Raw genomic sequence first — 54,506 nt, 5'->3', positions numbered from 1 at the left:
TACTGAGTGATGTATCTATACGATTAGCATTGGTAATTTTCTTGGGCATGATTCTCGTATGTACAAGTCTTGTTTTTGGAACTGTTTGTTGATTATACGAGATTAGGAATTTGTTTCAGTAAGAATTTGTTTTTGTTATACGAGATTAGGAATTTGTTTCCGTAATGTATGATTAGGAATCCGTTTCCAACATTGGTATCGGAGCTATGATTCTTTCCCAGTTTATGTGCAGGAGATAAAGGACTAAGGTTATGTCCTTAGATTAGTCATCGCTTATGGATATTTTCTTAATGTTGATGTTTATCATTCTTTAGGACCAGTTGATTTATCTTTTTCCATGTGAAACTAATACGGTGTTTCTGGAATATTTATTTTCCTTTTAAATAATCATTGGTTTTGTTCTTATATTAATATTGGGTTATGCATATTATATGCGAGTGGGAAGTTCTAGAAAGCTTTTTTTTTTTTTGTAAGCTTAAAAGAACTTAATAATTATATTAATGATAATATCAAATTAGGATCTTAGATGATGATTGGAAATACAGTGACCTTTCGAATCTAGAACATTATGCGAAATCATTCATTAATGTAATTGGTTTGCATAAAAGATGCATAAATGTTGGGCATTAATAATTCGTGCATATATGTCTGAAATGTTCAGTTATAATGGCTTCGGCATCTTAGAATATAGTGGCTGAGATGAACAAATGAGAGAAATTGAACGGCGACAATTATGAAATCTGGAATATGAGAATTCAGTATGTACTGAAAGAGAAAGAAGCATTCGAAGCTCTTAACCATGTTATGGAAGAACCTGCAGATAGAAATACTGCACAACACCGAAGGGATAAAGATGCATTTGTTGCATGGAAAAAGAAGAACTCTCTTGCTCGCATTACGTTGCTGAGTAGTATGGAAAATGATATCATACGGGGGTTTAGGCGTTTTGACAATGCCAAAGATATGTGGGCAATATTAGCAGTAAGATTCGGTCAAAATTCTATGACCAAACTGAGACAACTCACAATTAAGTTTGACTCATACAAGAAGCTTCATAGACAAACCATGAAATAACACTTGAGGCAAATATCAAACATGATTAATGAGCTGAAAGATGCTGGCCACATACTAACAGATAAGTAGCAAGTGCAAGCAGTGATTCGTTTCTTACCTCAAAGCTGGGAGCATATGAAGGTGCACCTAACCCACAATGAAAATATCAAGACCTTTGAGGATGCTATGCGCCATCTTGAGCTGGAAGAGGACTGTCTTCTGGCAGCTAAACCAGAAACAGACATCTATTTTGTTGGTTCGGGCTCACATGGGGCTTCGGGCTCCAAGCGCAAGCGTCTGGGTGGTTTCAATAAGTGGAAGGGCAAGGAAATGAATTCTTCAGGCAAGAAACCAAAACTCAACCAACACGAGAAAGGAAAGTGTCCTTTTAAGAAGAACATTTCAAAGGTGAAGTGTTTCAACTGTGGCAAGAAGGGTCACTTCGCTCACGACTGTGGCGAGCCAAAAGATTGAAATATGAGTTATGGACAGATTGAAAACCCAATTTAAGTTTTTTTAAATCTTGGGGTTGTGCTGTCTATATTCACGAGCCCTTTCACAAATATGGAAAACTGGGTCCAAGAGGTAAGAATAGTATTTTCATAAGATACTCAGAGTATTCAAAAAGATATGTGTTTATAGATGAGCAAGAAAGTGGAAGTGTAACTGAATTTGAATAACGAGATGTTACATTCTTAGAGAATAAATTTCCTAAAAAGGGTGAAATAGATGAGAACTACTCTCTATTTGAAACCTTAGATCACGAAATTGATGGATTTCGTCCAAGTGGGAGCAATGTGAGAAGTGGGGAATTAAATTCGAACCAATCTCAATGACAACCACTTGATGAGACGATACCGTCATTATCTGATCCAAGTGGGAGCGTAGTGGAGCATGATGTACCAAGAGTCAATCTCCTATACGGCGAACAAGTCACAAAGGCATTCCCCGTCGACGTTTTGACATTGAAAGGGAAGCTTTCATGGTCGCCTCACAAGAAAAGGATGAGCCAATGAATGCAAATGAGGCTCTCACATGCCCTGATAAGGATAATTGGATGCAAGCAATAGAAGAAGAAATGGAGTCAATGAGATCAAACTAAGTTTGGGAATTGGTTGATCTTCCAAGCGGGCATAAAGCCATTGGGAGCAAATGGGTTCTCAAAATAAAGCGTAAAGCTGATGGCTCGATTGAAAGATATAAAGCTCGCCTTATGGCAAAATGGTATAATCAACAGGAAGGAATTGATTATGAATAAACTTTTTCTCCTGTGGTATGATTTACCTCAATTCACCTTATTTTGGCAATAGTTGCAAGTGTGAATCTTGAATTACATCAAATGGATATAAAGACTACGTTTCTCATTGGAGAATTAGAAGAAGAAATCTATATGGAACAACAAGTTGATTTCATAAGAAAAGGCCAAGAATAAAAAAGTGTGTTGACTTTTAAGATCGATATATGGCCTTAAGCAATCTTCGAGACGATGGTATATACGCTTTCATAATACCATAATGGCATATGACTCGGTAATGATCGATGAAGATCATTGTGTATATATCAAAAGATCCAAAGATCAATTTGTGATCTTATCATTATATGTAGAGGATATACTAATTGCTAGGAGCAATATGGAGTTAGTCAATACAATTAAGAATTGATTATCGTTCAATTTTAAGATGAAAGATATGGGTGAAGCTACATATATCATTGGAGTTAAGATTTCAAGAGATCGTTCAAAGAAATCATTGTCTCTTTCGCAAGGGACGTATATAAGTAAAATTCTTGAACGATTTCGTATGCGAGACCGTAAACCCATAGATACTTCTATTGCAAAAGGTGAAGGATTGAGCCATAGACTGTGCCCCAAGACTCCACAAGAATAGGAACAAATGAAGCGTGTTCCTTATGCAAATGCTGTTGGAAGCCTAATGTATGCTATGATGTGTACGAGACCTGACATATGTTTTGCAGTTGGAATGGTAAGTAGATATCAATCCAATCTAGGTCAAGCAAATTGGACAGCCGTCAAAATAATTTTGAGGTATCTGAAGGGTACTGCTAATTATTCGTTGAGTTATCAAGGAAGAGATCTGTACCTTGAAGGCTATACTGATGCTGACTGGGGAGGAGATTTAGACGAAAGGAAGTCTACTTCAGGATTTGTGTTCTTACTGAATAATGACGTCATATCTTAGAGCAGTAAGAAACAAACACATATAGCCTTATCCACAATGGAAGCCGAATTTGTGGCACTATCAGCAGCTGCACAAGAAGGTGTTTGGCTTAAGAGATTTTTGGATCACTTAGGTGTTGCTGAGAAGACTGCAAAATCATTGTTGGTTAATTGTGATAGCCAAGCAGCGATAGCTTATACCAAAGATCCGAAATTTCATTGCACATAGATACCGAATATAATTTTGTCAAGGATATGATTGTACAAAGAGATGTGAACGTTCAGTACATACCTACGCAAAGAATGATAGCAGATCCTATGATAAAGCCAATCCCTAGAGATGTTTTCATTGGCCATGTAAAATTTTTGAGACTGCGTAGAGGTTGATGTACTAGACATTTGTATTTCCCTAGAAGTTCACATTCAATAATATTTATTATCACTATTAATGCCTATGAGTTTATTTGACATTTATGCTATTAATGCTTAGTGCATTATATTAAGAAAGTATGTTGGACAGATGAGAGATTAGCCCACTCACATGGGTAATCGCCTCTATTTACTGTGTGATACATAGAGATGAGATAATTTTAACCTTATTATCTAGGTGTTAATTGAGAGCTCAAGGTTAAAATATAAAAATCGCCTTAACAAAGTGTTAAGATGAGGTTATAATATATATTATGTCTAAAAGTAAGATAACTCATATATTTTACTTTACCTGTCTTTGATGCCAGATGTAAGTTCTGATGGATTCTTTAAAAAGAGTAGATTTGTGAACTCAAGTTAGATATTGGGAATGTCTGAATAATCATCTGTATGGTATTAAGTGTAAAGATATACACTCCATGGGAAAGGAGAAAATATTGTAATATGTAATTCATATCACGTATGCATATCGACCAATAAGAGATAGCAAAAACTCTTTTGGCCGCGTGAGACTCTTGAGGACAAGTGTTCCTCAACAATGTGCCCTTATGACTCCTACTAGGGGTGAGCATGATCCGGGTGGGCGGTTCCCACCCCGGAACCGTGGACCGCCTACTAAGGACTGGCTGCAAAAAATTGGAATCAAGAACCGACCGTCGATTCCATGGACCCACCCAAGAATCGGACCGCCAGTCCGGTTCGATTCCCAGGTGGGTCCATGGAACCAGTCCCACTAAGTTTTCCTGGACAAATCAAAAAATGGACTTGTCTAATTCTTGCCCGTTGGTGGGTTGTGTTCACCACATGATACTTGGTCTTACCTTAATGCACATGTGTGATGTATCTTCAGTACACACAAAACACTCCTACTTTGGCATTTGATTTTACTAGTCTGATGCAGAAGTCATGCACTTCCATCTAAAATGATTTGATGCAGAACTGCCCTCTACAGCTTTCCAAACTTCTACACAACCTGCTCAAGCCTCAAGAGTCAAGAAGCTCTCATTTAAGCTAACAAATTAAATGAGCCTAAAACCCTCAAAAACAATGACAACAAGATTTGCCACAAAGTTCAATTACACATCACAACAAGATTCGTCACAAAATTCACAACTTCACAAGGTTCACATCAAATACATCCGTAGCCTATATTATATATCACATGTGGGAGTTTACCACAAGTTCACAATAGTCGGTAAGCAAACAAAACAACAACTCTCCTATTCTCAGGAATATATTATCTTTAACTTCAAGTTCTAACATCCTGAAAACAAAACAACAATAAGTATAAATGAAACGAGTCTAAAATAACAGTGTTTAATATTTACAGACACTTTTATTGAAGAACATGAACTTACACAAGAATAATAGCAGCAAACAACTTCTCAAGCTTTGAGTGCTCTAAAACTCCAAGTTCCAACCTCCTGAAAACAGAACAACAATAAGTATAGATGAAGATGATCATACAACATTAGTTATAAATTAGAACTAGAAATTGAAATCAAACAATTATTGAAAAATCTCACCACATATATTCCTTTCACTTCCACTTGTAAACTCTATATACCGTTAATCTCCACGTTAACATGATCCATATCTAACAAAAAGAAGATATTAAATAAAGCATTCACTCATTAGATATACGAAATAATTATAAGATGAAAAGATATGGCCTTACCCAACTCAAACTTTTCCGCATTCTCGATGCACTCTTTAACATTAATCGGCTCGATAACTACTCTCAACCAATCTTGAGTGCAAATCAAAACTTCCACGACTCTAGGAGTCAAAAAACTTCGAAAGTCATCAAGCACACGACCAAATGTACAGAAGGTAGACTCTGAAGCAACGGTAGTTACAGGAATAGACAAAATATCTCGAGCTATCAAAGATAGGATTTTAAACTTTTGGCCGGCCATGCTCCACCGCATCAAAATGTCAAGATCGAGAGCCTCTTCAAGTTCAGCTTTAAGATACCGATCGAGTTCAAATAAGTTGCCTTCGGACTTCTTTTTCTCCTCGTTAAGAAAGGCTTCATACAAAGGCTCTTGCACGTAGAAATCTAAACCGCAATCTTCCCTTTCATTTCCCTCTTCGCAATAAGGATCGCAACTACTACCAGTACTAGTAGAACTCAAAAGTTCACCACCCAAATTCTTGTCACAAGAACCAAGAGAAGATTTCTCATAAAATTTAAACAAACGTTCTAGAGTGAACTTCACCTTATTAAACATCTCATCAACTATTGCACTATCATCATAAATAAGTCTACAACAATACCTCACATAATTCATTTTTTTTCTAGGATCCAATTCTACCGCAATCAACACCATCATATTCACTTTCTCAAAACTCCCATAGTATTTGTTAAACTTATCTTTCATTTTTGCACCCATAACTCTCACCCTAGGATCGAAAGCCTTTGCCACTTCTTTCAGATAATTGAACAAAGAAGCTATTCCCTCAAAATAATCATTTGAAGTGATATACAAAGTCCCAAACATCTTGTTGGTGGCATCATAAACTTCTTCAAAAATTTGCAAAGAATAATGGCATTTCCCCAATCAACACTATTTGGAGTATTGGAGCTAAGCTCAGTTGAGAAAGAAAGATCTTCTTTATCCATCCTTTCAAAAGCTTTTCTTAGCTTTATGGTGGTGTCTAACATTAGATAAGTGGAGTTTCACCTAGTAGAGACATCAAGACAAACTGAACCCTTATAAGTGATCCTTGTTTTCTCAATGCAATCTTGAAATGTTTTAGCTCTCATGGGAGAACTTCTCACATACCTAACCACGTTACAAATACGTGCAATAGAATCGCGTACCTCAGCTAAGCCATCCCTCACAATCAACCTTAATATATGAGCCGTGCACCTCATTTGTAAAACTTCACCATTTAAGATCAATAGCTTATCTCTTGCAAACTTTTCTTTCAAATAACCAATGGCAACATCATTCGAACTAGCATTATCCACAGTGATTGTTGACACTTTTTTCTCTATTCCCCACTCGTAGATGCATTTCTCAACCATTTTCCCAATATCCCTACCCTTGTGACTAGGCATCACCGCAAAATTAATGATTTTTTTGTTCAATTTCCAGTTTTCATCAATAAAATATGCGGTGAGACATAAATAGTTCAAATTCTAAAGGGAACTCCATGTATCAGTCGTGAGTGCAATTCTAGAATTAAGCTTACAAAAGGAAGCCTTCAAACTTTTTTTTTCACAAAAATACAACTTCATACAATCTCTAGCCACCGTAAATCGCGACACATGCTTGAAGAGAGGCTGTAATTGATTGGTATAATCACGAAATCCAACACGCTCAATCATCGAAAATAGTTGTTCATCAATTATAATCATTCGAGCAAGCATTTGCCTACATTTCTCCCAATCAAACTTCCATGTCGTTAAAACACTAGCAATTCCAGTACTAGTATTTCCCATTGTCATTTAATTCCCATCTACTCTATGTGATGCAAACAATTTTTGCTTTTAATCTATATTGCGAGGATACTTAGGGCACTTTCTCAAATGCTTCAACATATTTGAAGTGCCATTATCAACATGGTACAAATACCTGGTCCAACAATAATTGCAAAACATTTCAAGTTTCCCGTTCGAATCAGTTTTGCCTTTACGAAAATGAAGCCAAGCAACTGATTTTCGCTTACTAGGCCGAGGACAAAAACCGGATACCTTATCTGTATTGGATGCCTCTTCAAAGTCATCTTCCCTTCCTCCATGTTCTAGTGATTCTTATTCCATTATTGGTGTTATCGCATCATAGGATTTCTCTACTTCCATTGACATGTTAATAGATCACCTGCTCAAATCAAGCAACATGTCATCAACGGATAAAAGTTAAGGTCATCCAAGATTCAAAACTAAAGCAAATTGACTTTGTGTACATGCTATATCGAAAAGTAGGGGCTTCAACCCATGCAGATTGTTAAGTAGAGGTTTCAACCCATGTATCTCAAACATTGTTACAACTTACTTCATAAATCACGGGACTTTTTTCTATTTCAGGTGTGAGATTGTTCTGTTTGATTTCATTTTTTGAGTTTTGGGCTACTCTTAAGGACTAATGATTGAGAAAGCAAAGTACTCAAATATCATACAAAAACAGAGGAATAAAAGGTTGAACTTTGCCCGGATAAAAAGGGAAAATATAAGTTGACTTCGGTTGGCAAAAAAAGAAGAATAGTATCAACAAAATTCAGGCCAAACTTTAGATATTAGACAAAAGGCTTTAAGAGTTTTCAACACTCCAAATAGACCAAACCAATCACATATGAAAAAATTTTGTGGACCAACATCGGATCAACAGAACAAAAAGAAAAGAACATAACTTTCCATACAATTCCTAAACTATGATCGGTTTTATTAACCACATCATCCATAAATCAAGTGGGTACCCATCAAGTATTGGGAAAAATGACCAAGGTATCCCAACTACACAAGAGCTGAACCAACCTCAGACATGAGATAACAAAGTGACCCTGTGTATTCAAATTAGCATTGCGATTCTCAAAAGAAAAGCAAAAAATTTGATCCTGCGGTTCGACCGATCACGATTCACAGAGCCATTCTCCAACTAAACTAAGCCCTCTAATCAAAACTTTTCTCTAAACCGACCAAACAATCAAACAACATAGAGGTTAAGGATTTAGGGTTTTTACTTTTTCTAGAGTTTTTGAGCTGGATTGACCAAACAAACAAACCTACAGCTTACAGATTTAGGGATTTAGTGAGTAGATTAAAGATTAGGGATTTGAACTTACTTGACGGCAAACGAGAGCGAGGGCCAGAGGTGTGGCCGTCGGGAGTTGATAGTTGAGGCCGGAGAGACGGAGACGAGGCTGGAGAGACGGAGACGGAGTTGAGGCCGTGCATGAGTCGAGGCCGGAGAGTTGGAGAGAAGAGTGAGCATGAGGTTCTCACTTCTTAGCTTAGCGTGAGACTTGAGTCGTTGAGCGTCCAGAGATGAGAGAGCATAGAGTCATGTAAGTTTAGGGATTTAGTTTTTCTTTTTTTTTTTGGTCAGATTTTTTTAAATAAAAAATTAAAAAATAAAATATATTATTATTATATTACCGGTCCGGGTGGGCGGGTGGGCAGTTCCACACCGGGAACCACCGGTTCCGGTCCGATCCAGACGGGTCCCGATTCTTTTGCACACCCCTAACTCCTATCACTTTCTAAAAATTTTTGTTCAGTGTTTGCTATCTTAGTGTGTCATCAATGATCATGAATGATACGGTAGAAAAGCAAATTGAATGGAGATTGAGAGATTTAAGGGAAGAGGAAGATCAATTTGCTATTGATGTCCCATTGTATTTTTTCATTCACCGGTCGACCAATTATGATCATTTATGTTTAATCATAATTGTGAATACAATATAAGTGCAATATACTTAAAGAGATCAAGAGAAACATAAATGTGATTGATTGATTGATCTGGGGTATTGCATACTACATCTACTCTAACCAATAATGTCCAATATGAGCTGCTATATATTCCTAACAAGTGTATGGCAATGAGCTCTCGTTGTATGCTAGTTGCACAGATTATTTGCTGATATGAATTTTGTAGAGAAAATAGAGACAAACTTAGCCCATCGTGGACGAGTGGGAGATGATAGATATTGAGTTTTGTGGGTGGGCCGCCCATGTTGGGCTAACCCAGCCCATGACCTATCATGTGGGCCCATCTCAAGTAATTGCTCAGCCAATTAACTACGGGTCATGTAACTGCTCTTAACGGTTTTAATAAGGGAATAAAAGCGGTTTTAACGAGGAAATAATATGTGATGAGATATAAAGAGCGGGAAATCAATAGAGAAAAATGCCAATTATAGAAAGGAAAAAGACGTTATGAGTTTCTGTGAGAATACGGTGTTTTTGCTCTCTGTTCTTCATCCCGACGAGCCATCCGAGGAATTCTCAAGTCTGCATTGAAGGCATATAATCCGTGGAAACAAGGTACGTTCTATTGAGTGATGTACCTATACGATTAGCGTTAGTAATTTTCTTGGGCATGATTCTCGTTTGTTCAAGTCTCTTTTTGGAACTGTTTCTTGATTATACGAGATTAGTAAGAATTTGTTTCTGTTATACGAGATTAGGAATTTGTTTCCATAATGTGTGATTAGGAATCCGTTTCCAACAGCTGCTACCCTATAATCCAGAGCAGCTTGATGAATCTGTTCTGTGGACAGAGAGCAAGGACCAAGGCAATGGTTATAGAACCATAAGGATGGTTAACAACGTCCGCCTTAACCTGGACGCTTTTCATGGTGACAAGAAATCCGGAGGCATCCATGATGACGCAACCATTGTGCTCTGGCAGTGAAACAAAGGAGATAATTAAAGATGGAAGATCACCCCGTGTTGTAAGTTTCTTAGACGCAGAGGAGAGGAATAACCTTCTTGCGACTTGCCGCTTGTTTCTTCGTCTTTCATTTCCGAACTATTTTGTGCTCTAATCTATTTCAGCATCTTACAGAATCGTGTCCCATTTTTGTAAACCCGTAAACCCTTTGATTGTTGATTCAGAATAGGCAAAAGTACACTATAAATGCCATAACTTGTGTACGGCGATCACTTTGGTGCCATAACTTTTTTTCGGATCACTTTGGTGCTAACTTTTTTGAAAAACGATCATTTTAGTGCCAATGCTGACGTGGCTCGCCGGAAATCCGATGTGGCGCTGACACGGCTCGCCGGAGAGGTCCAATCAACATTAAAAATCAAAAACGACGCCGTTTAGCCCGCTGACGTGTACTTTTTAAAAAAAATTATATTATATTTTAAAAAAAAGGCCGCGGCAGCGCGAGGAGCCCTCGCCTATCGCCGCCAACCCACCACCGCCGGAAGGGCCGACCCGCGATGGTGGTGGGCGCAGGGTCGGCGAGGTCGCCGGCCACAGTCGGGCTCGGCCACCCTCGCCGAGCCCGGCAGGGCCGGATCCGGCGAGGTCCGGCCTCGCCCAGCGAGCGAGGCGACCTCGCCTCGCCGCGACCGACGACGGCGCGAGGTCGGCCTCACCCAGCAAAGGCGAGGCGAGACCTCGCCGTCGCCCAGCGACGCGAAGTCTCGCCTCGCTGAAAGGCGCGAGCCGGACTCCCCGTCGCACGGGTCGCGACGGCGAGGTCTCGCCGCGGATCCAGCCCTCGGGCGAGGCAAGGGTCGCCGTGCCTGGCGGGGCCGGCGACCTCGCCGACCATGCGTCCACCACCGCCGCCCTTCCCGCGGTGGTGGGTTGGCGCGAGAGGCGAGGGCTCCCTCGCGCCGCCGCAACCTTTTTTTTTTTTAATTATTATTATTTTTCTAAAAATTTAAAAATTCGAAAAAAGCCACATAATTTTCACGTGTACAAGTCAAACCATTTTTTTTTAATATAAATGACAGTCGCTTTTTGGCGGAATTTTGGCCGGAGTCACTAAAGCGATCTATTTTCCTCCGACTTGGCACCAAAGTGATCCGAAAAAAGTTATGGCACCAAAATGATCGCCGCACAGTTATGGCACTTATAGTGTACTTTTGCCATTCGGAATACATGGGGGGCAGCGTTCCTGAATTTGGAGGTTGCTTCTTATTTGCAGGATATGCGATTTGATTTATTGTTATGCTTCCATGTGAGTTCGTGTTGTGATCTCGAATGTTGCTTGTATCTCCATGTTGGATTAAGACTCGCTATTGTGTATTACTTTGACTTCGGATGTTATAGTGTTATCGTTCGGCGTGTTATTACACCGCAGACTATATATATATGCCTTGCAAAATTGGTAATCCTCCGCATTAAGCTGTTTTAGATGTTGCTTGCGAAGATAGATGTACTGTGTAATGTGTGTCTTCCAAGAGTGCGAGAGGAGCATCTTCTTCGCAGTTAGCATTTGCTCAAGGTCTCTTAGAGCCTCAAAGGGAGCCTCAAAGGCTTTGGCAAAGTGTTGCCAAACGCACCCGGAATGCCTCCGGCATGAATGACTTTATTTTGGACTTTCATTCTATTCATCTTGTAATGGAACGAAAGCCCCTATGTATTTAATTGAAAACTTAATTTCTCTTGTGATCGTCAAATTTAAATACTTTTTTTCCTGGTCGCTCATGGTTATTTTGTGGAATTGTCCATTATGAAAAATAGTTTTGTGAAAGAATTCCTTAAAAAAAATTGTAATGATATACAATACCTTTGCGATATTTGGTTATCACAAATGCAATTTTGTGCAAATAGATTTTATATGATGTGTGAAAGACAATTGAAAATACGATTGAATCACATTCCTAAAAGGAAGGAATTTATACCTTTCGAAGAGTATGGTAACTTTCCGACAAAAAAAAAAGAATATGGTAATTTTTCGCATTAGTAACAGGTGAATTCGACGACCATTTGACCGTGGGATACCTAATAAGCTAAAATAATCCATCTCTCTCCATTGCACCTCCTTCGATTGCTACAGCACTACCGGCCCTACCGATTATTATTGTCGTTGAACCTCTCTATCTAAGGTCGACTTGTGGTCGCCATGGCTTGGACCAAATCAGGCCATGAACAACAAACGCACCGGCAACTCTGCCGCTAGCGAGACGGCGAGGGGCAACTCCCGTGAAGCACAGAAACCATTTCTTTTTACTTTATGCCATTCCACACCAGCAGTCACTTGTCAACTTTTTACCAGTTGCGAGAAAAAACACCCACCACATCATATCATAATATGGTAGCAAAACACCGAATATTTTCTCCGTAGAATGTAGAACAGAGCCTCGGGTTTTCTACTACTTAATTTGTGATTCCTTTATGCATGTTTGATCGATCTGATAAAAAGTAGGTGGAGGTTTGATAGTGAAGTTCGGGCACTATTGTCTTTGTCTTGACTGTTTTCTCCTCTTATAAACCGTCCCTCCACAAAATATAGAGGAGAGAGAGAGAGCAGGCGTTATTTCTTATCTGTCGGAAAGAGACATAGAAGTTGTCGAGTGAATTCCACAAAGCACACATTAGGCAAATCATCATCATGGTCTTTGAACTTGCCTACCTCGGTTTTAACTGTCCTGGTAAAAACCTGTCTTTGCTCATTGTTCACTCATACCTCCCCAAGTTGCATGAGAAACCAGATAAACCAATCTGAGTCTCTTTTGTATCCAAGGGAAATTGACAGAGAGCACGTGGACCATCAACCGTCAAAGGATCGCTCACACAAGTCGAAATGGGGTTGGAGACCTTGGGCGCCTTACACTTACGCGTTGACTATAAGGAACGCATGTTTCATTTATGAATTGAAAGATTATTGCTTTTAACAATGTCTTCTCGGAGGTAGAGAAAAGATTGAGTTGTCATCTTGTTGACTCCAGACCCAAACACAGTGCCTAAAAGAAAAGAAATTAATGGACCAAATCAGGCCATGACAATTAGATCCGTCAAACGGATAGGTCGAGTCGGGATTGATCTGACATAAATCGATCCATTTAACCCGTTTTGACTTATTTATTTGCAATGCAAATCTAATAATTTATTTTAAGCAATTTTTCTCCTTAAATTGTTGCCTCTGAATAATGGTGGCTCCATGGACTGACTCATTGTGTTAGTGAGGGAGTGGTCGGGTTATGAACAAGGGCGTGGTGAAGGTGGTGGTGAAAGTTCAGCCCGGGCCATCCATAAATCATGAAGTGGGTTTAGGATTTGGTTTTGGGACAGTATAAATTTATTGTTAACCTCGCAAGCAATCTCGGTTGAGGAAAACAAACCAATATATAAAAAGAAGAGTTCTATTTAAGCAAATCAATATTCAGCCTTTGGAGTGCAAGCAAATCAAAATTACTAGCATTAAACCCCAATCTCATGCTTTAAGCTTAAAGTATCTACATTCTATTAGTTATAAACCGTAACATTGTCCAATCTCAATTCCAGGAGAAATACACTGTTCAAGCATTTCATCAACCAAGTAGCAGGCAACTGTTCCTAAACTTCTCTTCCCCCATACCTTTCATTTCTATACGGTTTGAAAGTTTCTTTATCGAAGAAAATCAAAGTCACATGAACAAAACATACCGTTGCCCGAGACCAAGAAACATACAATGCAATCGCTAAGCAATAGAAATACTACCAATAAGAACTTGCGATCCTAATAACTTGTACGACGTAAGGGTAACAACTGGTACCGAACATCCAAACTAATCCGAAATTGCATCTCCCACTTAGTTTACGCACATCGACCCACTAATTACTCTTTGATTTAGAGTTCGTTGCTCTGTGGAAGAGGGGGCAAAAGAGGACGGAGATGGAGAATGACAGCTACGGCCGTAGGGAGAGGCGGCAATGGCGGTCAGCGTCTGCGGTTGTGGCTTGAGGGGAAGGCGGCTGCGGCAGGAGAAGGGACTATTTGAGATGAGTTGAGTCTGAATAAATTGTAAAACCATTTTAACTTCTGTACTTTTGTTAACTTTGTCATTCTAAATCCGTTTATAACCCATTTACTAAATATAACTGACCTATATAACCACTGCACCTAATTTATAACATATTTTAATAGGTCTAATGACAATACACTTGATCCATTAATTCATAAGACCCGATCTTTGGAATGCTTGACAAGCTTATCGATTGTGAATGTCATAACAATAAAGTTGACCCGCAAAACCCATCGATGGAATGCCTAACGAGCTCTTTGCAAAGTTTAAGTGAAGTACATGACGTTTGGTGACTACTAATTAACTCGAAGCATGAAGAAGTTGAAGACCGAGTCGAGGAGGATTCATCGATTGGGAAATAATTGTAGCTAAGGAAGTGCGGTTACAAATCATCCCTCGAGTACCGTGCAAATCAAGACAATTAAATATTTTTACAGAGGGTTATTAGAACGAGAAACGATTTGACCCATTTAAAAATATATGAAAGATTAAGAAAGATAAGAATTCGCAAGCAATCAAGACCTATCAGAAATCACAAGTGCATCAGATTTTTTACTCTAAAAACATGAAGGTACGGATTATCTTTGATCTTTGATTAGATTTTGCCTTAATCCGAATTATCTTTGATCTTTTTTTTTTGTCCTGATATCTTTGATCATAAAAGCTTTCCATTTGCATTTCCTAAGCTTTTTACTTTCTCTACACACTCCAGTTTTCTTCATTAGCCGTTTATGTCCAGCTTTAGTTATCGAGCAAGCAATGCTTCCAATAATGCAAGCCTTTTGGTCTAATAAAATATCACGCAATTTCCTACTTGTTTCCAATCTATCGTTCACGCACTGTTTCGTAATTTGAGGTCCAGTTACTTTTCATTTGAAGTCGAATTTAACAATTTAATCAGCGATGGATCATTCTGGATTGAACTTTAACCGCTAATTTGTTTTTTGGTCGAAAACTTTGATCGTTAATTGAATCCATTGAATTTCCGGCGACCATAACCTTACAAAAGCCCATAGAACACCTCCCTTATTATATATGCCCATTGAATTTGCCATGACAACTGTGTGGAAGAAAGATGAGAGGGTGCATCATACGTGCTTGGTCCATCACTATGTCCAAATATCAATATTTTATGTGGTGTTTGGCTCCACAACTTGGACGGCTCAGAGCATATTCCCATCGCCCTCCATTTTTTACACTTAGGAGCGAGAATGTAGAGATATAAGTAGGGTTGATATAATCTTTTTCCCATTGCCCTGGTTATCACCCCTGTCCCAAGAGGCCCGGATTGGGGGAGGTGGCTAATTAGGGTTTTGATTATGATCTTTTGTCGGTAAGAAAATCAATTGTTAAAGCATCCTTACCAAAAAAAAAATCAATTGTTAAAGCATCTATGAAGACAAAGGAGAAGTTTTACGAGGATTAGTTAGATGATGATGTGATTGTGAAAAGGAGCACCATCTGATTTGTATGATAAAATATGAAGTTGGAAGAAAGGAGGAGGATGCATTCATGTGTATTATGCAGAAGACCATATGTTTCAGTAAACACAAAACATTCTATTGTCCTAATGAAGGAGCACACCTGATTGATTTTGTCCTAGACATTGGTTTGTATCTTCGAAATGACCCGGAACGCACATCTAATAGCTACTTGCATTATGTTAAGATGAGAATACTATTGCTTCTGTATTATCTTTTTGATGCGTGCGTACTTTTGTATATACATATAAAGAGAAACTACATTTCATACATGATAATTTCTCATGGAGAGAGGGGTTCTTATTCAATTGTGGAATTTCAATACATGTATAATTTCTCTGTGTTTGAGGATAGGATAAGGTGGATATAAATATAGATCAAAAAATTGATACTGGATTCTAATATCGATTTTTTCGTAAAACCCTACGCTCCACTTGCCGTCATCTTCATCCCCACACCTTGTGCGCTTTCACCAAAAAAATTTCTCGGCTTTTTTTCCTTCACCGACTCCTCCGAACCCGTGAATAGCAAAATATATATATATATATATATATATATATATATATATATATATTATCCTCAATCCTTGAGAGTATAATTAGGAGACGCCGACGGTCGTAACATATTAAGACATGCAAAGACAAGCAAATTCAAAGTATCACAAGTGTTACACGGAGAAATAAAAAGCTTAATTCAAGAATATTTTCTAAAGCATTTGCTAAATAACCATATTAAAAATGCATCGTTTTTATACACTAAAATAATTATGTCTTTCGCGATATGTATAATTAACTGCGTTAAATTATAAGCGATGCTTACATGGAATATGCTTAACGAGTAGCTCAACCGCGTGTTGACTATTGTGCAATACCAAAAGCTCGAATGCTAAGTTCCGCTCATCAAATCAAAATCAGCTTCTCGGTAGAGAAATGTTTATTCAAATCTAATTCGATGGATCGAGTAAATTACAACCGTTGATCACCTGAGATTCACACGAGGGCGATTAATTCATATGAATTATTTTTTTATCGGAGATTAATTCATATGATATGAAGGGAGAAATTCCTCCTCGGAAAGTGCTTCAAAATTTTGTAGCTTTTGCAAATCCCCAAAAAAGTTAAAAACAAGAAAAAGAATCTGCACAAAGCAAGGGCATCTTCTCACACGCTCGGATGGTCAGGCCTCAGACGATCAACTGCTGTTCAGACATCAGAAGCTCTCCGCTTTGAGCGACCGTTCGAGAGAGATCGGAGGGATCGACGCCGACCCCGACGGAAATGGAGTTCCCATTCGGTCACCACGCCCACGGGCACCACCGGAGAGACGACGACGACGACGACGACTCATCAAGAAACCGGCCCTACCCGCCACCCGGATCCTTCCTCCCACCCGACGTCTACGACCAGCCTCCCCCTCCGCGCCCGCCCTTCTACGGCGGCGGCGGCGACGACTTCGCCCCGCCCCCGCACCGGCCGTCCGGCGTGTACCACACCTCGCACTCGGCTCCCCCGCCTGCTTACCCTCCGCGTCGGGACGATTTCGCCTCCGGCTACTCCTCCCCCTACCCTCCGCCGCCTGAGAAATTTTCTCAGGGACCGACCGACTACCCGCCGGCGGCGACCGTCGAGCACGTGGGTCACGATTTCGATGAGCCGAGCGAGACCCACCATTCTTATCACCCCCATCTGCCTTCTTTCCTCCATCATCACACCCAGCACCAGTCTGACTATGATCCCGCTGCTGTTGCTTCCGGTGGTGGAGCTCTTGGCTCTTATTTCGCCAACAAGCGCACTTACAAAGTTTATTGCAAGGCCGAGCCCAATTATTCTCTGACCATTAGGGACTCAAAAGTCATTCTTGCACCCTCCGACTCCGGCGATCCTTATCAAGTATGTTGTTTTGCTTTGCTTTCGCCTGTCACCCCCGATTCTTGATCTTTGGTTCGGTTGGATGTTTTCAAGTTGATGGCTTTTTTATGGGGTTTGGTTTGATCTGCCTCATTTGAGCGTTGCGTGAGTGATGGTTTTTTATTCGTTAATTCTTTTAATGATGTGAAGTGGCTTGTATGATTTGATTTGTTCAGAAATGGTACAAGGATGAGAAGTTCAGCACCAGAGTTAAGGATGAAGAGGGGTTTCCCTGCTTTTCTCTGGTCAACAAGGCCACTGGTGAGGCCATCAAGCACTCTGCTGGAGCCTCTCACCCGGTAACTTTGTATCTCTGGATATTCAATCTGAAACCTCTGCAATTATAGGATATCTGTTTGAGCTGCAATTAGGATAGGAAAAATGATCTATTTGCATAATCTGGCTGTAGAGTAGGTAAAAAGGCTTGTGAGACTAGTCGTAAGCCAAATGTCACTTGTGTGCGAGCTATATTTTGGTGACCATGATACTTTAGCTAATAAGAACGTGGTCAATCTCATCGGTCAACAGAGCTCTCATGTTTGTTCTCCTTGTGCGAGCAAAAGAAGATTGCGGTCTTCCAATTATTATCGGCTCCGCTAGCCAGGAGTCATTTGCTTTAGCTGCTGTGTAACTTCTGAATTATCATTTTTCTGAACTTGTCTAGATTCTGTGAGTAACTTTGCGAACAGAATAGTTTTTGAATGACATAGAAACTGAGGTTAGTCTCAAAATGGCTCACTGTAAGCTATGTCTGAACAGTTGTTTGTCTTCCGTTCGATTGTTGTCACCACGATCCTCTGCTTTGGTTTCAGTTTTGGTAGCTAATAGTTAGACTGGTCGTGGTTCCAAAAGAATTCTTCTTGTGGCGTAAGTCCGTTTTTTCTTCTGGCTACCATTTTAGTACCTTTTTTACTGCCTAATCATTGTCTTGTGCTTTTGCCTTTTACGAGTGCTAACTTGGACACTACTGAAAAGGTTGACCACAGTCTAACAGTTGTGTCTTTCAGCTTTTGTAAAAAAGCTTGTTTGCACTGAGCCTTCACTTTCATTGCCTCAACTTGAGCTTCATCTCGACATGTGTATTTTTGAGCCAATTGGTGGGTTTGGTTCAACTATTAGAGATTCCCATGATTTGTTCATAATGCATGCTTGCTCACCAGAAAACGGACAAAGAGTTGATATATATTTTGCACTAGGATATAGCACCTTGTAGTCATTCATTAGCGAGGGGTAGACCCACTTTGAAGTCCGAGGAACAGCTTAATTTAAGCCTTAGCTCTCTGAAATATTGTTGTTTTCAGAGCTGCAGATATTTGTCAGATCTAAGATTTGCACTTTTCGTAATCTTCAGGTACAGCTGGTACCCTATAATCCAGAGCAGCTTGATGCATCTGTTCTGTGGACAGAGAGCAAGGACCTCGGCAATGCTTACAGAACCGTAAGGATGGTTAACAACGTTCGCCTTAATCTGGATGCTTTTCATGGTGACAAGCAATCCGGAGGTGTCCGTGATGGCACAACTATTGTGCTCTGGCAGTGGAACCACGGAGATAATCAGCGATGGAAGATCACCCCATATTGTAAGTTTCTTAGACGCAGAGGAGAGGAATAACCTTCTTTCGACTGCCACTTGTTTCGTCTTTCACTTCTGAACTATTTTGTGCTCTAATCTATTTCAGCGCCTTACAGAATCGTGGCCATTTTTCTAAACCAATATATCGTTTAATGGTTGATGCAGGATACATGGGGGCAGGGTTCCTGAATTTGGAGGTTGTCTTATTTGCAGGATATGCGGTTTGGTGGATTCTTATGCTTCCATGTGAGTTTGTGTTGTGATCTCGAATATTGCTTGTATCTCCATGCGTGATTAAGACTCGACTACTATCGTGTGTTACTTTTACTTTGGATGTTATGGTGTTATCGTTCTGTGTGTTATCACACCGCGGACTATATATATGCTGGTAGATTGGTAAATCCTCTGCATTGAGCTGTTACAGCTCGCAAAGATAGATATACTATGTCATGTATGTCATACGAGTGCGAGAAGAGCATGTTCTCATATTTCCATGCGCCGCTACACCACAAAGCGGCAAGCTGAAGCGACAAATATGACAGGAGCAGCAGTTAATTTTACAGCTGCTATCCTTCTTGTCTTAAATCAATCATGTCAAGCATTTTTCTCAGCTGACTCGATCATCTCGCGTGTTTACATACCTGATCGCCCACGACAGTTTTGAGTTCCTCTGGACTCGATTTCGTTTCGGAAGTGGGTCTAGATCAGTTAAAGATTAGCCCTTTCGAGCATTGATTCTGGGAGCTGGACATCAGGGGTTCCATGTCTCCCGGAGCTTCCGTCTCTGGCAGATTATGTTACTTCACTTCTCGTTCCCCAGTAGTTCCGAGGACAGGCTTGTCGGCCATAATTAGAGGCTGCGTGTCCGTTAGGTGAGTTAGGAAGTACATAGCTCCTGTTGCTAAGGCAGAGGGAGGCTTTCCTTCGACGTCTCTGTGCAAGTCCGAGGTCAAGGCCCTAAGAGAAATTTCTGGGTCCTAATCCTAAACCAAAGACAGAGCACGAGATAAGTACACAGCCTCTCTCTCTCTCTCTCCTCCTCTCTTACGATCACTTGACACATCTTGATGTATTTTCAGTATAAATCAAAGTCGAAGTTACGTTTTCAATGACAAGAAATGATAGGAACTATTACTCGAATTTCGAATGAAATTATGCTTGAACTCATCCGGCACTAGGGCACGTCAGACCCTATGAAATTAGGCTTGTCATGACATGTTCTTGTCGACATTCCTAAATAAGACGCGAGCGCTGGTCGTGGCCTCACCTCTGCCTCCGATTCTCGAATGGTTCTTAATTATCAAGTAAATGTTTTGTTTCGTATAATTTATATACTTCACATTTCAATTATAAAAATTTGCCTCACCCTCTCCATCAATTGCAAAATACTCGATCTACCACGAGTGGAGGTTCAGTTCCATCGAACTATGGCTGCGTTTGATCAGCTTTCCCAAGAGCTTTGGACTTCCAAAGTCCCTCGTAAAAAATTTAGAGCATTTGGTGAATGTTTTTTTGGGCCACTTTGGGGATATGCCAGTATCGGCAAAGCTGAAAGCCTAAGATAGGTGGAGGACCTACGGTGGGCTATTAGCATTTTCAGAAGGCAAGTTTTAGGCTTAATGAATTTTTTTCCTTCTAAAATTACTCTCTCCGAAATTTCATTTTCTAGTCTCGCCTTCATAAAATCGTATCAGAATCCCCAAATTGGAAACCCTAGAATTTCCCACTCGTGGTTACCGACGTGAGGACTTGCACGACGCCGGCATACCTCGACAAGTAGTCGTAGCCGTAGTGTTGCACAGTGGCCGATCGTCGTCGTAGGAGCCAAGGAGCGACACCCAGAAGCAGCACCACGGCTTATCGAAGGCGGCGTCCGCGACTTTGTTGCTTGGGTCCTGGTCCCGCCGAGGGGAGACCTTGAGGGAGAAGTTGCAACCGCGGCAACACTTGGCGGCCACCGGTCGTTGGAGGGCCTAGGAACGGCATTTAAAAGTAGCACCTAGCACCGCCCTGGGCGACGGTGGTGTCCACGGCTTCGTCACTGGGGTCAGAGTCCCACCGAAGATTTGTAGAGAAATGGTTTGGGGCTTTCGAATTGAGGATTTGCAAAGAAATGGTGGACGGGAGAGAGATGCTGCAAAACGTAGCCCTCTCTTCAACAAAAGAGACGATGAGCAGTGCCCTTTGTTTGACTATTCTTTTTATTAAAATTTCAAATTACTTTGCAAAAAACTACACCAACACTCACTAACCAAATACAATTTTCTTTGAGCGAAATACATTTGAGCCAAAGATTTCCCCAAAACTCAACCAAATACAATTTATGATAGTTCGCCTCTGAGTATCATATCAGTTGGATTTTTTGTAAAGTAATATTTATGTCTAATGTTGGGAGACCATGCCCTGATTGACATACCGATCCCAAGAGCATCTCAAACAATACTCAGATTCCTTTCTTCTTTCCATCTCTCCGTGTTCAGCGCCGAGATTCCCACGACACTGTGGTTGATTCTCGAGCGCAATCATTGTCACTATTGTATCACTAACTTAACATGCAAAAACACAGTTCATGCGCTGACATGAACAGATTCGCACTCTTCTCAGGGCTCAAAAAACGATGCTGCTGCTATTGTGCTGCTATTCATCAGAGCCTCAAACACCAGCGATGCAAAGGCTTGCTCTAGACTCGTAAGAGGGCCAATTAGCATTCAGGATTCAATGCTGGACTCGAGTTGAAAATTGCATGGCCACTTTGACAAATGTTTGTTTCTGCATGTGCAACAATTAATGCCGTTCGTCCCGGCTTTAAGCAATCTCACTGTACTCCACAGGAGCTGCAATATATCCTGCTCTGAATATCAACTCTACAAGCTAGCAAATTTTTTTCTCTTTCTTTGGGAATACAATTCATGGTTATCTTCAATTTTACGAAGATGAATTATATAAACAATGGTGCTGCAAACTGGCATTACTGATAGTAGCATGTTCTTCTAGATGCTCTTTGGGCATGAATCTAGCTAGCCAGTTTCAATTGTCTGTATAGGGTTTTATTTATAATTTTCATGCGTTCTCAAAAACAGCCTCAAGAATCAAATTTTGCTTTGTAATGTGAAACATGATAACCAAGAACAGGAGTAAAACAAAATTTTCACTCCGCTTCTCGAATGTTAGCTTTTTAGAGACTTATGCCACCCTGTTTACGCCCTTTGAACTCTAGTTAGTGGGTATTTCATATGCATAGTATTGACGCGATTCCTCGAAAGTGGGAACCGCATCATCGGCACGCGTCCAGAACTCCATACTAGGGTCCCTAATTCACTCGTTCACTTGAGATCCAAATTACGCCAGAAGATGTTGATTACACCAAGGACCGTAAACCTTGTTTCCATCTCTCCTGCTCTAATCCGATTAACCAAGAACTACTTGATGTATGCATATGATGTCCACAAAGTTACCAAATAAGAAAAAGAAAAGTTAGATGTGAAGAAGGGGGAACAGTTAGATCTAGAATTGGCTTCGGTCGTGGAGGTGGTGAAAAGTGAACTAGCCAGCATCATAACCACTTGATAACACCTTTATCTTAGGACATGATTCCACTAATTAATCTGGTTTTTATCTTGTCTTTAGTGAAACATGCCATTCGCACTCTCACTTTGTCAACATGCATGGGAAAAGGGTTGTGGCCTTTAAGTACGCGCACGTCTTTAACATTATAGATGAGGTCCATTTCCACTTTGTCAGTCCGTTAGTTGGTATCAGTTAGGGCAGTTAGGGGTGGCACAGAAGGAGAGGAAGGTTAGAATGAGAAAAATAAGGAAAAAAGAGCCCCCCTCGAGGACTCTAACGTTTTACCAAATCGAAAGCGAAAAGTCAAGGGTGTTGACATTTTAATGCGAACCAACTTCTAGATTAGTGGCTTTTGAATGGAGATTATAGAGGGGGCAAAGGGCCGAAAAAAAAAAAAAGGTTATCTTTTGGAGAGGTGACAAGTGATCACTTGCATGAGAGGCTACTTGGTCCAAATTTAATCTTATCCTACGTGTCTCGATAGCGGCCAACTGTCTCGTCCCTTGAAACGGTCGTTAAAAGCCGAGCGCCTCAATATAATTTTCTTCCATTCACAAAAGGGTCTTGTTAACCGAGTGTCCATAGGACAATTTCTAAGCATACTTAATGAAGAAACATTAGATTTTCAGAGCACTAATCGTGCATATTACAAGAGCGATTGGTGTATTTGAAATTGTAACGCTGTCTTACTTAGCTGTTCATCGAGCATTCTCTTGGCGCACCCTCTAATCAAAATCCTGTAAGAGGGCTACATTAAATTAAAGCACCTGCACCCACTTGAACCCTAAGTCAACACTTTACTATATGATTAAGGTGATTAAGGTTTAAGATTCCCATTTGATTAAATTTACTTAAAAAGGAAATGCAAGATTGCCAAATGATAGTGATGCTCCAACTTGCATAGTATATAGCGTGGCTTTAGAGAGGGTCATGTGTATGACTCGAGAGGGATGGCCAATGACGTCATTATCTGCCCATCCAACGGTTTTGATGGTTAGAGTGATGCCGTCGTGGGCATCATATGGTTGGAATGACTTTATTTTGGACTTTTATTTTATTCATTTTGTTTTACTTAATCGAACAAAAGATCCTATTATTTAGTGGAAAAACTAATTTCTCTCATTATCTTCTAATTTAAATAAGTCTCGGTCGCTCACGGTGATTTTGTGGAATTGTCGAGATGAGTGTTACTTAGACAACTTATGAACAATAGTTTTGTGAAAGAAATCTTGGAAAGAAAATTGTACTGATATAAAATACCTTTGCGGATATCTGGTTATCACAATTGCAGTTTCGTGCAAATGGACTTCGTTTGAAAGACAATTGAAAATAGATCGAATCACAATCCTAAAAGTAATTTATACCTTTTGAAGAGTATGGTAATTTTTCGCATTACTATTAGGTGAATTGGGGAGATAGAGAGAGAGAGAGATGGTTTGGAGACTGGGGATGTGTCCGGTGTCATTGCAGGCGGCGACAGAGACAACTGCCAAGCATAAATCTTGTACACGATCGCATGATGGAACAAGATAGAGTTCCGCAACATCGAGTATACAGAGAAAAGAAGAGAGGGACGAAAAGGGGGCGGCGAGACTGCTATTGAATTTGCTTTCACCTTTTCGTGTCGCGTGTATTCCATATGTTAAGTTCATACGTGTATCGCATTTAAGCATGAAACCAACTCACTAAAATCAACCGGAGGAAGTTTTATCTAATCAAGAAACAATGAAAACATGAATATCCCCCCCCTTCCCTTCCCTTTTCTTTTCTTGTTATGAGTTTTGTGCATCTTAGGATAATATTTGGGCGTGATTATGCATAAAAAAGAATGGAGTAATTATTAATGAAGTAGGTGACAAAGCGATACATATTGTGTCTTCAACGATATGGATAGGTAATTTATAATAAGACAAAAACGCGTTCAAACAAAAGCTGACATAAGGTATGGTATAAGATTTCTATCTCTCGCTCTCGATAGATCACAACCGCGATCTCATATGCTTATGAAATTGATAATTTAAAATCAATCGAGGCATCATCCACGGGGGAGGAGGAAACCCGGGTCGACAACCGAGCATCCCACTTGACAGAAAACAAGAGAACCAGAGGGGGGCGGCGGGGGCAGCGATCTGGTGCATCCGGGCGCACGTGGTCCCGGCTTCCGGACCGCCAGATGGGGAGATCGACGCGTTGGGGGGGGGGGGGGGGGGGCGCGTGCGTCATCGATCGTCACCGCCTTTCCGAGGTGGGGCCCCCCCACCTCCCCCGCGGGGGGCGAGGGAAGGACGGTGGCGGTGGCGGTGGCGGCGGGAGGCGCGCCTCGCTGCTTCGCTTCGCAGTGTCGTTTCGGACGAAAGTCGAGATTGGGGACAACGCTTTCTCGGGCGGTGGGGCCCCCACGCGGTTTCTTTTGTGTGGTAATGATTCCCCCTCCACCGCACACGTGTCGTCCAATAATTTATTTTTAAAATTATTCTCGCAAGCGCTCGATAAATTCCCATCCCCCCCGGCCCCCGCGGGATTCCGTCCGTATCCTCCGGCGCCGTCCCTACTCCAACCATTATTAATTTCTTCCTCTTCTCCACAAAAAAGAAAAAAAGAGAAAAAAAAACATCTGATTTTCTCGACTTAACCAAGTAGGCAAAATCGAGATTTTAGAAAAGGATTAGTCAGTACCGCTAAAAAATCCCAAGTCGGTGTACTCTCACGACGGATCTACCGTCCGTTAGCTCCGGCGCAAGCATCCCTTGTTAAATATCTGGAGTGGAAGCACCCGTGGCGATCGGCGCGTGAGGTGGATCCGACTCAGAAATCCAACATAAACGGGTCCCACGAGCGAGGCCTTCTTTGGGAAGCCGGACCCCAAGAAAACGAACTGGGATCGAGAAAGTTGCCGAAGCCTGCCAATTTCATCCCGGGAGCTCCCTCGAGTGTTTGGAAATCTGCTAAAATTCTCAAAATTTGCCTCAACGTTGCCAATCGATTTTTCACGAGTGAAGTCCTCTAAGATGTTTCTGTGAGTCACGCAAAAGTAATATGGGAGAACTGCGACACGAACATATTGATATGAAAAATTATTTTTTTTTCGCGATGGGAACATTAGTTTATGGTGAATTTGACACGGGTTTCAAATTATTATTTTTTTTTTGGTGCCAATCATGTTCACAATTAACAGGAAGAAGGAAAAAAAATTTAAAAAAAGGGGGGAGAGAGGGTTTTTAATGAGGGTGGGGTGAGGTGGACCTTAATAATGAAAGGCGGAGCCAAGATCGGAGCAAAATCCCACGAGACGAGGCACGGATTGAGTAACATCCAGCTCGGACATCATCGCCATCGCCAACACGTGGATCGGATTCGGATTGGGCCCCACCCAACAATTATCTACGCGCATTAAACTGATTAATCTCCTCACCTGTCCACTACATCAACGGATGGGACTTTTCCACCAAAAAAAAAAAAACAAAATAATAATTGCTAATTATTGGTTTCGAGAAGATCGGAGTCATATTATTATCATCATTAGAATACAAGATTAACATTAATTGTATATTAGCATTATTCATAACATAAGCTGCGGCCGGCTTCGTGGCCACGCCGCTGGTAAGGGTGCGCATGGAATGCATTCCGGAATAAAAATTCTATTCCGGAATGCAAACAGAATGACGTTTGTTAAAAAATTTCCGGAATGCATTCTGGAGCGATTTTTGCATTCTGGAATAAAAATGCGTTTGTTAAAAATACTTGATTCCAGAATGCATTCTTGATTCCAGAATGAGTTTTTAGCAACAAAAAGAGAAGCTACTTTTTGTAGCTTCTTGATTCCGGAATGCATTCTCCCTATTTTCTCACAAATTTTTTTTTCAGAAAATGCATAAAAATTGAAAAATTCTAGAAAAATTCATAAAAATTTCCAGAAAATAAAAAAAAAGTCAGATTTCGGGAAAATATGAAATTTGGTGAATTTTTTTTATAAAAAATTAAAAAAAATTAAAAATTTCAAAACTTCACAGAATAGCTTAAAAAACATGTGGCCACCCACTTTGAGTGAAATTTAAATTTTTTGAGGTGCCCAAAAAAAATCAAAAATTTCAAAACTTCACAAAATGGCTTAAAATACCTGTGGCCACCTACTTTGAGTGAAATTTAAATTTTTTGAGGTGCCCAAAAAAGAGAAAAATAATAAAAAAAATTTCAAAACTTCACAAAACGGCTTAAAATACTTGTGGCCACCCACTTTGAATGAAATTTAAATTTTTTGAGATGCCCAAAAAAAATAAAAAATTTCAAAACTTCACAGAATAGCTTAGAATACTTGTAGCCACCTACTTTGAGTAAAATTTAAATTTTTTGAGGTGCCCAAAAAAATTAAAAAAATTCACAAAATGGCTTAGAATACTTGTGGCCACCCACTTTGAGTAAAATTTAAATTTTTTTAGGTGCCCAAAAAAAAGTAAAAAAATAAAAAATTCACAAAATGACTTAGAATACTTGTGGCCACCACTTTGAGTGAAATTTAAATATTTTTAGGTGCCCAAAAAAATTAAAAATTCAAAAAATTCAAAACTTTACGAATGGCTTATAATACCTGTGGCCACCCACTTTGAGTAAAATTTAAATTTTTTGAGATGCAAAAAAAATCAACAAATCAAAACAGATTTCTAAAATAAAACATTACCCTAAGTTTCTCCATTGTTGGTGTCGGAATGTTTTATTTTTCGCCTTTTTTATTTTTATTTTTTATTTTTGTCTTTGGATATAAATTGTTTTATTTATTTATTTATTTATTTATTCCTAGGACCGTGTCAGCTTCTCCGCGTATGTTTTGTGTCGGGGCACTAATCAGCATGTGCAGCTCGCTAGGCCACCATCGGATTGGCATTTTCTCTTCTTCTTTTTTCTTCTTCTTCTTCTTCTTCTTCTTGTGTTTTTTTCTTTTTTTGGCACGAGCTAATTAGCATATTGGAAATTGGGAGAAGGGCGATTTACATGCTCTCTATACGCAATTAATAGCAGATACTTACATAGCGTTTGGTATTACTGACCCAATGGGCGGTTCAAAGTAAATGTAGAGATTAGGAATTCTTGTCCGGCCCCGTCCATGACCGGAAATGTCGGAACCTCTTTCGAAGAAAGATCCGGCCAAGGCAGGCTCGGGTTCAAGAAAGATGTGATTTCTCCGGCTGTCCGAATTTCAATTGCAATCTTGTTTTCTCGGTAAATAGAAAGGTGTTTCCCATAATAAGGGCATGCTTTTCTAGAAAGAATGATATGGCTATCTTTCAAAGTCAAGATACGCGTACTTTTGTCTACCCTTATGATGTTTATATTGAATCGATCCGCTAATCCGCCAATTAAACTCTATTGATGTGTGGATCTAAATGATTCAATTGGATAAATTATATTTCAGGTTTGGCCTCTCGAAGGCAGCATCTATTGAAATTTATGCGGTGACATTTACTACGAGATAGGCAAAAATTCCCGGGTGAAGGACATAACCACTAGGACAAACACTTTGACCCATTTCAAGCAATCTCCGAAGTGTATGATTAAAAAAGGAAAAAAAAAAAACACCTGCTAAAATGAAGTTTTGCCCGTCTGAATTCATCACCAAAGTAGCTTTTATCACATTGGTGAACCCCAGCAGCCCATTCATCTATTGATTGCATATGTCTCATGTGTACACTTATATCTATCGACACGACAAAGCAAAACTCGAATGCCAATTTTCGATCGCGGGTTCTTACCAAATGCTTTCAAGGAAGTCTATGCGGTACATTCCGAATGACGGACAAGATCATAGCCTAAAAGGCATAATAAGTACGCCCCGTTCATTCTCGATCTGAATTAATTCTTCCTTGTCACGCAATAACTCATATATTAAAAACCCAAAATCCGTCCTTCTTTTTCCTTTATTTTTTCCCCCCGCATGATAATATGTGCGTCAAGTTTGAGAGATAGAGGGAGAACAAGGCACCACTCCACATATATTCTATTCTAACTTCTAAGTATGGTCGATCGGCCTATAGTTTAATGCATGACTTAGCTTAGCAATATTGTATAGTTAGCGCGGGTGCGGAAAACCCTAAAAACCAGAATGATCCTTTCGGAGAAGGCAAACCGCGAAGGATCGAATGAGATCGTTTCGGCGTTCCGCAAAAGAAGCTGATTTTTTATTCGGTTTGCAATCGCTTCGTATTAAAGGGAGATGAACGGAAAGTGGTCAAGACATCACACGGCCTAATATGGTCCTTTTCTGCGCGTTTGTTATTTTGATGAAGTCAATATTCCCAACTTGAACAAAAAATATTTAAAAAAAAAATAAAAACTTTTACCATATTTGGCAAATTAGGCAATATGAGGGCAATCTCCCTAACACCTTCCAAGTAGGCTCTTCCCAAGATGCTCTGGATCTTTCATGCCCTCCTTTTCCTTTTTTCTTTTTCATTGGAGCACGCTAAAGATCTTCAGAATAAATTGACCTTGTCACGTCTCGCCGATTCATCCTTTTAAACGACAATGGAAGACCCGATTTGCACGATCGGTTTATCTGGGTGTCAAGCTACGTGCTCGGAGACGGGACTTGCTCAAATTTGGGGTGGCTCGGTGCGCTGTGGCTTGACGGATTCACGGACGCTAATCAATCTCCCGAGTTTCATCGTCGTCCTCGATGAGGATCAAATTATTTGTACATGAATTGAACCGGCAGGTCCCCAAGATTTTTGCGAGTCGAGGGTACGAATGGTGGCACCATTGTAGAATACAAGAAACTTTTGTTAATTTATTACTCAAGCTAAGTCAAACAAAACGGCAATATGGAAAAAGGGAAAAAAGAAAAAAAGAGCAGGAATAGGAAATGGGGAAAAAGTAATAACCCATGGTAATACTATAAACCCGTTTTAGGAGGACAAAAGTTAGGCATGTTGAACATAATATGCGTTATTATATTATTGTAAGTGAGGTTTAAAATAGGATTTTTCAGTTGCTTGGTCAATTAAATTAAAAAAAATTGAGATTGATTAACGATTTTTCCATGTGGGTGTTGGGATAGATTTGTTGGATTTGGAGAGGATAATTAAGGCAAAAAAAAAACCGATTTTTTTATTAAATTTTTTTTTTCCAACTGTGCTGTTAATGTGAAGGGACACAGGAACATGGGTCCGCCCCAGCGTGTTTAGAGACAAGTGGGCAAATAGGAGAAGAAGAAAACTTTAATTCGCCATTAATTTCGTTTATCTTATTCACGTTGGTTTTCAACAAAAGGACAGATTGCAATTAAATATGCAAGAACAAAAGAAATAATAAAATAATAATAAAAAAAAAAGCCAATGAACTGTTCAACGATCGAGAGGGAGGATTCTTCAGCAAGTGCCTTACCCTCTACGGATCTTGTGGACTCGTGTGAGCTGTGGAAGACGACGACGAAGAAGAAGAAGAAGAAGAGAAGGTGAGGGCGAAGGTGAAGGTGGTGATCTCTATTTAAGCCCTTCTCTTTCTCACCTTTTCCTCCTTTCTAAAACAACTTCTCCTCTCCAAAATCCTTCTCTCCAGTCTTTCTGATCAGCAGTGGTTTTTCATTCGTATCAGCTTCTTTCTTTCTTTTTGCTTCGAACGTTGGTGGCCATGGAAGAAGAAGGGATGGTGGTGAACCAAGCGAGAGAGCATCAGGAGCTGATAGATTTGCCCCCGGGCTTCAGGTTCCACCCCACGGACGAGGAGATCATATCTCACTACCTCACTCCCAAGGTCCTGAACAGCTCCTTCTCCGCCAGTGCAATCTCAGAAGTAGATCTCAACAAGTGCGAGCCTTGGGACATGCCAAGTTAGTAAATAGACCCTTCACTGATCCTCTTTCGACAAGCCTTTTTTCGTTTTTCAGTCTGGAGAACCTTTTGATTTCTCTATATTCATTCCGGGTTTTGGTTTTTTTATTTTCCTTTCCTTTGCCTTTAATTTTCAGAGAAAGCCAAGATGGGTGAAAAAGAGTGGTACTTCTTTTGCCAGAAAGATAGAAAGTACCCGACAGGGACTAGGACCAATAGAGCCACGGAGTCTGGGTATTGGAAGGCCACAGGCAAAGATAAGGAGATTTACAAAGGAAGAGGCAGGCTTGTGGGGATGAAGAAGACCCTTGTTTTCTACAGGGGTCGAGCTCCCAAGGGAGAGAAGACCAACTGGGTCATGCATGAGTACAGGTTGGAGGGAAAATTGGCTTACTACAATCTCTCCAGGGCCGCCAAGGTACAAGTTACATGTACATATGCATGATCGCTATATATACTTTCTCTACCGTTCTATACCTTTCTTATGATTCTTTTTTTTTTTCATGAAAAGGGAAAGATAAGAAGGAATTTCATTTTGATGTGGCTTTTGAGATTGAATCCTCCTGCTTTTTCCTTATCCAGTTTTATTATAATTTCCCCCTTTTGTTCATGTGGGTTGCTTTTGCTTTGGTTGTGAGGATATCTTGGCAAAAAAGCTGAAGGGCTTTTTGTGATGATGTTCATATGATTGCAGGATGAATGGGTGGTGAGTAGGGTTTTCCACAAGAGCACAGGCATCAAGAAAGCTCCATCTCCAGGCCTGCTCACAAGAATCAATTCTTATGTTGATGACTTGTTGGATATGTCTTCGCCCCCGCCGCCACTCATGGAGCCTTCTTCGAGCAGACCGAGCTCTAGCTTCACCGACGGGGAAAATGAACTGAAGGGCGTGATAAATTCGGTCCCAAGAGTGCCGGATGGGAACACCGGTTACTTTTATTTTCCAGCAAATTCGACCGAAGACCAGCACCAAGTACTACTGCAGCAACAACAAGATCATATGAGTTGCTATAATATGATGAACCCAAGTATCGATGCAAGTCACTGCCCTCCACAATTGTCAAGTTATCCTCCTCTCTTTCCCTCTCATTGGTCTACGAATCCTGATGAGTACTTGCTCCAAGGAAGAAGCGACATGATATCAAGCTTTGGCGGTGCGGGTCTTAGCCGTGGGAGTGCCAATCATGCTCTTCTAAGAGCAATAAGGGCAAATTTGGAGACATCGAACCTTCAGCATAACAAGCAGTGCAAAGTGGAGCAGTTTTCATCTAATCATTCTATGGTTAGTCTATCTCAGGACACCGGGCTCAGCACGGATGTTAACAATGAGATATCATCTGTAGCCATCTCCAAGCGAGAGGTGGGAAGCGGCGATACATTTGAAGACCTCGAGGGTTTATCATCAGTAGGCCCAATTCAAGATTTTGATTTTTGGGACTTCTGATCAAGATGGCGAAACATAGACAGCATCATATAGAGATGATTAATTTAGAACTATGATCCACTAGGTATTATTTAGTTTTTCAGGTTCATGGATCCTTATATTCCTGTACATAAAATATTCCCAATGTCCAACACCTTTTAGATTCTTCTTTTATTGATGGATCAGAGGGAACGTGTTACGTGATTACAATCTTATGGACCTTTTATGTAAATTATTATTTCCCTTATTGTGATTTTGCAGCTCTATATTAGTGCATTCGTTCTGCTTTCTTTTGCTCTCTCTCTCTCTCTCTCTTTCCTCCTACATTCTGTTAATGAATCCTACGCGTGTTATTCTACGGAGCATTAGCTGGCTGGTTTTACCATGAAATTACAGACGAGGGATACTTTGGTCAAAGTGTGCAAACTTTGGGGTCAAGTTCAACGTAGAAAGTTTACAAACTATTAAGTTGAAAAGGTCCTTCTAACCGGGGAAAAAGGAAGATAAAGCCTGATAAAGTCATCAGAATTTAAGAAGAGGATGGGGTGATCTTTTCAGCTGAGAGCACTGTGATGGCATATCAATCCAGGTCCACTGAATGTGAAATGTAGATTGAGGGACAAGCCTGGGGGATCAGCAAATGGGAGTTAAAAGCTTCATTAACACAGCTGAAGGAGGGAATCTCCTCAAGTTCATCACACCCATCTTCTGATCGATCTAATTCATGTGTGCACAGCTTAATAACCCATTTAATTAAAAGAGAATTGAATTCGGAAGGGAATGACATCATGTGCAAGTCCTTAATGCTTGGACAGGTGGATAATACACTTCAATCAGCAACCTTCTCTGTAGAGAAAGAGATTTCCAAAAGAGAAGAAAAAAAGGAAAAGAAAAGGTCCTGGATCACATGAATCATTCCCAGGATTCTAGCAGCAGATGCCTCTCTCTCTCTCTCTCTCTCTCTCTCTCTCTCTCTCTCTCTCTCTCTCTCTCTCTCATCGATCTAACTAAACGTTTTTAATCGAGACATCAAGTAACAAAAGAACAAGTGTTTCCTTCCCTTTTTCTTTTCATCAAAAAAGAATGAATTGAAAAGACGACGAAAAAGGGTATGTTCTATGGATAACATGGGAAGGTCTCAGCTACAAGCTTGCTCTCTTTCTGTGGTCTTTTCCCTCCTTCCATTCCTCTCTCTCTCTCTCTCTCTCTCTGAGATGAATCAATAATTGACAGTATTCTTCCTTTTTTGTTTTTTATCCTGAAATGTTATACGTTTGTCCGTAGTCTGGTTCCTGCACGAAAATCATCTGCAAACGTAGAAAGGGGTGGGCCACGAACGCAAGTTCAATCCATGGAGTAAACCACTTCTTAATTTGCCTGATATTAATTTCAACAAGAACAAAAGCAATAACAGCAACAAGATGAACCCTTCTGGGAGAGAGAGAAAGAGAGAGCTTCCGTTCTGGCCCATCAATGTGTCATTTTACTTTCTATGCAAGGCAAAGGAGGAAGAGTTGGTTTGAGACTTGCGGGGGAATTAACCGCGCATTTCAGGCCGTTCACTCGTTTTCATTCCCTTTTTGGACATGGAACCTAGAATTGTCGCGCTAAAGCATTCTTGGTCCGAAGCAAATGAAGAGGAAGCAAACAAAAACAAGAACAGCGTACGCAACACGACCGTAAAGAGGCTGATGATTACTAAAGCCATCTTCTCGTCTCTCTCTCTTCTCTCCGCCCCCTATCTTCCTTGTGCATTACAGAAAAAGGCCTGATTTGCTGCATGAAAAAATGGAGGGCGCCACCAACCGGTCACGAGGCCAGACCACACACTCTCCCTGCGCTTCAAAATTACTACATCTCTCTCTCTCTCTCTCTCTCTCTCTCTCTCTCTCTCTCTCTTACCTCATTTGCTTGTCATCTCTCGGCTCATTTTTTATTAGGAAGCATTTGTGCCAATCTTTCATTTGGGTTTCGATTTCCGAAATTTAATTTATCGAAAATCAATATAATCCCTGATTAAGTTATCTGACAAGTATTTTGAAAGCACTCGCTGATGAAAACTCTGTTTAGTACGCATGTCGCCTGCATACAAAAGGCATAACTTGTCTTCATCACTCACACGGATAGATCGCTCAAAATTAGAGTTTTTATCCATCACTTTGCAGATACTAAGAAAATTAAATGCCACAAGCACATGCAAGGGATAATGTGCTTGCTATCTTTTCTTTGTTAAAGTACAATACGAATGGATTTATTATATGCCAGCAGAAGCTTAACTAACATTCATTGTAATTACAGAAAAAACCAAATGGGCAAGGAGAAAAACATATAATTTATATACTAATTGGCCCCATAATTGGAAGGAGCAGATTGCAATTTCAACCTTGTTTTTATACGCAAATCATTGAATATCAGACTATCTTACTGCGCGGGGATGCTGAACAGTTTCTTTCTTGTCCTTTGAATCCATTCAGATCATGCTTTAATCTTTGGTTGATGACTCCACTAACGCGCCTAAATCAATCATCGTTGACTTCGTTTTTCTATGACTTCCGAAAGTAAACGTACCTTCTTAATTTAAACGTTCTCTTAATTAAGCATGATTAACAAAGAGAAAGCTTCAGATCTTGACACTGTCTCATGCATCGCAAGAAAAAGATCCGTACCTTCTTAATTTAAACGTTTCTTTTTTGGGTTTGGTAATTTTATTTTATTAAATTCTTGAGGGTACTTGTAAACAAGAATCATTTCATAAATATAAGGAGAAATTCACGCCCGAGAGAGGTAAAGACAAATCGAGATGGTTCGATAGATCATTCATTGAGCTTCATTTCATGCCTTTTATATTCTTGTGTAGCAATCAAAAAAATTGTTTGAAAAATCCCTGATAGCAGCTACAATAGTTCTTTACATGAAAAAGAAATTAGAAACCCTCCTAATCACGTCCTTTCATCCGTACTCTAAATCTCCATCGAAACATCAGTGAAAACGAATTTTCGTGCATATAATATAGGGAAATGGTGACCCAAGAGAGAGAAATTATTTATCTATGTATGTATATATATACACATATATGTGTGTGTGTATGTAAGTTTCGTCAATTTCTTCGTCTTTGGACGTACGTGGATGATGCCGATCCGTCGTGGAATCAACTGATATATTGCCAGTCTAGCAAGGGTCTTGCACAGTGAATTGTGGAGGAAATTTCACGCCCGTTTGTTTTTGTAGTGATATTCTTGACTTTTCCTTTTTGTTCGAATAACCTAATCTTGTTTTAGTTTTTTGGTCCGTCATTTCATTCGAAAGAGAACGCGTAAAACGAAGGGCTAAGTGTCTTCTTGTTCATGGAACCGGTGAAAAGCATCGAATCATCAACTTCCGGAATGGTTCTCGTTCTAGACTCCAGTGCCAACATTTTCCCACGAATGCACAAGTAAAGTCTAGGTATTCGCATGGACATGGCATGTAAATGTCTCCTTGTCGTTGCGAAAACTAGAAGGTATCGGGTCTTCTAGCAAAGACCCGTATCATAAATCACTCGTCAATACTCCCGTGCCAATGAATGTCACGAGTAATGTCGATGTGAGAAGGGCGACACGTGAAATTTGAGGAGCAATGAGGAACTTTATGATGTCCTGGATATGTGCCGTGTGTGTGTTTGTTGGTGTTGATAAGTATGTCCAGCGTAAGTCACACGCTAGTATCGCTCCGCAAAATGTTGGAACAAGTCTTGCCTCCTGCTTTCGGTCATCGTGTTAATCTCGATTTTGCTTTTGTTGCCGACACTGATATCAAGAATCACCTCATAATATGTGATGGGCTACAGTTTTTGAATTCGAGATCTAACGCCGTTCGAGACAAAACGTACCAATTGTCCTATTGATTGAAGACACACGATACTCGACTCGCATCGTTCAATCTTCGATCAATTTATTTTTATATTTTCTTACCATATGAGAGCAATGCCGACATTAAGTTTGTCGGTATGAATCGGTCGGTACACGTATCACGTTTAAAGAACAATATCTACTAGGTTAATCACATATGAAAAGAAGAAGAATGAGAATCCATGAATCTAGAACGCCTGACGAGGGTGTGTCGAGCGATGGGAAATTTCAAGGAAATTTCTCCAAGGAAAGCACCAAATCCACTAGCATCGTCAATTCCCCGTCCAAGATATATCATATTTGTCACAGCTTGAACAACAATCTAAAACGACATAAACGCCATTGATGTGGATGTGTTTAGGTTTTTACATTTCTGTCGAGAAGCCTTTTAGGTTCGAGAGACTTCTCTGGCGTGTGTACGTGTAGTTGAAATTTCATTGGTTTTGAAATCATGTGTATCCATGCATGCACATTAGGCAAAATAAGATGCTCAATCCCTTTTTGGGTCATTTCAAATATCGAATTCATAGTTACGTTACGGGGAAGGTGCGCGTCTGTTGGACTTTGGTGATTTTCCCAATACAAAGACTCTTTATGCTTAAACAGTGGGCACTGCACTGAAAATCAAAACATTTCCTTATTAGGTATACTTAACGAGTGCTTTGATGGAATTCGGTACCTAAACCCTTATAGTAATGTAAGAGAGAGTACATACCGATGCGACATTAAACTATGTGAGTATGCACCTAGGGCGAGATTAATTATCTTACTTAAAATAATCGGCCACTTTCGTTCATTAAATGACTCGATGAGATTTCTTGGAATACCTTAGCAAATCAAACTTTCAAAGTCTCCTCTAGAAAAAGCTATAAGAGAAATGTTCCTCTATTAGGTCTATGTTACCTAACTTAATTAATTCAGGATTGGATTTTGTATATCGACGGAAAATTATCTAAATGATAACGGAGTTATGTCGTTTCTATGAGCAGTTCATTTAATTGCGATCGCTAAAGTCGAGGAGAATTGGCGAAATTTCGTTTCATCTGCAGAATTAATTCTTCATTGTTCGGTTTCTAGAAATGGAAATAAACAAAGACTACTTTTTCTGTAGAGGGAAGGTGTCAATTCATACTTCTTGGAGAAGTAGCAAAAACAATCTGTTTCTTCAAGACAAATTGAAAAATTAAAAAATCGGATAAATGCCGGTAAGCGAGTCGATTGAGACTTGGTACCGCAAAGTGATAAATTCATCGGACAAAAGTCGATATGTCGCACAAATTTAGGTTGGCGAATTCTAAAAGCTTTAGTAAATATGAGGGGTTGCTTATAACCGCGGCAAATAAAAGTTGACAACTCAATAGAAAAAGCTAGCACGCTGAAAAAAAAATTAAATGTTCATAAGTAAACAAGATCAAAGTTGCTAACTAAATGTTAGTAGGTAATTACATTTGAAAAAAGCTAGTAAGCCACTCTACTTTAGGTTTGTAATTTGATATAAGAATTGGTGAGTTTGGAACCATGGTAAGTCATACTAACAAGAATTAGTAAGAACGAAATTGGGTGCAAAACTACCAAAATAGTGGTAAATCTGAAAAAATACTCCCATCATGTCATTAGGTACACATTCTTACTGAACCGTAGTATTACCCTTTCTTCTAAAATGCACGCATCTCATAATCGTGTTCAGAATATATGCTATTAAGGGCGAATTTTCTTTATAATCCTACTTCTAAACGCGATAACAACTTCCATTGCGGTCAGCTCCGGTCATCTTGACTTTTCTAATCAGCATAGTCATCTTGATAATTACATTTACCTTCAGTTTAGAAAGCTGGGATTATTATTATTATTATGTTAAGGTCTTAGTTTGGGTGGTGAACAGCTCAGTCACACATGAGGCCATGGTGACAGAGATGTGCAGAGGCGAGGGTCTAACACGTCCTACAACGTGGCTGGAATCGACGAGGCAGTTATATCCTCCGCGGGATTCATGACGCAGCGTTTGACTTTAACCATGTCGCTCGGATTAGGGTTGCGGGGTCATTCCCCATCTCTGTCTGATTGTCTTGCCACATCTGGTTGGATTGACCCGTGTGTAAAACAGAAAAAAAGAAGTGGAATGCGATGACAGTTTCGGGTTGCAGCTCGGAAAGTTCCTAGAGAGTTTGTCTTCCCCCCTGCTGATCCATTAAAAAACGCGCATGCAGTGCAATCTGAGTCAAGATCGAAACTTCGTGTGAAAGAACCCCAGAAAGCAACGAGAGAGAGAGAGAGAGAGAGACAGACAGACAGAACGAGGCTACGTACATTCATATCATGAACTAGACCAAGGACCCATTGAAGAAAAGCATTCCCTGAAACTAATGTGATGGTTTCAACCAAGAAAAGGAGTTTGCTGTCAATGCCGTCGATGGGTGTTCGTCACTCAAGTGACGGATCATGCGCACAGCAATGCGTGTTCTCTGAAATTTTGAACAGCTTCGTGTGGAAATACACGAGAAGTATTATCGTTCAGGGAGTTTCCAAAGCAGGTCGCGATCAGGAAACTTGTTCCAAAGGAGTGTTATCAAATTTCCAATGCCGACATCGTTGGCCGAACGAAGTTTTCCGAACAACATTGTTGCACCCATCAAAATCACCGACAGCTGTCGAGATGACCGCCGCCACAAATGCTGGCGTCGCTCCACCCAATCCCCATCCTTTACTCTTCGCTGCTCTCTCTTCTTTCTCTCTCTCTCTCTCTCTCTCTCTCAACTTGATTCGTCAGCCGTGGCCAGAAGATGAAAGAAGGGAAAAAAGAAGAAAAGGGAAAAATTGAACAATAGGAGAACACGTCTAAGTCATCAAATAGTTAATACACTATTATGTTCTTCTCTGAAAAGGGAAATCTCAGGATGTAAATTTATCCGCCAATTTAGTGTATCGAAATCCTAATGCACCCTATAGCTAATTCGCACTTCCGATTGTAACAAAATCGGGGATAATTGTTCAAAAAGTTTTAATACGACGGGCAATTCATTCTTAAACCTTTCAATTATGTCAATTTAGTTATAAATCTTTTGACGATTTATCAATTTAGTTCTTCCGATCAATTTTGGCAGGAAATCACTGATATGGACAACTATTGGCTGCCAACCACCCTACATATGGCCGGCACCAATGTGGATAATTTTTCCGTTTTTTAAAACTTTTTCTTTTTTTGTTCTTTCTTTCCGTTTTCATTTTTCTATTTTTTTTTTGCCTGTAGCCGGTGACTGGTCACAAGTGAGAGCGTTGCAACCCTCCCGGACCACATGCGAGGGTCACCCTCGCCGAATCTAGTGAGGGTGCGACCTTCACGTCCTCTAGTGAGAGTGACCCATGCCTGTGACCTTCCGTTAGGCATGGCCAAATACCGGCCACAAGCGAAAGGAAAAGAAAATAAAAATAAAATGGAAAAATTCAGAATTTTTTAAAAAAAAATACAAAAATTATGTGCACCAACGTCAGGCACGCCACGTAGGTCAATCAACGTCCACGTCAACGATTTTTGACCAAAATGGGCCGGAAGGACTATATTGGCAAATCATCAAAATGTTCAGGATTAAATTGATATAATTGAAAGGTCTAAAACTAAATTGGCGAATTGTCAAGAAATTTATGATTAAATTGGTACAATTTTAAAAAATTGGCACAATTGGAAAGTTTAAAACTGAATTGGTCACCATACAATAGGTTTATGACTTTTTGGACAATTTTCCCAGTAAAATCATGATAAATCATAATGCTAAGTAATCATTAGTGTTTGGTTAAATGTACCACCAAGGATCAGCTACTTAGCATTATGGTTTATCATAATGCCTACGAGGGCTTCCGCGGCCCCACGTGGGGGGCTCCACGAATGCATTCATTAATTTTACATGCCGGTGCCCTTACGCCTGACACCCCCAGTTCTCCATGTATCTTTGTCTTCACTAGGGAGAGGAAATACTCTCTAGAAGATTGACATCCCGTAATCCCGAGATCCAGACAAGGATCGAGATGGAGGCTTTTAAGGACCTACTCAGGCCCATCGAACTTATATTTTTTGCTATCATATTTAGTGAAGATAATATAGGACCATAAGCTGATAAGGAAAAATGTAGAGATTTCATTAAGTGATGTCATAGTCGGAAATTCATACTATCAAACCTCCCAAATACTATAGTTGATAGCTCCCTAGTTTATGACTGAACTTCCACGGAAGCAATATCGAGAATGGATCTTATAGGTACAATATGGAGATTATACGTGTACATTGATAGTCCTATAACTCTCGAGGCTTGATTGAAAGTCCATGTCTAGTGTACACGTCAAGATTAATAACGTGGGCAGGAGTTCCAGGAAGTCACTCAATATCGTCCTGGCAAATTATGGTCCATATATCCCAAAAAACATCAGAACTTGTTCTGGCTCTTCCTTGTCACTTCTCTTTGCAATTTGTTTTGGTCTTGGAAGCAAATAATAAAGAAATAGCAAAAAGGAACGCGGGTCGACATGTCGTCACTCGGTGGGGCGATAGGGCTAGCGGCATTGATAGGGGAAGTTTAAAGGAAAACCCTGTGCATTCGCGATGTTTATGGTACGAAGGTTGCACTTTAACATAAGGTAGCGAGATTAGGCGTTACGACATTAAGTATCGAAGCAGTGTCTAGGAACATTAGGAAGAAGAATTATAAGTACAGAATTCAAATAAATGGGACACATGTCCAATCGCTCAATTTCTTTCTCTAAATTGACTGACGATCTCGTGTGTCATGTTAATCGTGCTCAACACCAAATATTCTAAATTAAGAGAGGGGGCGCTGTGGATGGAATTGCGATTTTTGAATCCTTTTTGGGGGTGACTTTGCTAATAAGTTAAAATCTTCCGTTAAGACGCCTTGAATTTTATTGGGCAACGAGAGAACGTGTGCGGCCAGCTCAATTGAAGAAGATTGCGACGTTGGAGAAAGCAACGATTTTGGGGTTAATTTGTAAAAAATTTCTTTCTTTGGGGGGGTGGGCGCAAAGAAGAAGTGGAAGTCGTCAAGTGTCGACATACGATGAGCAAAGAGTTCAAAGAAGTTTGGTTGGCCAATCGTTGTTTTTGCCCGAAAGGGATCGATGGCCTAATCGTTAAGTGGCTTTCCACTTATGCAACCTCACCATTTTGTTTTGCCTCGACGTGTACCGGGAGCTCCAATTGATTGGCGATGTGATTAGGGAAATTTGGTAATGATTTCGTCAAGAAGTGCCCGAGACGTTTGTTAAGTATAGCACTAATTTTCGGAACGTTAATTGCACGTATCACGAGCACAGTCGGTACATTGCAAATTACTAGACTCTTCTATCGAGTTATTTAAGAGGTGTTCCGAGAAGGGCATTTCGCTAGAATGCATTTATTAAGTCCGCTATTCCCTGCGTGCATATGTTCGGAAAAAAATTTCTTGTTAGAGTTATGGGGCGAAACCTGATCTAATCCGATTTAATTTTCTTGTTATCGGTGTTACAAGATGATCATCCGGTGCTCCACGTGAACCAAGAGGGAGCATTCCGCATAAATTTTTACTCTAGACACGATGATGTGTTCCTTTTTGAAAAATGGGAGATGCCGTGTAAGTAAAAATTCATATTCCGTCTTTTTAGTTGATTTGCTTGTTTCTTTACAAGTAAAAGGGTAAAGAGGGATGATCAGCGCTAGGAATCCCTTACAGACATTATCGTGAGGGTCTCACACCCGCTGCAAAATATTTAAATTAAGTCATAACTACTCCGCACTACCCATGAATTGAATTATTGAGGTCGGTGAGCCCATCTCCGTAGCCCCAGCTAGATGCTAGCAATCGGGAAATCTTTTCACACGAAATATACATCGGCTAGGCTACGCAGCGAGGCCCGTTTAAAAGGTTCACAGACGATATGAACCGAACTCGTCCCCTCGTAGAAGACAAGTGACTGTTCATCACCATGGCTTACCTTGGAGAGGTCCATTCGATTTCACAAAAGAACACAAGGGGACGTGGAGTGTTGAACTAATGGACCAATTGATGGAATCCAATTCCATCAACCCAGAAACGTAGCCTCAAAACCATTGGGCTACAAGCTAAGCCCAAACATTAGCAATGGGCTTACGAAATCCAGAGTCCCTTTCAACAATTAGCTGAGATTGATCTCCCCCCCCTGTTTCTCACAGATTTCTCGAGTAAAGCTTGTGTCCAACGGGATTTGCCAACAAAATTTCTCATTCATGAACAGTGGTGTGTTTTTTAGGCCATCAAATAACTTTACAATCCTTGCTTTTTCATCTCTTCCGAGTATTATTCCTGATCGTTGATCTGGCGGGCCATTAGCCCCTTGCGCCACAACAGCTCGAAAGCACTTTCAGGCAAATCTAGACGACGGCATGTAGTCATAAGGCCCGGCCTGGCATGGCTCGAGTCAAGCCTGCCCAGTCCGCATAATTTTGATATATTTTCTATGGATGGGCGAGTCTAAGCAACATTTTAGGCTCAATCCACGGATTCAGGTAGGTTTGTCCGTCGACAACCTCTATTATCTATGAATTCAAATTAAAAGGTGAAACTCTTTTCGGAGTGTGCAAAGAAAGCAAAACGCTCGCAAAATCAAGTCCTCTAGGTAACGACTTACATGATCACAAAAAAGCTCAATGGTTTCGATAGTTAACGCCTAATCGAGGATGATCGATGGCAAATTGATATATCAAATATTACTTCATATCGAAAGCAGATGAATCCTAGATGTCTCGAAATCTCGAGAATTCTTGAAAAATAAAAGTCGAGTCGTCGTATACGATGAACAAAAAGCAAAATCAACATAGAAAGTAAGTAATCACTCAATGGAAACTGTTGTTACTTGATGGAGAGATAATAAGTGTTAAAAAAAAAAAAGAGGAAAACTCGAACTACAAATCATAACCTTTATTGATTTGCATTTCTCTCAATTCTCTTTCCCTCTCTTTTCGCCTCCGGCCCACCACCGCGGCCTCGCCGGTCGGTTGCCGTCCACCGCCACGGTCTCGCGTCTCGCCATCTCGTCGCCGTGCACCGCCCCAACTTCGCGCTCGAGGTAGCGCTGCTCCCGTTTTCGCCTCGATTTCGTTTGTGGGTTTGCCTCCTTTGATTTCGCCGTGCGGCTCCTGTTCTGGTTCTTGGGTCTCGGTCACCGAGACTGTTCGTTCTTGTTTGCGCAAATTTGCTTCCTCATGGCCCTGATTCTCTGTTGATTGCTGTTGTGTTGTCTGGATTTTTTTTTTTTGGGTTTTGTTTGGTGGCCGGTGGGAGCTTTCAGCTTCCCTTTTGTGCTTGCCTTGAAAGTGTAGGGAATGGTATGACGATCACCGGTCCCAGGACCAGGTGGGCCGGTCCGGTTCCGGGTTCTAGGGTGGGAACCAACCCACCCCGGAACCAATCACCCCTATAATAATGATGTTGTGATCTCAGAGTAGCGATGATCAGGTTCTGTATGGTTGTAGAAGTTCCTGCTGGGCATCTATCCACTCTGTGTCGTCTTTGCATCAGTAATGTTGCTTCATAAAATCAACGTTGTAGCTTTAGGCTCTGTAAATGTGCTGGTCCATGAACTTATGGGGAGTTGCCTGCCTGGTGTTTGATTAAAGTGCTTAGAAGGAACTAGTCAATGAAGTTCCGTCCCATCAGTGAGTTAACCTGGCAGTTGCACTGATATCTTGAAATATCTACTATGCAGCCATTAACTAAAATATGTCTATGGTCAACTAATTGGTGGTCTTGGCCCTCGGGGATAATCCACTTGATGTCCATTTGACGCATTCGATATGGTTAATGGTTTACCCCACTTACCGAGAATAGGTTCAGGTTTGGCCTCAAAAGTGTGTTTCTGTTTATAGGAAAAATTAGCAGGTAGTCCCCTTGTCAGGTGTTCGGATCAAAAAGTCCATTGTTAGGATACGATAACCACGCTTCTTACGCATTTTTCTCAAGAGACTTCTGCAAATTCCATGGGCATTAGTTATGTTTTGGATTGGCACACTTATGTTCGAAATACATTTCACCGACCAGTTTTGATAGTGTGCTGTTGGCATTCTATGTGGCATCTTATGAAATGTTCAAAAAGTACCTCATTATAGAATATAGGCAAAAATTTAGCTTTTTTTTTTTTTTTTTGGTCAGAAGGCAAAAATTTAGCTTATGTAGCTGCAAAAGTGATTCTAGCTAGTTAATGCTCAGAAAATGGAACGGTCTTTATCATCATCTGATTACAATGATTTGACAATTGCCTCACGCGGCTACAATAAGTTAGTTTTCTACTACTTCTTATACCAGGGAAGCAAAATATGGATGGCATTCCTTCTTCTCAAGCATGCTTCAATGTTTTTTCTTATCCCCATGGTCTTCAACATGGGCAAGGATTGCTATCAAATTCATCGATAGCAGACTCACCTGTTACGCTTATGATTCGTCACCTTCCCGAAGCCATTCCCCAAGAGACGCTCTCTAGACTTCTCTCACATTACGGTGCTTCAACTGTTCGTGCCTGCACTTCAGAGAGGTAACTGCTCACAATCTCTCGATGTTAAGAGTAGCCTAGCTCAGTTGGGTAAGGAATTAAGTGTGCATGCCTGATATCAGGGGTTCGATCCCTGTGGTGCCGGCTCTCCAGATTACATTTATAGCTAAAGACTGGTCAAAGATTCAGTCAAACCGCTGACTGTTTCATCGGGTTTACTGGTTGAACTGAGTCAACGTCTGGCTTGACTGATTCTTGACCACTCCAATTCTTAAGTAAAAACAGGACCGGCGGTCCAGGTCTAAAGTAGTCAAAAGTAGTTTCATTAGTGCTTCCGGGTTGTTATAGTCCATCGGCAACACTAAAGTTTGTTCTTTTTTTTTTGACCAGATTGAAGAATTGTGCATTTGTGGATTTCAAAAGTGAAGCACTTGCTTATCAAGCACAGTGCCAGTTGAATGGGTAATTACATTTTCTTCCATGTTCTGGTAACAGAACATATGGCCTGTCATAGCAGTTTGTATTGACTGTTGAAATGGATGTATTGCTTTTCATTGGCTAGGCTAAGGTTTCTTGGTAGAGTTTTGAAAGTGGAAAGAGCCAGTAATGAAACCAAGGATAACAAGATTCAAGGTAAAGGCGCTTCATCTGCAAATGATATAACTGCACCTTCCACTGTGACAAAGGAGGCTGGACTGCCTGGGGATCGTAATGAAAATCCAACTTATGGTTTTGCTACTGCTAATGAGCCCATTGCTCCAAAACTTGGTGTAGACTATCCCTTCCCTCCTCATCTTGAGTAAGTTTCATCTAGTCTTTTCAGAGCCGCTTAGACTTTACTTAAGCTCTTTTTTAAGTGTGAGAGCATATATTGTAGACTGATTAAAAATATGTCCCTCAACTGATGGTAGTTTGCACATGACATAATGAGGAGATACCAATACTAAAATGCTGAGAGAACCCATAACTAAAAGATTCAACATATTTGACCTATTGCAACGATATAATCTCTTAATCATTTTGGGATATTGGATAGAATTTGTAAATTGTAGTCTCTCATTTTTAGGATAAATTATCACGGATATTTACGATCATGGCCCGTAACCATATTAAGGAAGAAAAGGCACGAAGTTTGGTGTTAATGAAAAGACTTCAGGTTTCAGGGATAAAATGTACTTTGCGTCTCATCTAACCAAAGACACGAAGTTTGTAGCACCTACAAAAGAATCACCGTTGGTGGGTCTTTGATAAGCTGTAGTTCCATGTTTTATTTTCCCCCTTCTCTCTCAAATAAGTGAATGTGTTACATAACATATTAGGTTCTGTCACATATTCATTGATGGAGGATGATAAACGGAAAGACCTGATCCAGCTTTTTGTTTGTTTAGTGTCCTTTTTGTTTCTGTTGCTGTGTGGACATCATATATCCTTTGGATACGTGGTTTTTGTCAATAATCTGCAACCTTTAGGTCAAATTGGATGCACCCTTCCTATGATATGATTATGATCTCTTTATTTTGTCTTCATAGACGAAATGTTCACCATCTGTGGTCAGTGTGATAACATTCGATGAGTTGGACCGTCTTTTCATATACTTAGGAACTCTTGGCTTTCTGTGTTGAGTTCTAGAAGTCATTTGTGTAGTGATTATTATTTTTTCTTTGACACAGTTTTGCCATATCTGTCAGTTGATTGGATTTAGGTGGTTTATCCAATAACTTGCTTCTGTTACAGGTATGCCTACCCCCCACCTGATGGAAATATCCTCACCAATATTGTGAATGCTCTTATTGCCGTTCCTCGATTTTATACTCAGGTGGGTGTTGTGTATCTTTACAGATATATGACAACAATGTGTGCATGGGAGACGTTGAATAACTTTTTGCAATTTATTTTTAGGTGTTGCACTTGATGAACAAAATGAACATTCCAGCGCCATTTCGTATGGCATTACCCACGCCACCCCTACCACCATCAGCAGCTGTACCACCTCCACCTCCTCCCCCTCCTATAACTGCAAAGCCCTTGGTGGCAGACCTATCCAGTGAAGAGTCCGAGTTTGAGTCTTCAGAAGAGGTAATATCTTTCTTCCAAATAGTTTAATTCCTTTGAGACACATCAAGCTATTTGTATCTGTACTTGTGTAACTGATTAGTAACCCAGCAGAATATTTAAGGCACTAAGTTTAGTTGTGGAATAAATTTGTAGCTTTCTGGTGCCAATGTGTGATGTTGTGTTCCTTTTCAATCTGTATCATTACATGCTTTTGAAAAGAGAGACATTTTTTTCTAGTTTTCAGTTTCAAACAATGAGGAACGTATCTCTGTTTTTTAGGAGGTTGATGACAAAGCCCATTCTCTTGGATCTTCAAGAGTTAAATCTGGTAAAAAGCGTGCCAGAAAAGAAGCTATTGTAGGTCCTGCAATAGACAAAGATGTGGCTCATGAGTCTGTGGGTGTGAAACCTGCCACCTTGGTCCCAAAAGAAATCCCAATGATTAAGAAGAAGAACCCTGTTTTGCAGGTAGTATTCAGAAGCAATAATTACCAGTTGAGCTTTGTTTTGGCCTGTTTCTAAGCTTTTCATTTTGAATCATCTTAGATAAAAATTACTCCAAAACCAAAAGTTTCAGCGGTTGATGAGCACAAAGATGACAGCACAGCAAATGACATAGAAGAGCCAGATCAAGAGAAATTGGAGAAGAAACAATTTGCAACTCAAGAAGAACTGGAGAGGGGAAGGTTGCCTCCTGAAGAAATACTATCTCTTCCAATGTTCAAGGTATAGTGCATGCTAAATTGCAAGCTTATAGGTCAATTGATTCTCTGAGATGAACAGATGACAATTCGCTATGTCACGCTCAATTAAAAATTATGATTACTGGCCACTGTTTGTCGATTTGGACTTTTTATTACCATCAAGCATAAAAAGTGAAGTTCTCTTCTCTAATGTTGCAGACCTATGCTCCTGGAAATCCTGCACCGGTCTTGTACATAAAGAATTTGGCCAAAGATGTTATTGTGGATGACTTTTACTTTGTATTTGGTAAGTATTTTGAGGATGGATGCTCTCAACAATTTTGTTTTGGTCAGGATTGATTGGTGAGAAGGGAAATTTTTAAAATATTCTTTGAAGTATTTTGTTGCTTCATATCATATGAGAGGAGTAGAAGATCAAGTCCTAAATTGTGGATTTCGAAGTCAGTTACTCTTTATTCTTGGAGGAGCCTGTGTTACTCATAAGTGAATGGTTTTGTGAAAAATTTCTGGTTCTTATTTCTTGCTTGAAATTTGATGAAGGTTCTTTGTTTGGAAGTGCGGATGATGCTAAATCCACTCTGAATGTAAAGCTAATGCAGGTAAATAAAGGATCAATGCCTTTTCCTTTAACATATTCTATTCTGTTTTGTTTTTTAATTAAATAGAGTATATGTATTGACGAGACAGTAATTGTTGAGGTGCATTCTCATGGTTGGAGCCTCTCTAGGGTCTGATATTAAAGGTCAAGTTCTTTCTTCTTAGAAACCAAGCATTTATCCAGTATACCTTTCAATTACTTTGGCCAGTGAACCGTTCAAACTTGGAGTACCTATTCAAGCATCTCTTTTATGCTTTTGAAGTTCAAATTTTTCCTGCTTGCAGTAATCAATATAGTGCCAGCCTGCCAGGTCTTGCTGGAATAACCAACTGCAGAACATTATGAAATTTCATTCTATCCCTGTTAGTTCTGTTTTCTAATGGTTTTAGACATGAGTCAAGAGCTGCATCGACCCTCTGTAAAGGGTGTTGCAATAGACTAGCATTCTTATAGAATTTATATGGGTCATCATTGTCATTGTTATTGAACTTATCGAATTTTAGGAAGGAAGAATGAGGGGCCAAGCTTTTGTGACGTTTCCATCCATCGAAGTTGCGCAACGTGCTTTGGTATGTATTACTATGGATTTTAAATTTTTAGCTCTTCAGCCAGATTCTGCCACAAATTTTCAAAATTCTGAAGCAATGATGGTTTCTTCATTGCAGAATATAGTGAATGGATATGTATTCAAAGGCAAGCCAATGATTATCCAGTTTGGCCGAAACCCTTCTGCATCTAAAACTAATTAGATGGCTCGCTGTCATGTGAAACAAGCTTGTGTAGTGATTGCCCAACAAAATAGGACTATCATATGTCTTCATCTGACGTCTAAGCAACTATGATGGTGGCCGAGACTTTGGCTGATTACTTATAAGCAGGATTTATTGGGTGGGCAAGGATCCGCTTTGACCCTAGGAAGAAGGAATCCGGCGACACCTATGACCACTATGTCGTCGTTCAATGCCTAGCTCCTTCAGCATGTGCAGAACTTGAAACTACAAATGAGCTCACTGAGCAGATATGCGGAAGGCTGTCCTGAGGGAGGATTCAAAGTTCGTCAGGGGTTTCATGCATTAGCAAACTTGCTCTCACCCGCACGTCGTTCCGTTGAACATTCTGTTGCATATATAGAACCGGCAAGGAACCCGGTTAGCCAGTACATCAATTGTCAAATGAGAAATGCGTATTCCGGACCTATAATTGGTAATTAGTTTGCCAAGGGAAAAAATTGCGGTTCCTAACATTGTTCGGCAGGAATGGGTAGGGGGAGCTGTATGGCTTGTGACATCAATTTTGTATGGACATCACTTGTAGTGCTTCACAATTCCTTGATTAACCCAATTAGCAGTTGCTGTTCTTGTTTTGGGTCTTTCCTTATCTGTGGTGGACCCCACTTTCAGCCGCTGCTCTCCGTATGAAGTTCGTCTCTAATCCTCTGTACGAAGCACAAAGCAACAAAGATGATCCCAAGTACCAAAATTTTATTAAACCGGCTCGGACGAGTCTGACTGAGGTGACACTGTTTTTTCTAGCTGATGGTACGACCATATTTTTCCGAAAAAAATAAGAGCAGATGTGAGAAGAAGAAGAATGCGAAATTAGGAGAACGATGTTAGCCAGAAAATTTACCATCATAGCTGCTCCCATTTACATTTGGCCAATATACACGGATGGTTCATTAAAATGCGTTCATTAAGACTTATAGATATAAAGTTATAATTCAACCAAATGCGTTCATTAAAACTTATAGATGGTTCTTTTCTCTCTTATTTGTGCTTAGGTTTTTTTTAGAATAATGGTTTATTATTCTTAAATAAAGAGTGGCCCAAAATTTGACCTCGGTGTTTGTCGTTTGAGAGGAAAATGAATAGTTTTGTCTTTTAGTAAAATTGAAACGGAGCGAAAAGAAGAAGAAAAAAAGTAAGAAATATTCTTAAATCATGAGTGGGATTTACAATGGATAATATAGCCAATTTATGGCGATAGGGGTGTTAGAAGCCAAAAATAGGGTAGAAAAAGCGCGAGCCAAGATAATTTATGGCGATAATCGAAAATGGCCAGCAATTTCATAATTTGGAGTGATGGCAAACCTATGAAAATTTCAAGTTTTTTCTCTTGAGAAAAATAAATTACTAAAAATCAATCAGAGTACATTAGGGGATGAATTACTAGTGATTGATTCTCGCCCAGGAACTAGGAGTCGAACCGGTGTCCCTTGAAACCGGACCCGACTAGTCCAGTCCGGATCCCGGATGGGCCAATGAAACCGGCGGCATATTCAATATTTTTTTTTATTTAAGTTGAATATGTTATCGATAATTTAGGCTTTTCTATAATTAAACGCGTGACATTGTAGGCTTCACAAATTCAATTTGTGGCAAAATTTAATTAGAATGAGCAACTGTTGTCGCGTTTTGATCACTTAAGTGTACGTAATTGCTTCGGTCATGAAAGACGCTCTTCTACGAATCGGGAGATAAATTAGGATTTTTTTAAGAGATTTTTAAGAAATAAAAAAGATAATAAATTAAGAAAAACTCGATCCGATCCCAAACTATAAGAGGCGGTTTCACACCGGAAACCGGACCGAACCGGTGCTCGGCACACGGTTTTTTTTTGTGGTTCTTTTCAAAATCCGACCGACCTGAAACTATAGGATAAAGCAGGAAGTCCGGAAGTGGGGCCCCCCAATCGAGCGATGAGGTGGCACCATTGCCGCCTTTTATCCGAAACGATATCCACTCTCTTCTTCTTCCTTTTGTACCCCTTTTTCCGACTATCGTTGTAGTCAGATGACGCCACGTGTATGATAGCGCGCAGCTCACGTGCACCGCACCTCCACCATGTAAAAATCCCCCCCCCCCTCGGCTTTCGTACGACAACCCCCCCCCATCACCCGCGCCACGCACTAAAAATAACCAAACGAACCTTATCCGATTCATCCGCGCCGTCTCGGCCGTCCGATTTCATCACGACCGGTCCCCAGTCCCCCCCACATCACGAAAATCCCACGGCCAGCATCGAATCGAGCCCCGACCCGCTCCCCTGGAATCATCCGGTACCGTCGGCCCCACCGAGCCTTACCGTGTTCTTCGTCTCCGCCAGGATAAAGGAGTAGCGTCCTTCCCTATCTTTACGTCTGTCAATGTCGTTGAAAAACGAATCGAAGACTTTGTCGGAGCGGCGAATGTTTCTGTCGAGAGTCTTCCCTTTCTCTCCCGTGACAAGCAAAGGGTAGATCGGAGAAAGGTTTCGAGCTTCTTTTGCGGTCGTAGCTTTTTTGTTGGATGCGAAGAGCTCGTCATGGCCGTGGTCACCAGCGAAACGAGCTTGCTGTGTTCGAATCGCCGAGCCGGGGGCGACGATGGCGTGCCCAGATTTTCCAGGGGCTGCGAGGACGGCGAGAGGTTCGCGAGATGGCATGTGAGGCTGAGTTGTTCTCCTGCTTCGTTGACATCGAAGCAGCCGGTGCTCAGATCGGCGTCCATTTCGTGGTCGAGGAGTAATCTCCACGGCAGCAGGGTCGCCGCGCGCCGAATCGAAGCCGTGCCCAGGAGAGGCGCTGCTCTGGGGTTTCGCATCAATTCGCAGCAGGTACGAGCGGGACTCAAAAGTTCGCCCCTTTTCGCGTTTAACTAGTTGTTTTGGGATCTGGGTTCACCTCTCTGCAATCTTTTTTTTTTTTTGTTCTTTTTTTGGGCAATTAGTCGGAAAGTAGGCTTCTTGATTCGTGGGTTGACGGCGAATTTTATAAATATTTTTTTTTCCCGCAGGGTGGTCTTCGAATTGGGAAAGCTCATAGGTGGTGGGAAAAGGGCGTGCAGCCAAACATGAAGGAGGTGAAAGGGGCGCAAGATCTTGTGGACTCGTTGCTGAATGCAGGGGACAAGCTGGTCATCGTTGATTTCTTCTCGCCGGGTTGTGGTGGGTGCAAGGCCCTGCATCCCAAGATATGCCAGTTTGCGGAGATGAACCCGGACGTTCAGTTCCTCCAGGTGAACTATGAGGAGCACAAGTCCATGTGCTACAGCCTCAATGTCCATGTCCTGCCCTTCTTTCGGTTCTATCGAGGGGCTCACGGCCGGCTCTGCAGCTTCAGCTGCACCAATGCCACGGTTAGTTTCTGATCCCATCCGATTGGTGATAGTTGTAATCCTTTCTATGTAAAAGGATCGAATATGTTAGGCGTGCTGTAGCTTTAGAGCAACAAGGTCTCGAGTTTGTGGTGCTTTTAGTCTCGCAGTAAACGGGTTTAAATGGTTAGCGATTCGCTGTGCGCATGGTTGTTCGGTGCATAGTGGTTCTGATGTTTGAATTGATTCTCTTGCTTGTGTTTGCCGGAAATAGGACTTTGGTTGTGTAGTTTTCATCAGAGCTGATAAATAACTGGAGTCTAGATTGGTTGGTCCTGCACAAATCTTTTCGAAATTTTCAGGACCTGTCTTGTTGAAACCACTAGATTCGTCGATGGGTGCTCCGGAAGTAGACTATTAGTAGATTGTCGTGGAACAATAGCCCCAAATGCGTTTCTCGGGTTGTTATGATTGGATCTTTGGTTGACCTGTGTTTGGTTTGCTGTTTTGATGCTCATTTCATTTATCAATCCACAGATCAAGAAGTTCAAAGATGCATTGGCCAAGCACACCCCAGAGCGGTGTAGCCTCGGGCCAACCAAAGGTCTGGAAGAGAAGGAGCTTCTCGCGCTTGCGGCCAACAGAGAGTTGTCCTTCAACTACACACCGAAACCAGTTCAACCTACGCCGTCACCCGCGGAAGAAATTACCGTAGAGCCAACACCGTCCCATCCGGGCTTTCCTCTTCCTCTTCCTCTTCCATTGAGCGCTCCCACGTCTGCTCAAGACATGGATGAGAAATCTCTGGTCACATCCGGGAGATAATGAGTTCAGCTTATTAAGCGACCAAATTCTCTCGCTTGGCCTCTCCCAATGTACAGTCACCTCTTTGTGCCACCCGTAGTGTATCTAAGCTAAGTGTATGTAGTGTTCCAAGGATTTGCGGGGTGTCTGGATCTGGTTTTTGCAATCCTAGCCCCTGCTGTTGTTCCAGCGAGAGCTTGATGAGTTTGTTGTCTTCTTCTTCCTCCTGTATAGAAGATAAGTGATTACTGTTTTGTCTCATCCGGTAGTGATTCACGCCTGTGATATATGGGAGTAATTTGGTCAGCATCTTAAATTCACGTTCACATTGTTCAGTCATTTTCTTGAAGTGGTATAACTTCACCATAAGGCTCCGTTAATTTCATAAAAAATAAATAATCTGAAAAACATTATTTTTAAATATACTTGCTTATATATATTGAAATGATTAGTCAATGGAAATAGTTTTCATTATCAATTACAATTTATGCTAAAAAAATTTCGTAAATAATAAAAATATTATTTATTCATTTTTGTAAGTGATATAAGCGGTTATTTTTAGAGAAATATTTTTTTAATTTATTTATTTTTTTCGCAGAATAAATAGAGTCTAAATCGTGGAACCGCTCCTATCTTGACTCTGTTATTTCCAACTTAACTTTGTGCCTTTCTTAATAGTGTCAATAAACAGCATGGTGGTTTAAGTATTCAAATACCTTATCAAAACAGATCAAATGTAATCCCAGAAAAGCTGGTCCATGGGGCCACCGATCTCCGATGTCGGGTATAAATCCATTTCTTATTTCTTAGGGGGGAAGCAATTCAAGCCAGGGGTGGGACCATTGGAAAAGAGTGAAAATAATAGTAAACACCGCTATTTGTGCAATGATTTGTGTTGCATTCGGCAGACAAGAAAGCCCTTGTCGATGAAAGGCTCATCAAATTTCAATTCAACGTGGCCTCTCTTGCACTACACAAGAACAAGCCGTGGGCCAAGGAAAGACACATACGAAACATTGTTCCAACGAAGAAAGAGGGGCCACCTGTCCACTGCAATTCTGCGAAGACAGATGGACACGTAGGTATCTTCGCTTTATGAAGAGATGGATAAGTTTAACGGGACCTGGGTGACTTTTGGACGTGCTATAGATGTCATCTGCGCAATGATGCAAGTTTTGCTTTCAATCACAGCGGAGGAATTACAGATTATTATTGTCTCCCAGTGCAGCAATAGGTAACCCGAAGATCTATGGAGCGATAAGGTCTCGTGTTTAATCCCTGCTTGACAAAGTTGTTTGGAGCCGGATCTAGCAGAAAGTAATTCCCTGTGAATTCCCTGATTTTCGACATGGATGATGTGGCTTTGCACGGATCGGAAAGGTGGACTCAGTCTGGCCCGTGAAAACTAACTTAGGATATCGCCCGATCGACATTGTCATTTTGTTGATGCCTTCTTGCTAGGAGACAACTTTTCTATTGTTTTTTTGCTGCTGGAACTTGATAGAAAGAGAACTTAAAAAGGGCTCAAGTAAAGAGATACGAAAGGCCTCAAAATTTAGATGTTATCAACTCTCTGGTTTGCTTTTTTGTGCAAGAAAGAAACTTTGGTTTGTTTTATGAAATGGCGGTAGCCCAGTGGGCCAAAATTGGACTAGTGGATCTTTATTTAGCACCAATAAACAGCCACGAGACTGCCTTTTCCAAGGCCCGTTGTTCATACGTTTTTTGGCCCATCACTATTTGTAGATTGGTTAATGCTATTAAGGATATGGATAATAACATAAATGATCCCTGAACTTTAGCCCAATGTGCAATGTGATTCGTGAACTTTCAATTTGTTCAATATGGTCTCCGAACTTTAACCCAATGTCCCTGAACTTTAAATTTGTTCAATTTGGTCAATAAACTTTTGATATATGTTCAAACTTTTGGGACAATATTGAATATTTTTATATAATTTAAGAACTAGTTTGAACATGCACCAAAATTCCAAGGATCACGTGAACAAATTTAAAGTTTCGGGACCACATTGTA

At 40.6% G+C, this 54,506-nt stretch overlaps 4 protein-coding genes across 7 annotated transcripts; all 4 read left to right on the top strand.

Moving 5' to 3' along the window:
• Positions 1-16,689: 16,689 nt before the first annotated feature.
• LOC115674759 (ricin B-like lectin R40G3) lies at positions 16,690-19,437 on the top strand. Its single transcript, XM_030597260.2, has 4 exons — positions 16,690-17,445; positions 17,640-17,762; positions 18,815-19,043; positions 19,202-19,437. Coding segments are annotated over exons 1-4 (966 nt in total). The 5' UTR covers positions 16,690-16,833; the 3' UTR covers positions 19,204-19,437.
• A 10,645-nt stretch (positions 19,438-30,082) lies between these two features.
• On the top strand, positions 30,083-32,112 carry LOC115674642 (NAC domain-containing protein 46-like). The gene is made up of 3 exons (XM_030597100.2): positions 30,083-30,422; positions 30,561-30,841; positions 31,118-32,112. Exons 1-3 carry the CDS (start codon positions 30,224-30,226, stop codon positions 31,865-31,867), a joined length of 1,230 nt encoding a protein of 409 aa, XP_030452960.2. The 5' UTR covers positions 30,083-30,223; the 3' UTR covers positions 31,868-32,112.
• A 10,530-nt stretch (positions 32,113-42,642) lies between these two features.
• LOC115674641 (U11/U12 small nuclear ribonucleoprotein 65 kDa protein) lies at positions 42,643-48,958 on the top strand. 4 transcript variants are annotated; one of them, XM_056302393.1, is made up of 12 exons: positions 42,643-42,854; positions 44,055-44,280; positions 44,629-44,700; positions 44,801-45,037; positions 45,973-46,054; positions 46,138-46,314; positions 46,573-46,761; positions 46,840-47,019; positions 47,196-47,283; positions 47,538-47,596; positions 48,099-48,164; positions 48,261-48,958. In XM_056302393.1, the coding sequence occupies exons 2-12, from the start codon at positions 44,066-44,068 to the stop codon at positions 48,342-48,344; spliced, it is 1,449 nt and encodes a 482-aa protein (XP_056158368.1). In that variant the 5' UTR covers positions 42,643-42,854; positions 44,055-44,065; the 3' UTR covers positions 48,345-48,958. The 4 variants fall into 4 exon arrangements, with proteins under 4 accessions (XP_056158368.1, XP_056158369.1, XP_030452959.2 ...); XM_030597099.2 differs by having other exon boundaries at positions 42,644-42,819; XM_056302394.1 differs by lacking the exon at positions 48,099-48,164 and having other exon boundaries at positions 42,643-42,819.
• Positions 48,959-50,811: 1,853 nt separating this feature from the next.
• LOC115674643 (thioredoxin-like 1-1, chloroplastic) lies at positions 50,812-52,781 on the top strand. Its single transcript, XM_030597101.2, has 3 exons — positions 50,812-51,189; positions 51,369-51,710; positions 52,206-52,781. Exons 1-3 carry the CDS (start codon positions 50,899-50,901, stop codon positions 52,491-52,493), a joined length of 921 nt encoding a protein of 306 aa, XP_030452961.2. The 5' UTR covers positions 50,812-50,898; the 3' UTR covers positions 52,494-52,781.
• The last annotated feature ends 1,725 nt before the right edge of the window (positions 52,782-54,506 follow it).

This window comes from Syzygium oleosum, unplaced genomic scaffold (assembly GCF_021117445.2).
Source record: "Syzygium oleosum isolate NSW1041296 unplaced genomic scaffold, Sole_v2.1 Sole_v2.23, whole genome shotgun sequence".
Lineage (NCBI taxonomy): Eukaryota > Viridiplantae > Streptophyta > Magnoliopsida > Myrtales > Myrtaceae > Syzygium > Syzygium oleosum.
Note: the sequence above shows the minus strand (reverse complement) of the source record. Positions and strands in the feature narration are given on the sequence as shown.

Coding starts and splice junctions, on each gene's coding strand:
- LOC115674641 (XM_056302393.1), top strand. CDS start 44,066: ATGGATGGCATTCCTTCTTCTCAAGCATGCTTCAATGTTTTTTCTTAT. Junction 44,701..44,800: donor GCACAGTGCCAGTTGAATGG/GTAATTACATTT, acceptor TTCATTGGCTAG/GCTAAGGTTTCTTGGTAGAG. Junction 47,020..47,195: donor TATCTCTTCCAATGTTCAAG/GTATAGTGCATG, acceptor CTAATGTTGCAG/ACCTATGCTCCTGGAAATCC.
- LOC115674759 (XM_030597260.2), top strand. CDS start 16,834: ATGGAGTTCCCATTCGGTCACCACGCCCACGGGCACCACCGGAGAGAC. Junction 17,446..17,639: donor ACTCCGGCGATCCTTATCAA/GTATGTTGTTTT, acceptor TGATTTGTTCAG/AAATGGTACAAGGATGAGAA. Junction 17,763..18,814: donor CTGCTGGAGCCTCTCACCCG/GTAACTTTGTAT, acceptor CGTAATCTTCAG/GTACAGCTGGTACCCTATAA.
- LOC115674643 (XM_030597101.2), top strand. CDS start 50,899: ATGGCCGTGGTCACCAGCGAAACGAGCTTGCTGTGTTCGAATCGCCGA. Junction 51,190..51,368: donor TTCGCATCAATTCGCAGCAG/GTACGAGCGGGA, acceptor TTTTTCCCGCAG/GGTGGTCTTCGAATTGGGAA. Junction 51,711..52,205: donor TCAGCTGCACCAATGCCACG/GTTAGTTTCTGA, acceptor ATCAATCCACAG/ATCAAGAAGTTCAAAGATGC.
- LOC115674642 (XM_030597100.2), top strand. CDS start 30,224: ATGGAAGAAGAAGGGATGGTGGTGAACCAAGCGAGAGAGCATCAGGAG. Junction 30,423..30,560: donor CGAGCCTTGGGACATGCCAA/GTTAGTAAATAG, acceptor TTTAATTTTCAG/AGAAAGCCAAGATGGGTGAA. Junction 30,842..31,117: donor ATCTCTCCAGGGCCGCCAAG/GTACAAGTTACA, acceptor ATATGATTGCAG/GATGAATGGGTGGTGAGTAG.